Source organism: Ochotona princeps, chromosome 11 (assembly GCF_030435755.1).
Source record: "Ochotona princeps isolate mOchPri1 chromosome 11, mOchPri1.hap1, whole genome shotgun sequence".
Lineage (NCBI taxonomy): Eukaryota > Metazoa > Chordata > Mammalia > Lagomorpha > Ochotonidae > Ochotona > Ochotona princeps.
In genome coordinates, this window is record NC_080842.1 from 5,938,978 (window position 1) to 6,011,066 (window position 72,089).

Consider the following 72,089-nt stretch of genomic DNA (forward strand, 5'->3'; position numbering starts at 1 on the left):
ACTGGGAAGTTGCCGGGGGGCCGCAGGATGGGGAGTCTTGCTCAGATCCTGACTCCAACCACCAGGTGCTCAAGGCAAACTGTGCCCGGGCCTACCAGGATAGAACACAGGTCAAGCCGAGTTGGGCCATTGCACCTGCTACTCTGCTTGAATCAAGGACGTGAAGCCGCAATGTCTAAGGCTGAGGCTAGGACAAATGAGGGACTGAAACAAGCTGAGTCAGAGCAACCACCGGTAGGCTTATGATCTACGGCTAGTAACAGGCCCAGGGTGGGAGCCAAGGGGATACCCTAACTGGGTTGAGGCTCCCTCCAAGGGAAACGTGTGCGGGAATGGGGGCTGTGTCCTAACCTAGAAATAGTTGTAGTCTCCCAGGGCACTAGTGTGGGCTGGGATTGGATGCACCGGACTGTGCCGGACCCCAACACCGTCTGGTGCCCTGGATAACCAAGGTAAACATGAGACTGGCTAGGCTAGGTCTCGACCCCCCACTGAGCCACTTGTGAACTGTACGTGGGTATAGACGAGCCACAGCTGGACTGAAACATCCTATAACAAGAACCAGAATGGGGTGAAAGCCAGACAGGTTAAGCCACTGTTCCTGCTAGGACAAGAGGTGAACTGAATAGGGCTGGCTCAAGGACCCCCTGGTATGCACATAACTTGGCAATGGGAGAGGCTCAGAGGGAGGTGCCTGGGCAACTCCTCTGGCAAGATACAAACCCTCCAGGTTAGCGCAAGAAGCACAATAGGAAACAGCCCGGAATAGGCCATGGAAAATTTCCCACGGGCATACATTTGGCACGGGACAGGGGCAGACCAGGCTGAATTGGTGCATGTTGTCCACTGGCAAATCCAAACACCAGAACGGAGTGTGGGTTGGGCCGGGTTTGGTCGCGACAAAACCAGCATACAATGTGGAATGTCAGGGCGAGGTTGCCGGTGCTGGATTTGACTGCAGCGCCCAACCAGCACACGTGGGAACCAGGAAGGGCAGAGCCGGCGGGGGGATTTGGGGGCTGGTCCCCTCGCCGGACGGCTGTTCCCACTGGAGAGAGTGGGCTGGGTTGGGGACAGACCACACTAGGCAGGGCTGTGGCACCTGTGCGCCGCATGGGGACTGGACCGGGGAAAAGCCAGGTTGAGCAAATTATCCCCTGCTGGGGCAAGCATAAATTAGAATGGATGAGGGGTGTAAGGACTTGGCCGCGACACCAGCTGGCGGGAGCTGGCTATGGGGACTAATTCTGTTAGGTCAAGTCGCGGAGCCACCCGAAGAGTGCATAGACCCGGACAGTGAGAGACCTAGGAGGGAAACAATGGGTTCCCCCCTCCTGGGTCACTGCCCCCGCGGGAGGACATGATAACTTGGAGGGGGGCCGGGGTGGCTAGACGGAAAGGAACTCGGCGACGTCTGTGGGGGCTGGATGGCTGAGCTGGTTAGTTAGAACTAAGCTTTGAAACTCAGGGACAAGTGCAGGAGCTAGATGGGATGTGGGACAGACTGGACTAGTCTGCTATACACATAGGCAAACCAGGATAGGGGGCGGGCCTAGTGGGGGTTATTGTGGGTCGCCCTGACTAGACTGCAGCCCTCAATGACTGATGCAAGTGCCGAGTACGTGCTAGTCAGAACCAACCTAGTCTGCAACACCCACTGGTTCCAGAGCAACTCCAGTCCGAAAACAAAACCAGCACAGGAATTGCACCTACAAGCTGATTGTGGCGATGACCAGCTGGACTCAGAGCCCTGGCCAGGAGAGGACGGAGGACAGAGCGGGTCAATCAACCATCTCAGATATATGTTGGCAGCGAAAACTGGGCGAATGAAGATTCTGTGATGGACAGTGTCAACGAGTGAACTCATCGAGCTGGGATTGGCGAGACAGGCAGTGATTCATGGCTGGAGAAATATTAAAACCACTAGGGGTTGATCGCAGCTAAATAGTCTCCCCAAGAAGCTGTTCAATCCATCTGGACAATGAGCAGCTGGACTATGTGCTTGGCATCTGTTTGCAAGGGAAGAATCTTGATTGAATTTGAACTGTAATGCTGCAATGGGGTGGGGGGGGTCCACCATGGGGGAGGGGTATGGGGAGGGGTGGGGGGAATCCCAGAGCCTATGAAACTGTCACATAATGCAAATAATTAATAAAAAAATAAAAAAAATAAAAAATATGTAAAAAAAGAATATATATATGCATATGTGTGTGTGGGCGTAAATATATACATGTATAGTATGCAGAGAAAGACACCCACAGAAATATGAGGATATTTAAACAAGTTTATGGAAAATGATATTAAATGCAAAGTTCATTTGATGTAAAAAAAATTCATGTGTGGGGCCCGGTGCTATAGCATAGTGGTTAAGGTCCTTGCTTTGAATGCACCGGGATCCATGTGGTTGTCATTTCTAATCCCAGCGGTCCCGCTTCCCAACCAGCTCCCTGCTTGTGGCCTGGGAAAGCAGTCAAGGACAGCCTAAGACCTTGGGTTCCTGCACCCACGTGGGAGACCTGGAGGTCTCCTGGAAACTCCTGGCTCCTGGCTTTCAATTGGCTCAGCTCCGGTCATTGCAGTCACTTGGGGAGTGAACCATCGAACAGAAGATCTTCCTCTCTGTCTCTCCTCCTCTCTGTGTATCAGACTTTCCAATAAAAATAAACGAACCTTTAAAAGTAAATCCGTGTGTGGCTTTTTATAATCTGCATCCACAAACATTTTGTCAGCTTCTTGACCATATGGATTTCAGAATCAACTTTTGCTTCAAGATTCACTTATCTATTTGAAAGCGAGACACAGTGAGAGAGAGAGAGAGAGAGAGAGAGAGAGAGAGAGAGAGATCTGGCAATGGCTGGCTCACTCCACAAATACCCTCACAACCAAGACTAAAACCAGGAGCCAGGAACTCCATCCAGGTCTCCCCACATGAGCAGACTGGCTGCAGGTGCTTGGCTCATCACTCACTGCCTCCCCAGCACATGAGCAGGGAGCTGGCCAGGAGGTGTGGCAGGAAGCAGGCCTCCAGGAAGCCATGCAGTTCCCCAAGCAACAGGCTCATCCGCAGCAAAACACCTCCTTTAAAAATCAAGCATCTTGAAGTACATTCTTGAACGTGCATCTTTATAAAATAATAGTCCTCTATTTTTAAAATGAGACGTTGAACCAAACTTCCACAATAACAGCTAGAAAAACACTGTGTATACAACAGACAAATAAGACCTTGGCTGGAATTCAGTCACTGTTCCAGGCAGAGTGTGGAATTCAATCACCGTTGCAAGCTGAGGAATGAAGCCTTGCTGTTCACACAGAAAGAAGTGAAAATGTTTTGGTGGCCAGGTGACCCAGCTGCTTCCACCTCCGACTTCTGCAATGAGAACACATCCATTATCAGGTGATCAAAGCATGTAGCAGCTAGCACCACGCCTCTCTTGCTGCTGTGCTGCAGGAATTGCAAATAACTTCGGTACTTTAACACAACAGGGTTCATGCAGGTGTCGAGCCGTCTTTAAAAAAGAAAAAAAAAAGCTGATTAAAAACTACAGGATCCCTTAGAAACCCTTTAGATGACTGAAGAGGTAGAATTCTGGCAGACTCAGCTGAAGGAATCGGCATCATCATTTCCTAAAATTCTTCCGAATCTTCACCCTCGTTTGTCTTTCTTAAATCTACAAGCTCCTCTTCCCCATTCGGTAATTACAGATATTTCTACAGATGGAGCTCAAATCCCGGGCCTGTGCAGAATTTCTGAGCTGCCTTTAGGAGACTCCCGAGCCATTTTATGAGAAACAAATTAAGGATCTACAGTTTGAATGGTCACAGGCAAAACTTTCAGGAAGGAATTACCTTGTAATTTTCAACCTGTGCTAAATATGATCAATGCAACATGTCTACAAGATTGATTTTAAGCAGAATCTTGGGAAATTCAACCTCTTCACAGAGCATCCTTTAGCGCCTGCCAATAATACGTGAAAGATGGTTTGGCCTCATCTCTATGATTCATTGTGATCCAGGATGGGGATCACCGGAGAGCTCCTAGCAGGGCTAGGAAGACGCTGATGTATGTGGGAGAGGCTGTGCTGCAGATTTTCCAAGACTGTTTCTTGGTCCTCACTAGTTGGGTGCGTACTTAAACAGAGCTTCTCTGGGGCTCACCAACTGTCCTCTGTAGCATTGCTTTGTTTTTCCGTAGGGGACATTAACCCACCGTGTGCCACTGAATGTGAACGTGACATCTTCAGTATCACCTTGCTTCTGTCTATTCCAGTAATGTGAAGGCTGCGTTTGGACCAAGTGACCACCAGAGAAAGCTCTCTTTATAGGGAGCTTAGCTCCTTCCACACCTCAGCCTCACTGCAAGTCTGTGAGGTGATTCAGTGGAGTCCTAAACCTCCTGCTGACACGGTCCCAACCCCTATCGGTGGGCTGACACTTCTTTCCTAAGAAGCTACAATCCCGATTCAACTGTAGCCAGTTTGAGATACCTGTTATAACTGTAACCTTCATCATAGAAAACCCAAATGCCTCCTTGTGATGTTGAATCTCCACTTCCAGGGGAACATGGGGCACATACGTCATCTCCTGCAGCTGAGTGAAGTCATCCCTTTTCTAGCTTGCAGAACACTTTCCTGGGACTGCTCTGAAACCCAGAGAACATGTCTATCTCTCGGAAAAGCCAGCTCTGCAAAACACGCAGCTGCACAGAGCCTCATTTCGCTCAGTCAGTTTGGCTCCCGGCTTGTGGAAACCAATAACTGCAGTTCTGCTTATATTTCAAATTCATGTCTGTCTGTTTCCACTGGCACGCATGCTAGACAAGAACCCTCGGATATTCTGCCTGACTACAACGCCGCCCTTGGTACATTCACAAGGCTACTTCAAAAGGCACATGGAAGTTGGGCGAGCACAGTAGCCTAGTGGCTAAAGTCTTGCCTTTCATGTGCTGGAGTCCCATGTGGGTGCTGGTTCTAATCCCGGCAACTCCACTTCCCATCCAGCTCCCTGCTTGTGGCCTGGGAAAGCAGTTGAGGATGTCCCAGATTCTTGGGACCCTGCACTCGCGTGGGAGACCCAGAAGAGGCTCCGGGCTCCTGGCTTCGGATGGACTCAGCTCTGGCCGTTGTGGCCATTTTGGGAGTGAATCAACGGACGGAAGATCTTTTTCTCTGTCTCTCCCAGCTCTGCAAATCTGACTTTCTAATTAAAATAAAATAAATCTGCTTTTGTTTTTGAAAAAGGTACATGGAAACAATGGCAAGTTTACTTTGGTGCTAAGAAACCTTGAAATCTGTGCCCAATTTTATCATATACTGCATTTCCATGAACTCTTGAAAAACCCCTTGGATATATGGATTTCAAAAATTTTTGTACCCAAATAAATATCTTTTAATTCTATTTTTAAAATTGTATGTATTTTCTTCAAAAACCAGGATTATGGAGAAAGAGAGATTTGAAGAGAGAGAGAGAAAGAACACACATTTTATACCCACTTGTTCACTCAGCAAGCTGCTTCAAAGACAGCCCTGGCCCAGGTTGAAGCAGGGGGTCTGGAACTCCACTTGGATCTTCCGTGTGGATGTCGGGGTCTAAGCACATGCACGATCATGCTGCTTTCCCAGATCCATTAGCAGGGAGCTGGATTGTAAGTAGAGCAGTCAGGAGTCACATCGGCTCTCATAGCGGATGCTGGTAAGTGGCAGCTCAGCCCTCTGCACCACAAAGTTGGCCTCCCATATTTCTATATGTGATGAACTTTTTGAAGCACCAGACAAGGTTTGCAAGTGCCATCACAATGATCTGGCAGCTTTCCAGGGAAATGGTATCCTTTATTAGTTAAGAACACATCTTTGGGTATCCGGATGCACAAGTTTGCCTATATAAATTACTGATAGCATTGCAGAGTTGCGATACTATAAAAATAGTTATTTCAGAGGGCTTTTGTGAGGATTAAGTGGTATAAGAGTTCTGCAGCAAAATCTTGTCATATTTAAATGTCAATGGTGATGCTGCTGATGATAAAAATTCCAGTTTCAGCTGAGGAAGGTGCTCTGATCCAGCAGGAATCTCTACCGCTATTCTCCCCATTCCAGCCAAAGCTCTGGCACCATGCCAAAGCTCTGCTTCTAAAACCGTGCTCTAGCTATAGAAAAGAAAGATTTAAAAAGATGTGCTTAGCTGGGGCCAGCACTGTAGCCCAACAGGCTAATCCTCAGCTTTGCACTGCCGGCATCCAATATGGGAACCGGTTTGTGTCCCGGGTGCTCTACTTCCCATTTAGAGCCTTGCTTGTGGCCTCGGAAAGGCATAAGGACTGCCCAAAGCCTTGGGATCCTTCACCCAAGTGGGAAACCCAGAAGAAATTCCCAGCTCCTGGCTTCAGATCAGGTCAGCTCTGAGCATTGGGGCCATTTGGGGAGTAAATTAACACATGGAAAAATTCTCTGTCTTTCCTTCTCTCTGTAAATCTGCCTTTCAAATAAAAAAAAAATTCTTTTTTTTTAAAAAGGTATATTTAGCTGCAAGTCAACTAAAATCTGCAAAACGTTGCTTACACCTAGGGTATCAGACTGCTGATGAAGCACATGAACTACCCTGAGTCCAAGATCACAGGACTCAACCCTCACTCCACCACTTGCTAACTAGGAGTCCCGGACAAGGCATCACCTGCAAAGGAGATAATCGGATCCCTTCATGGGATTGATCGAATATCCATGAGCGCTATTATCCAATATTGGAAATCTGTGCTCTAAAACCAGAACTTCATTACAGAGTTTGAAATAAGTAGACTATGCTTACAGCCTTTTGATATCTACTATAATGCCCTAAGTCAGAAATGTGCCACACTGGTGGGTGTTGGACCAAATGCTAAAGATGCCTGGACTCCATATTAGATGGGCTATATTGTACTCCAAGCTCTGGCTTCTAATTCCAATTTTCTGCTGAGACTGACCTGGGGAGGCAGTGGCGATGACCCAAGAAGAAGGGAATCTCCTTAAGAGATGCCAATCACTCAGGGTTTCCTCTGTGTGTGCCATTTTCACGGCCCTTGTGCCAAATGCGATGCTGTGGAGTGCTGTACTGTTATTTTTCATATGTAGGGCATAGGCATACACAGGCACAAAGACAGGTGGGTGTCTCCAAAAGAATGTCTTCTGGAGCTTCTTTTCTCTTCGGCACGTTCTCAATTTCCTCTGTGCTCCTCAGAAACATTGATGGATAAAACACATTACTTCAAAAGCAGTGATTCCACCACAGTGATGACTTTGATGGAGCATCGAGTAAAGGGGGCCCGGATAAAGCTTTCAGTTTTTGCCTACTATTCTTTTGTTCCAGCCTGAAGGACTTCCGTTACTGCTTATTTCTTTATTTCTTTATTTATAAATTTTATTTATGAATTTATTTTATTTTTGTTGATGCTTGCATAGTTGAAAAAAATGTACACTCAAATAGATGGCTGCTTAGGATGGGGAGAGTCAGTGAATGGGGGAAAGTGGATGAGACAACTGTTTCCGACTCTTTTGGAGAGAAGGGGAGAGGGCTGCTCCCAGCAGTGTAACCACATCACTACCTGGAAATGGGGGACAGCCCCTTGATGTCATCCTAGGATCCCCAATGTGGAACATGTTTAAAGGGTACAGCTAAGTGGTTTTGATAGCTCTGAGATGTTGTGGATTTTGTTGTTCCCAGGCTAAAGAAATCCTTCCCAGGTCCATGGGCTGACATAGTCCACCCTAGGGATTCCATTTATCTAGTTACTTGCAATCAAAGCTTGGCTGGGAGAGCTGTCCAGTATGTTCTGCCATCCATGACGCTGGACATCCTCTGCAGGCCTCAATGAGTTGTTGCATCCTAGTGACGCAACAGAAATGCCAGTAATCAGGTTGGTCTCATTGTTGGTGAAGTGCTGACATATGTGAAGAAAGCATTTTCTGCTAAGATGCACTTATTCTTTTTCATATTTGTGAAAGGGTTGCCTCTTGCCTTATGTATCCCATTTTAGCAAATAACAGCACGGGAGCCATTTTGGTGTCACTAATGTTCAGGCTTTTTTCCCTTTTTTTCTGCAGGGGATCTGATGCTTCTTTCTGGTGGTTAGTTTATTAAGATGTAGGGATACCATCATGCCCACCCCATACACCCAATTCAAAGCCCTCCCCAACTCCCCACACCGCCATGCTGGCTGCATGCGAGGAAGCACGAGGTCCCAGGAAACCTTGTCTGAGTTGGGAGCAGAACTGCAGCTTAAACACAGAACTCAAGCAGGAGGAGGTGACCACCTTCACCAGTAGGCTCAGACCCTGCCCCTCTAATTCCCTTCCCACAGACCCTTTGAAATACACTGGTATTCACTGCCCAGTAGAAAGCCATCCCACCTGGGGGCACAAACAGCCACACTGCACATGATATTACAGATGAAGAGTTCGTTCTAAGAACAAAGCATCAAGTAGATGAAAATCAACATATATTTTAAACCCCAGGCAACCAGTTTTCTTAACAGAGACAGTGTCTTTAGGGACCTATACCATTCCACTGCTTTCTTTACATGGCACAAGTGAAATAAAACTTTCTCTGAACAGCCCTGTTTGAGGCTGACAACTTGGGGGAATCCCAAGTGAATGGACCCCTTCTGACCATTACTACAAGAGTCCTGCCAAGGCAAGTTTGCTTGAATCCATCAAGCACTGAGACCCATGCTTAATTTTTGAAAATGCACATTTTCCAGCAACATTTTGAGGAAGCTTCATTTGCTTGAGGAAGCTTTCATTTCATTTTGAAATTACTGCACTATAGGAAACCTATGTCTGTCTTCTGTTTTCTAGTACTAGTTGGAACTGCTGTACCGTGTGTAGTTCCGTTGCTTGGCTGTTGGACCTCCTTGCACCTTGATCTGCCATGCCCAAGCTTAAACCAGCCATCTAATTTCAGACTCCGAATGAACTTGCAGGGTGTCGATTTCTGTCCTTTCCGGAGGCTAAGAGGTTGAAGCCACAGAAGCGGGAGCTGTGGGTACCATGCGTATGGACCCCAAAAAGGAAAATGACATCAACTGACATGTCACTCTCTCCCGCTACTCAACTTTGTTTTTTTTTTTCTTCCTTTTTTGTTTTTTTTGCTCTGAAGAGCTATTTGCCAGAATGAAAAATTGTTTGCACAGACAAATTGGTTTCCAGAAATTTCCAAAAGTAAACAGTAGCATGATCGATTAGTTTTTCTGCCTTATCTTAGAAAGGAGAACCGTTCTTTTGACAGCAATGGTCTCAGTTCCTAGTCCTGGGTTGAGCTGTGCAGACCTGGCTTGCTTGTTGTCTTGAGGTCCTTCCCCCTGCTCCTGCCCTCTCTGCTTTTGCCTCATCCTCTCTTCTCAGCGTTCCATTCTCAACCAAGCTGCCCATCCTGGAACTTGCCCTCCCTCTGCTGTCTGGGTTGATTGTTGCTTGTGCTGGCAGCACCTGTTGGCACTTCTCTACTGCATCCTGCTGCTGGAGACCTCTCTCCTTCAAGCCCCTCTGGTGGAGCACAGCCTCAGCAACTACTTCCTGAGGGAGAAATGCATAGACATCTTTAAAGCCTCTTTTCACTTTATGACTTTTAATTGATTATGTATTTATATGAAAAGCAGCGATAAAGACAGAGAGAGCTCCCATCCACTGGTTGACTCCCCACATGTCTACCAAGTCAAGGCCAAAGCTGGAAGGCCAGAATTCAAACCAAGGCCTCCATGTAGGTGGCAGCAATACAGCGCTGAGCTGTCAATGTTGCCTCCCAGGGTGTTCAGTAACAAAGAGCTGGATCCAGCAGCTACACAGAGACACAAACTCTCGACAAGTGAATGTCACAACCAATGGGACACTGACCTATCTCTGCCCTTTCATCAATTATTGGAGTTTTTTTTCTCCCCAAGCTTCCAAGCAATGATCATCAATATTCCACTTCCTGCCTCCTGTTCTTTTTGTAGATTAATAATCGTTTTATTATTTTCCTGAAATTTTAGTACTATGCCAAGGACATGGTGTTCTACAGTTTTCAATTTGATGCGCATCAGCAGTTTATGGCTTCATTCTACACAATTTTACATATTTAATTTTCTTTTAACATTATGCCATAATCAAAATGCTAGAAGTTTGAGGAGCATATTGGTTTTTAAATGAACTAACTTTGAATTTCCACTAATTTCATAGCATTTGTCTTCACTGAATCACAATTTTATCTTTGAATTTCATCCATGCAATAATAAAACTGATCTCCTTATGGTTTAAAAATAAACATAGCCTGAATTCTAAAATTGATTCTTTACATATTTCTTAACTATTCCTGTTTAGTGCTGACACAGTGAAGACCTTAAAAAGATTTAGGTGGCCATGGCATTGGTAATTGATCGCAGAATTTCAAGTTTAATTCTGTTGGGCCACAACGCCGAGCAGCAGAGGCAATCTCACGAACAAGGCCTGCCCGGTCTCCCCTTCCTCTTCCCATCTCTGCCTTGCTTTTCTTACTCCTCTGAAGTCCCCATGTCAAGCTTTCCACAGAGGCAGCAGGCGTAGTGGCATAGCTGTTCCAGCTGCTGCCTTCGATGCCAGCATCCCATATGGGAGCTGGTTCATTCCCTGGATTCTCTGGTTTGAATCCAGCTCTGGGCTGACAGCCTGGGAAAAGCAGCTCTGGGAACAGAGCACACACTCTGACCCACCTTGGTTGGATATCCTATCAGGGCATTACCCCCTTCGTTATGCAAGCAAGCAGAGCTCTTTTTCTGTCACATACCACACTCATGCATGGATGTGTACTTATGCCTTCACTGCTAAGTAATTTTTGTTCCTATTTGCACAAGCACTAGTCTAGCTTAGTGCTTCTGTCAGTGGAAACAAGAATCTGGACTGAGCGTCACCACGTTCATTGCTCGCATCACTTTTGCTTTGGGGTTCTTGTGGATTTTTGTTAGATCCTCCTTCATTATTGATCATCAACTTCCTAGACACGGAATTGGTTTTCCTTACCTGCCTTTAGTGTGATGCGGTCGCAAGGAGGCAAATCCTAGTGAGACTCTCTTTTCCTCTTGTTCTGGCAAAAGCTGAACCTTCTACACGGATCCTTAGTGGTGAGATGGGCCCCAAACTCAGCCTAGAGACAGGTAGCCAGTTGCTTACTGAGATGAACACTTAGCAGGCCTTCCCACCTGTGCTCCTCTTTCAACCGCCAAGACAAGCAGCCTCCCAGAGTCCCATGTGCCAGCTGCACCTGACCAATGGTAATGAGGCACAAGGAGTTTGTGTGTTGGGATGTCAGCAGATTGTCAGTTTCATGCACGAATCACTTCAAGGGGACTCTCATCCACTGTGCTACATGGAGGAGATGGTGAGAAGGCAGAGTTCCACATGGAAACTACCTCCATGAGAAGGTCTCTAGGGGTTGGGGAGCAGGTGTTCGGTGGAAAAGAGGGGTGTGACGCAGAGCTCCATATGTGTCTTGGCCGCAGTTGCTGGCTACCATCAAGTGCTCCTCTCCCACAGTCCCCCAGACCCACTCCTTTAGCTTAAAGCTTCCTTTTCTCACGTTTATGATGGTTAACCACCTCCCCACCGTCACTTACTAAAATTCATCAAGTTGAGGTTAGCGGTGCAGGTTGTCCCAACAAGATCTCCAGTCACTAAATTTGCCAAATTCAAGAGACAGTTCATTGAACACTTATTCTCATTTGGGATTTATTTGCCAGGAATCCCAGACCTCTAACCTAAAGTATCCAACACTGTTACACAGCCCCAGCACTGACTGGAGCCTACTCTGTAGTCATCAATACTCCCTGAAGGACCCTGAACTGCTGACCAAAGAAGGAAGGTCCAGGAATGCTGCAGACCACCCAAGACCTTGGACGTGAGCTTCAACACACATCTCCCAACACCAGCTTCATTCTACGAAGTCAACCCCTAACCCTGCTGCAAACTAAGCAGCAGCTGCCCTGCTGGCTCCTTGCTGTGGACCTAGCATGGACACATTGTTTTCTTCCAGCACCTATTGTGGATTGGCTCTATGCTCACTGGGTGGGAGCACTCAGCCTGGGAAGCTTCCATAACCATCCCTGCGACCAGCTTTGGGGGTGCCCTGTATTAAGCAAAGGGGCCTTTCCTGCTTGTGATGTGGGTCTTTGTACATGGCAGACACAAATTCTAAGCCTACTTTCTCATAGCTTCCTCTGAGCGCAACACTGCATGATCAGCTTTTCTGGAACATTCTCTGAAATGCAGGCTCAAGAGAGGCAACTGTCTCAGGGTCCCGCTTGGGCCCCTGTGGCCCCCTCTCTCCAATATCCCAAATCTTTGGGCCTCACAAAGAACTATGACCCACAATCAATTTTTGAAAATCAATCCATCAGGACTGAGTGCTTTCCCATAGGCCTCCATGCCTTGATTGATTGTGTATCTCGTGGGAGTGGCAAGCTAGGCAGAGACTTCCTCTTTAAAACACATCCTCTCTCTTTGTCACACCTTTTTCGTTGTATCACAGACTGTTCCTCTGCTGTCTGTGGATGATTTCCCAGAAGAAAGAAGAAAGCTCTCTATTTTGTCATTTCAGCCTGGCTGCAATGATTGTCATTGACATTTCCACATCTCAAGAGCTTGGCTCATGCCCATCGGGTTCACACGATCTCCACCACCAGCACCTATAAGGCTAGACCAGGCAGTCAGCCATTTGGCTGGGGTCTCACATCTCTGCTTGAACCATGCACCAGTTCTCAGGAGGATGTGTCTGAATTGCTTCAGCTTTCATTGCCTTGATAGCATTAAGGGTCTTTTGTTCTGTTTGATCTTTTCTGTTGGGGGGCCTGGGCATGTTGGGAAGGCTACACACACCCTTTTTGGAAGACAATTCCTGCATGTAACAGTTTTCAGACATAAAAAGACTTACTGTTTTTGAGTCATTTGTGAAGATATTTTGGTCCCTTCTTTTTCTTTTTTTATTACAAGTAGGCTAAAATTTTCATTTGGATTCCTCTCCTAAGCCAAACATGGAACTACCGTCTCAGAAAGTAAGAAAGCAGCTTATTAAAATCTTGTTTAGGATCTCTCCAGGTTCACTCATTGCTTCTGGCAGCCACACAACCTTCCCTGTGGGATGTGTGCAGATTCTGTAAACACCAGGACACCGAGACCATCCTGCTGCACTTCCAGAGAAGGACAAAGATTTCATAAGGAGCCACAGGATCTAAGTCAGCTTAATTGAAATCTGATTCTCAAGCTACCATTTTCTTTCAAGGTCTCTCTCTCCTCTGTCCTAGATTGTGCTGCTCTCCATGACAATGCTTCGCTTTGTTGAAATCCTTGTCTGGAACCCTTGTTCCTCTTTGTAAAATGTGAAACCCTTTAAGATCTGGATCGTTTTAATTGCTTCTTCTTTGCCTACCTCCATTCATTACCAAGAATCTTCCACCCACTTCCCTTGACTCTTCCGCAGGTCTCCCTTCCAGTCTGTAGCACTTGCAGGCAATGAAATGACAAAATTACGAAGGGGAGCATGAGAGTTCTGGCCATCACATAACAGGAACTTAGCCCCATTATGGAAGCCAGAAAAGACTCCAAAGGCCCTTCTGGGATCTTCTTAATCCCTTCCTGGGGACTTTGGGTCATTTGCAATGGAAATTGACAGGCAGTCAAAGTGCAATCCAGAAAAGGCTCATTAATTTTTTAAGACTGATTTTATTTATTTGAAAGACAGAGTGGGATTGAGAGAGAGAGAGAGAGAGAGAGAGAGAGAGAGAACATTTTCTGTCTACTAGTTCACTCCCCAAATGGTCACTATAGCCAGGGCTGGACTAGGCTGCAGCCAGGTCTCCTAAACAGGAGTCAGGTGTTCCAGCACGTGGACCATCATCGGGGCATTAGCAGGGCACTGGATCAGAAGGAGAGCAGCTGGGACTCCAAGCAGTGCCTTAATCAGATGGAGAACACTATGCATAATGCCGCCCTCCCACCAGGCAAAGTTTGTGGAAGGCTTATGCTAAGCACAAAAGATGGCTGAACAAGAGGAGCTATGCGAGGGATGGGGAAAGATGGGGAAGGGTGAGGCTGTCTCCTCTGCACTCACTGCTGTCGTCTGTGCCCTGCCTGCAGTTCTGGATGGTTCCCCTCAGCACAGGGCACTGGTGGCAGCCTGCATGGTTGCTGCAGTTTGTCCTGCACAATACACACCTCAAGCAATAATGTCGGTCACTGTCACCACCTCCTGGAAGGTCACATATCGATTGTATTGTGCAAGCAGCAAAGGGTCTCGCACAGAGTGTGGCTGCTCCTTGTTCCTGATTGGTTTGGAGCCAGATGGAGAAATAGACTGGAGATGGGATCACATCTGGTGGGAAAGGGCTTAGTTTCTTGAGTCCTGCTTGTATCCTTCCTGTATCTTCCTGGAACCACCACAGGAGTGTGGACAGGCCCCTATGGGGCTGAAACTCTGCCTTGCTGGATATGAAGGTTGCCGATTTCTCTGGCTTTGGTGAGTACACAGGGTTACTTACTTCACGCTGTGAGAAGACACTGTGACCTTTGGGTGTTTGGGAACAAAGGAGTCACTGGCAAGAGGTAACTAATGGCAGGTGCATTATATGGTCTTCATGCAGTTTTCTATCGTCCTTCTGCATTTCAAGAGGTCTGGCTGGGTCAAACGGGCAAGAAATGGTCATTTGCTGTAAGGAACGACTCAGCTGGGTTGATCCATGGATCCTGGTGAGACCCGGATGCTGACAAGCCACTGGAGCCCCTGTGGGAGCAGGATGCTCACAGCTGGGCTGCAGGGTCTTAGAGCTTGTCACTGCACCACTGCATTCTTCTTCCAGCAAAGAGCTAATCACCACAGTGTTTGCAGTTTTCAGCATCTGGAATATTTCCTTTCCTTCTTTTGACAATTGTGTTACCGCCTTGCTTTGGGGCACTGTGTTGCAAAAAAAAAAGGCATTTTGTGCAACTTAAATGTTTTGAAATACAATCCCATCTTGTTCTTGATTTTACCATCACTAAACAGTCTTGGTTGGCTGATTCAGCATCGGCAGAGCCCTCATCCCTCACCACATGTCACCTGTAGGGAATGTGCCTGCATTGTGCCCAACTGTTGTTTCCTGGTAAAGATTATATTTTCCAGGGGACAGGCATGGAGGCTCAACATAACGTGTGGGGATCTTATATGTGAGACTGGTTGGAGTCTCAGCTGCTCTGTTTCTGATTCAGTTTCCTGCAAGGGCACCTAGGAAAGAAGTGGGTGATAGCCCAAGGACCAGGACCTTGGCTGGATTTCCGGGTTCTCAGCTTGTGCTTGGCATGTATCTCACTGTTGCAGCCATTTGGGAAGTGACCCAGCAAACAGCAGGGCTCAGTGGGTCTGTCTCCAGTTCAGGCACTCTCTGGCTCTTTCCTCCCACTCTGTCCCTCTTTGTTTTTTTTTGTCACGCCACCTGTCAAAGAAATGAAAATGCATGCCCCTCCCCGCCATTCAACAAAGACCACTGCAAATTCTCTCACCTCCTTTTTAAAAATTTTTTTTTTGGCCTTAGACATGGGTGTTGTGACCAGAGCCATAGTGGGCATCTTACAATCTTGAAGGAAAAGATAAAAAACAAAATCATAGAACTTGGATGTCATGGTATGCGAGAAAAAGGAAAAGACAAACCAAGCAGTATCTCCCGTGCCTCAGTAGGCATATTTTAATGACTTGACATTATTCCTTACTAGCCTGGACCTATTCATTGCATACTAGTGTTCCAAGACAATTTCAGAGGATTATCGTGGTCTAGCGTGTCAAAAATCCTAACATTCTCATTGCATCAACCTTTAAGAACGTATGTTATACAAGGAAATGCCTGTAGTCCTTAACTCACAGCTTTCCTTATTTCTCCTGTAAATTGAGGCATTAGTCGTTCATATCACTGCCTGGTGGTCATTTTGCTGCACATAGTATATGCAAAGAATTCTGTTCCTTATTTGCCTTCTATATTGCTGTATGATTTTTTTTACAAGATTAGATTTAATGGCGTTATGTTTAACTGATTTGGATTCTTTTATGTCAAAGATTTCCCAGTCTTGAACTTTAATTAGTTAATTTTCAGAGGCTGGAGACAGGGTCATAGATGGAGGAGAGAGCAAGAGAGAGAGAGAGAGAGAGAGAGAGAGAGAGAGAGAGAGAGAGAGTGCTTGTATGCGTTACACCCACTAGCTCATTCCCCACAGTGTACACCTCCAGGCTTGGTCAGGTTGAAGATGGAAGCTGAGAACAGAAGCCAGCTCACCCTGGGGAGTACAGGCGATCCAACCACTTAAGCCACAGCGCTGCCTCCCAAGATGTGCTTTCACAAGAAGTCACAGTCAGGAGCCAGAGCTGAGTGCCAAATCCAGGCACTCCAAAGTGGGATGCAGCCTCTGAACCAGCAGCTAGACACCTGCCCATCATGACCTTTTCAGATTGACCAATGGCTTGCTGCAGAAGTGCACACATGGTGCAGTGATGATAACACACTGTTAAGATTGGGCCTAACGTCTTCTTTTCTTTCTAGAATAGGCTTAGACAGAGAGGTACACTTGGTTCTGAAAACTTCAGACAAAAGGCAAAGACACTGGACTCCGAAGAAGGCTATCTAGTGGTCATAATAGCAGCATAGCATTTCCACAGGTGGTCCAGAGCCACGCTGCCCGGAACCATGCAGTACACTGCTGTGCCCAGCTGGCAGCTCTGGGTCCTCAGGTTCTCAGGGGTTCTAGGAGTTGGCCAGTGCCCCTACTACATTTACATTTCGTTTGGATTGCTTAGAGCCAGTCTCTGTTGAAAATCACTCCTTCCCAGATGCCACGCCCTGTGTGCCTGGGGCTAAGCGCCAGCATTCGGCTATTTCTACTTGGCTTAGCTGCTCAGCAAGCTAAGCTTGTGTGTTTGCACAAGCCCCAGCCGCCCAGCAGCCAGCGCACGATCCTGCTACCAGGTTCCTGAAGGCAGCAGAAGGTTTAGGAGACTTCCTCCCAGGATTCTACTGACACTTTTTGCCATTCAGCAGAGCTTGCTCAAGTCAGCCTTGATGAATTCTGATTTTTTTTCCCCCTTCAGGATTGTTATCTGGAGATTTCTCACTTCTTGATTGAATCCTTCCCCAGCTACCAAGAGCTTTTGTTTGTTTCCTGCTATGCTTTCCAATGCATCGTCTGTTTTATTGAGGGTGATCTTTATATTTTGCTGGCTGTTCGTGATGCAGAAAGTGACTAGGTTATCTTGCCATACCACTGGACTTCACTCTTCAGCCATGTTAGGTGCGTGAGATGAAGGAACAGGCCCCATAGAAGTATGCAGCAGTTGCAGCACCACAGCTACTAGAAGACTTCCTGTCCTCAGACTCGTACTCAAACACTGGCTTGAGGGGGCAGGGCAGAGTTTAGAAGGATTGTGTCTGTAGCGAAATGCACCCTGGCTTTGGTCCTTTGATCTCCAGGTGCCATTAGACCATCATCCTTGAGAATCCAAGTCGCCATGCTAACCAACCACGTCTTACGACTCGCACAAGGCTTTCTTCTCTAAGCATTTCCTCCCGCTCAGCTTCACTCTGACCTTGACAAATCCATCCACCTGCTCCCCAAATCCTACCCTAAAGTTTTCTTTTCGCTGGCTAAGACCAACAAGTAAGGACAGGCTTGTACTGCCTTCCTCTACCGAATGCCCTGCTGGAACCCTCTGGGTGGCACTCTCCTGGCTGCAAACAGGAGAGTGCTTGCTGTCAGAACAGGGTTCTTTATCTGTGGAAGAGAGTTGATACTCCCCACCATATGTACAATATTTGGAAGATCAAAAAAAAAAAAAAAGTGTTCTCCTCTCCCTATCACCTTAGATCCATTTCATTAATTCAGGACATAAATTACCATTTTTAATATAAGCTCACGCCTCCTTTTTCTATTAATTTGCTCATTCAATTTGCTCAAGCCGTGGGCTGACTCATAAGCAGGCATGCAGTCTAAATGATCCTCTTTGATCTCTTACTGGCCTTACTTTCATCGTTAGTTAAAATCTCATTACTAACAAATATGTGTATTTTTATGAGAAAATTAGAAAAAAAAATTCAAGCATTTCGCTTGCGTACAAGCCTAAGAAAGAGAGGAAGCACAAAAGATGACAGGGAACAAAAATGAAAAAGAAGAAAACTGAAGGGCAATTTTTCTGTAATCCTAGAGGCAAAGCCTTCCTTATGTTTTGACAAATTGGTTTCAGAGCTTGGTGGCAATTCAGGTGGCGTATATATGAAAATGCCAAAATAGTTTACTCTCAGAGGGAATTTTTTTCCCCCTGCAGATTCTGACAGTAATTTTTTAATACTTATGAATGATGGAGTTGTCCATTTCTTTCAAAAAATAATTATCTTCTCAATCAGTTCTTTCCTCATCATCCTTCCTCATCATTCATATTGCTCATAAGCAATTCACGTCACTCCCCACAACATGTTTTACAGGCATTTTCTTTCCTGTCCTTCCCCCTGTCCCCTCTCTCTCTCCCTCTGATTAATGAGAACAGGCAATTTGTAAAATAATCTTTAGAAGGTGGTAACTATTAAATAAATTGCCTTAACTAAGTTTCTGAGACAAAATTCTGCTGTGGGAGACCCGCTTTGGCACGTGTGCCCTACAGGTGCTGTCATGGCCCTGATAGTCCACCCAGGGCTCTTCTCCGCGGGCCGTGTGGAGAGGGCCAGCTGTGTCCTGGGAGAGATTCTTCATGATGAATATCAATACTGACGAGCCGCAGTCTTAAGTGCACACAGCGTTGTAGACCGGGCGCCCCCGGGGATGGTGAGGCTGCCACGTGACCTCATTGCGGATACACTCAGTGGGGCTCAGGTGCCACCTCGAGCCCCTGGCGCTACCCCTTGCTGCTTGGTTCTGCTGGAAAACTGTGCAGGTTACAACGAAACCAAACTCTAGACCATCACCCTTGGTCTATGTGAGGACAGCCTACTGGCTGGAACCATCGCTTCACAGGGAACCAAAATAACTCTTGCTCCACCCATCTTGTTTATCTCTGGCAAGGCCAGACACAGTCCCTCCAAGTTCCCATTCTTGGCTTTTGAATGTTAGGTGAATTTCCTGTCACTGGTTGTTTGGAATTTTACCAGTTATCCGGCCTACGTTCCCAGATCCCTGCAATGCGGCTCCCACCGCTGGAGGAGCCCACGCTGCAACACAGGCTGGACTTCTTACCTGCTGGGTGCTACACTCTCATGCAGCTGTGTCTACCCTCACTCTGAAAGAAGGCCACCGCCATTCTCTTCTGTAGCTCTCGAGTCTCTTGTGTTTCTTATGTTAAAGCATCCATTATTCCCACTGCAATAGTCACCCTCACTTTATCGCAATAGCGTCTTATTCCCACCTCGCAATAATCTTTTTGCAACGTCTCTTTATAATACACCCATTTTTTTAAAAAATTGACAACATGCACTGTGATGAAGTGTGGATCATGCCACATGGTAGGCTCAGTATACCACACTGAAACAACCTGAGAGACAGAAGATACGAGAAGACAGCTCTGACTGTCCCCTGTTGTCTTATAGCGGGTCCTGCTCGGCAGAACTTCTGTGCATCAGGAGAAGCCCTGATTGCAGGGCTGGCACTGTAACACATCAGATAAACCACCTGAGAAGCCAGCGTTCCATATGAGTACTGGCTCCAGTGCTGGGCTGCCTCAATCCCAATCCAGCTCCTTGTTGATGTGCCTGCGAAAGCAGCAGAAGATACGTCTAATGCATGGCCTCCTACACTCATGTGGGAGACTCAGAAGAAGGTCCTGGGTTCTGGATCCAGGCTGGCCTAGCCCTGCCTGCTGAGGCTACTTAGAGAGTGAGATAGAGGATGAAAGACTCTCTCTCTCTCTCTCTCTCTCTCTCTCTCTCCATTATCTCCTTCACTTACTATAACTCTTTCAAATAAATAAATCTAGAAAAAGAGAAAGAGATAAAATAAACTTCCAGTCCTGCAATGGCAGGTGCTGCGCCAATCCGAAGCCAGGAGCCCAGATCCTCTTCTGGGTCTCCCACGTGGGTGCAGAGTCCCAAGGCTTTGGACTGTCTTCCACTGCTTTCCCAGGCCACAAGCAGGGAGCTGGATGGAAAGTGGAGCTGCCGGGATTAGAACCAGTGTCCATATGGGATCTTGGCGCATTCAAGGCAAGGACTTTAGCCTCTAGGCCACGCCGCCAGGCCCTAGGTCCTTATTTCCTTGTGAGGTTTAAGTGTCACCTGCATTGTGTAAAACCAGTTTATAGATTTTCGCACTGCCCCTGTGTGTTTTGTCGATCTAATCTGCAAAGGCTGTTTCCTGGAGCTTAGCAGGCCTCTACTATTCACAAGGATGAGCATGTAAGCAGAGGACAAAGTGAGCCTCTGCTAAGGGCTCCCACACAACAGCAGTGATCGGCACGCAGGGCTAGAATGACGGAGGCAGGTTTCTCTCTCAGAAATCGGCTTTCTGTCTCTATTACTTGTATCAATAATTAAATTAAGAATTCCGCGGGCCCGGCGGCGTGGTCTAGCGGCTAAAGTCCTCGCCTTGAAAGCCCCGGGATCCCATATGGGCGCCGGTTCTAATCCCGGCAGCTCCACTTCCCATCCAGCTCCCTGCTTGTGGCCTGGGAAAGCAGTTGAGGACGGCCCAATGCATTGGGACCCTGCACCCACGTTGGAGACCCGGAAGAGGTTCCAGGTTCCCGGCTTCGGATCGGCGCGCATCGGCCCGTTGCGGCTCACTTGGGGAGTCAATCATCGGACGGAAGATCTTCCTCTCTGTCTCTCCTCCTCTGTGTATATCTGGCTGTAATAAAATGAATAAATCTTTAAAAAAAAAAAAGAATTCCGCTGCGGCAGGTCATGTGACACTGTGGGTTAGGTTTAGGGTTAGAATTAGGGTTTAGGGTTACAGTTTGGTTTAAGGTTAGGTTTAGGGTTAGGATTATGGTTAGGGTTAGGGTTAGAGTTGATAGGGTTAAGGCTTAAGGTTAAGGTTAGTGTTAAGGTTAAAGGTTAGAGTTTAGGGTTAGGGATAATGGTTTAGGGTTAAGGTTAAAGTTAGGGTTAAAGTTAGTGTTTAAGATTAGTGTTGGACTATGATTAGAGCTAGGGTTAGGGTTAGAATTTAGGGTTAAGGTCAGTGTTAGTTTTAGGGCTTGGTTTAGCGTTAGTGGCTAGCATTAATGTCAGGGTTAGGGTTCAAGTTAGGGTTATGTTTAAGGTTCATGTTAGGTTTATGTTGAAGGTTTAGTGTTAGGGTTTAGGGTTTCGGTTAGGGTTAGTGTTTAGGGTCTTGGGTTAATGTTAATGTTATACTTTAGGATTAAATTTAGGGTTATCATTAGTGTTAGGATTAGCTTTAGGTTTAAGTCTAGGGTTAGCGTTTATTATTAATGTTAGGTTTAGGGTTTTAGCTTTATGATTTATGGTTAAGGTTAGGATTCTGGTTTAGGGTTTGCCTTAGTGCCTCTTGCAAATGCTGGCATCCTATCTGAGAGACAACCTGTAACTGCCTTGCTCGGCTCGCATTCTCGCTCCCTATCAACGTTTGGAGAAGGCAACGGATGGTCGCAGAGGAGCTGGAAGGCCTGCACTCAGCCCCTGACTCCTGGCTCCGACATGGCCGCCCCCGCCACAGCCACCCTGCCGGGAGTGAGTCCCAGGTGGCTCGCCCCTACACTTGTCTCTCTCACCCTCTCCCTCTCTGTGTCTTCCTTCACACTCTCAGTCATTCCTGCTTTCAGGTAAGTACATACATCTTAAACAAATACGAAAGAACTTCATTCCTTGTAATTAGCGGTTGTAAAACATTTTATTAGGAATATGGTTCATCTCTACATAACAGAGGGTCTCCAAAAATTTCATGGAAAATACGCATTAGGAAAGCCATGTGTAGATATTTTTCAAAACATAAGCTCACCTAATTCCATTTTTTTTCTCACAGACGTTTTGAAAACCCAACTTGGAGGGCAGAGAGGAGAGTCGGGTTCCACTCTCCGGATTTCTCTCACTCACCTCCTAGTTGGTCAGCCAACGAGGTCAGACTGACCAGTGATTTTTTTTTAAGTAGAGCATCCAACAGCCACTAGGTGGCACCAAACACTGCAGCGACAGGGATAGCCTGGCCTTCAGGGAGGGACCGTTCCTGGTGCAGCTTCGCCCTGGAACCTCCAGCAGCCCCTGGGGGGCTAGCCTATATTTTGGATTTTGGACTCTGCTCATCCATTGGTTATCCCTAATAAATTGTATGTCTTAAGTACCTTCTTAAAGAAAAATTTAAATTTAGATCAATAAAAACAGGGCCTGGATTAACATTATTGGGGTTTCAGACGTGTAGCCTTTGAAAGGGTATGTGAAACTCACGCTATACTTACACACCCAATTTAAATTCGGATCCAAAATACTTGGAAATGTTGGTAGGTCAAAGCTGAGGGGAGAGAGTGATTTCAAAACTGGAAACAATGAAAGCAGAGGCTAAAGCTCCGTGGGGTTTCCTTTGCTCTCAGGAAGATCATGTGGCTGAGACTTGTAGTTACGGGAATTCTATGCAGAAAACAGCACGGAGATGAACACTTGGGAGCCGCTGCACGGCTGTGCAAAATAACAACATACAGACTATCTCTGTTGCATTATTTCATTCAAGCTTTCGTAGACCGTCTCTAGGCCCTGTGGCTTACACTTAGCGTGATGGAGCTCACACACACACTTCACAAAGCAGTTTTCCTCAGCCCACGCAGGTCTTTCACAAGGGCTGTTCGTGTTTTGTCCAAGTTTTACATTCCTCCATCATACTGATTTACACGTAACCTCGTGGTTAAGATGCTCATGTTCCGTGTCCGAGGTAGCTGGATGTCAGACTCAGTTCCCAACGCTTGACTCAAGCTCTCTAAAGACACAGACTGTGAGAGGGAGCAGCGATGGCTTGAGGAATGGGGTTTCCGCCCCTCGCGTAGGAGACAGGGACCGGGTTCCTGGATCCTGTCCTTGGCTGGCCACCGTGAACCCGCACATGGGAGCCCTCCGTCTGCCTGTGCCTCTCTGCCTTGAAAATTAAATAACTAAGTCCACACATAAATCAAGAAATAAAACCAGTCCATTGAGTTAAGGGGATTTTATTCAAAAGATGTTTCATTTCTAAATCTGAAGCATTTTTCAAAAAGCTCCTGGAAAATGCATATTACAAAAACTGTGCGCAGTTTCGACAATTAGTTTTGCACTAAAATAAACATTCCTTTTAATTCTGTGCTTCCACAAACCTTTGAGGTTTCCTTGTATCATATTTGGAGTGCAACTTATTTCTCATTCTCATTCTCAAGACTCTCCTGTCGACAAACCCTCAACCTGTTCTTCTCAGAGTCCTCCCTCCCCTTGTCTCTGGGCCTCACCATGATCAGCCCCAAGCTTCTCCAGGAGTTCCACCCTGAATATACCAGCGCCCAGACCTGCCTTCAGCAAGAATAATGTCCAACGAGTTCAACAGCAATCCTCTCTCCTTACTTTTTATCCTCTGTCCCATTCAACCTGCTCTTCTGCCACCAACGTTCCCTGTCTAACCAAGACCTCTTCTGAACTCTGTTCTGTACTGTAACTCTCTCTGTTTAAAAATTTCTTTTACTGCTTTATCTACTGTCTAGCTCTTTGATAATGGAGACGTGACTGTTTTTCTTCTAGTCATTTCTATTTGTTTTAAAGATGTATTTACTAACTTGAAAGAGTTATAGAGGGAGAGAAGAGACAGAGAAGTCCTCCATCGGTTAGTTCACTTCCCCTATGGCTTCAATGAATGGGGCTAAGCCAGTGCAAGGTCTCCAAGTCCTTGGGCTACCCTCTGCTGCTTTCCTAGGCCATTGACGCGGAGCTGGATTGGAGGTGAAGCAGCCAGGACTTAAATTGGTGCTCATATGGGATGCCAGCATTGCAGTGTTGCAGGGGCAGGCTTAATTTGTGATGCTGCAACATCTGCCCCCATTGGTTTCTTTGGGAGATCCAGTAATGATTTAGAAGCTGCAGAACTCACCAAGGAAACACCTGCCTCCTGTTGTCCGAGACACTGAGTGGTGAATCGGGCTTGTGGCATGCAGTCTGGAATGTGCTGATGTGTGCTTTGAAATAATCCAGAATATACTGAGAGTTAGCTGGCTGCTGTTGATGAAATTGTACATGTGGGTGTGAAGGAAACCCTGCTAATGGGAGAGTCGTTGAATGCACAGGTCTCAGGAAAGAAACATGGCCATGGATAAGACATTGACCCTGAGTAGGTAGAAAATGACCAAGGCTTCATAGAGAGCTGGGGTAACCTGGCCAAGCACACGCAAAGACGGAGAAATGAAGCATAAGAGTGGGTGAGAATGAGCCTGAACCTGTAGTTTCAGATAGTGACCTTTCCAGAAGCATCGTTACGCATTCCTCCTTGTATTGTTCACATTTCTGTGAGGTTGTGTCTGAACATGCACCTGGTTTTTAGTCACACAATGACATGTTATTATGAGGGTGCCTTACATGCCAGAGCAGTGCTTGGTCACCTAGATCCAGAGACTGCAGTAACAGTACCCACGCAGCCTGGAGAAACCTGGGGGGCAGCCATTGGCCATGAGGCAGCCTCCTGATGACTTGATAAGAAGCCGGAAAGAGAAAACGCAGGAGCTGTGCTCTTCAACGCAAGTAAATAGGGATGTAACTGGGCAATGGATTCTGTCCTGAAAGACAAGGACTCAAATCACTGTAGTCTGCCCAGTAAAACTTAACAATTCCTGTTCCTGTATTTATACATAGGAAATGATGAGATGGCTCCAGTCCTGTGACTTTCTTGCCCGCTGTCCAATAAATAGGGCTCTCAGAGTTTAGAGGAGGTTGACAGGGCCAGCTTAACCCTCAGGATTTGGAATCAGATTACAACAGGTGGCTGTTAACAGGAGAGCCTAGGAGAAGGCTTCTTCCCCCACAGCCTTGTGTCCGACACAATTCGGAAGGCAGTCGTCTGATGGAGACAGATGTGACTGAACAAGCTCAGCAGTGCCAGCTCCGTGCAGACTTCAGAACCTTCAGAACTGTCACCGGGGCCATGAATTCAGCACCACAGGTCAAAAATAGCAACACGCAAAATATAAAATCCCCACGTGTTTTAACTTCAGGGACTGGATTTTGACAGTAGAACCGAATCACTTGTGTGTCTCCAGTTTCAGCATCTGCAGTCTCAGTGCACAATAGGTAACTAATTGAGCAAAGTAGGAAATGTTCCAGGATCATTGCTACTAAAACTCCCAAAACACAAGGCAACGGGAAAAGGGTGGAAGCTGTACTGAAGATATTTCAAACCCTCCTTTCCAGTAATGTGGTCCAGATTCTTTTGGCCAGCTCTCCCACTGAGAACAAATAAATAATACATTAAAATGTTTTTCAAGCCTTGTGAATCTGGAGGATGTGAGGATGTGTACGAAAGAACCATCGGGAGAAAATCAAGGCAAAGAGGACGTGGGGACGACAAAGGCTGCTTGTGCTTTGGGAACAGCTGTCTACCAGGAACATCCAAAATGGCTCTCAAGGGCCCCAAGCCTTGGGGACAAGAGACCATGGCCCAAGTGCATCCTGGTCACAGAGGCTGAGGGATGACCTTCGGACAGTCCACCAGGGCCCTACAGAGGCTTTGCTATGAAAGTAAACATCAGCTCAAAATAAACTCCCCACCCATCCTCCAACTCTCAGGGATTTTTCTAGAAATCCCTTTGTTCCCAGTAAGTGGTGGTGAGGTCATATTGTTCCTGAGAATCCGTGAATGAGAACTGGTCCTGTTGCTGATTGGAAGTCAAATCCTCATCTCCCCAGTGGCCAGCTTCAAAACACAAGCCTGCAGATTGCAAATGTGTCTTCAAGAGTTTCAGGGTGATTTATTCTCTTAGGGACCCTGCCTATGAGAAATACTCCCTCCAAGTTGTGGAAAATGTGTATTATGAAAGAAATGCATATATTTCAAGCTATTTTTGTCTTTTAATTCTACTTCCCATGAACTTCAGAAGTCCTCTTGTGTAAATGTTCTTATAGCATAGCTCTCAAGGCACAATCACTCAGAAGAAATCTGGGAGAAACTGTAATTGAGCACATTTGTGAAAACAAGACTAAAACTAAGTCACATGGAACCCAACGCAGAGGCATTAGCAGGTGTATCAATACCTCCTACAGTAGGATTGTCACTACAAATGACATGCGAGTTAGAAAAACGAGCTGTGCTCTCTGTATATCCACCTTTCCAATAAAAATAAATAAATCTTTAAAAAAAAACGAGCTGGGTCAGAGAAAACCAAAAGACTAACTTGCAGTTTCCCCAAAGGGAAAACTATATATAAAAAAGAAACCTGGGCCTGGTGGCGTGGCCTAGTGGCTAAGGTCCTCACCTTGAATGCGCCAGGATCCCATATGGTCGCTGGTTCTAATCCCGCCAGCTCCACTTCCTCTCTATCTCTCCTCCTCTCTGTATATCTGATTTTGTAATAAAAATAAAAATAAATCTTAGAATAAAAAGAAAAAGAGTTATTAAAAAAAAAATAAAGAAACCTTCCTGTTGACTAAAACAAAGTCCAAATAGAAACACTGGAAATGAAGACCAGGTTATAATATCTGACATGCTACAGCAATTTCATAGATGAATTGGAAAGCAAATTGGACATAGTGACATGTAAACAAACTGATTGGAAACCAAGTGGAGGAAACGGTAAGAAAAACAGAGAAGTGCCTTAAAAAGAAAGACACAATGAAGGAAGGTTATCAAGTGGTAAAAGAGGGAGTACAATATGGAGCAGTCAAATAGCTCATGGCAATGCATATTATAAAAGTTGCTTAGACTGCAAAATTTTTGGCCTTGAAACAAATTTACCATGTAATTCCATTTTTAAAAAACTTTTCGAAGCACTCATATATACTTAGTTACAACCACTGAAGGCAAACAGAGTAAATGTGTGAAAATAATGACTGAGAAATTTCCACAGAAAAAAGCATTCAAGAATCTTAATGAATGTCTAGCAAAGGATTTTTCAACCCTGTGTCTAAAGAAATCCCATAAAAGCACAGAACCCCAAAGATAAGAGACTACCATAAACATCATCAGAGAAATGGGATGTTGCCTTCAAAGAAGCCACAATCAATTTGTAACCGACTTGTGAGCATTAGAAACCAGGAGGTAACAGAATTATATCTGCAATTTGCTAAGAGAAAATTAATAATCTAGAAAATCTCTGTCCAGAGAATCAGCCAGTATAAAACAATTAATTTTATGTTTTCAAACCCGGATTATTTACTTTTTACTTACTTGAAAAAGGCAGAGAGAGAGAGAGAGAGAGAGAACAGGGAAGAAGGAGGAAAGGAGAGACAGAGAGAGCGAGAGAGCGAGCGAGGAGAGAATTTCCATTTGCTGATTTATTCCCCCAAAATGCCTGTGACAGCTGAGGCTGGGCCAGACCAAAGGCCAAACGCGATGTGTTCTCCCTCACAATTTGGGTGGCAGGAACCTCACCCTTGTGTGGTCAGCTGGCCTCCCTGGATGTGTATCAGTAGGGAGCTGGAATTGTGGGAACTGGGACTGGTGGAACGCGGGCATCCAGAGTGACATCTGAAATGCAATGACTCTCCTCTGGAGTCAACCACAATGGAGAGCGAGTGAAAATAACCCAATCAGGTGTGCAAGACGCTTATAGAGCAGAGGTCAGCAAATGCCAGCTACACTTTCCCACCTGTTTTAAATAAAGATTCAGTGGACTACCAACACATCTGTTCATCACACACTGTGTGTGTGTGGTTTTCACGATGTAAAGTAGAACCAGTTGTGACAGAAGCTGCCTAAATGTTCATTTCATATTTTACCCTGGAGGCAAAGAAAACACACTGAGTCAACACAAGACAGTGAATCTCACACAGAGAATGCTGTGTGGAAAAGGTGAGACCCAGAATTGCATGTGGAAACCCAGCTCCATTTTGCAAAGCTCAAAAAAAGGCAAAGCCTCAACTGGCTGACCTATTACTGTCAGAATGCTATATGGGCACCAGTTCGTACCCCGGCTGCTCCATTTTCCGTCCAGCTCCCTGCTTGTGGCCTGGGAAAGTATTAGAGGATGGCCCAAAGCTTTGGGGCCTTGTACCATGTGGAAGACACAGAAATAGTTCCTGGCTCCTGGCTTCAGATGGGCTCAGTTCTGGCCATTGCAGCCATTTGGGGAGTGAAGCAGCAGATAAAAGATCTTGCTGTCTGTGTCTCATTTTCTCTGTAAATCTGCCTTTTAAATAAAAATAACATCTTAAAAAAAGAAAGAATGAAAGCTAAAACCCTTGTTGTTCAGACCGTGGAGAATAGAATGCTGTGAAAAATCAGTAGAGTTCACTGTATCAGGACATTGGGAACAAAGATCCCAGACCTTGTGTGTGAGAAGGGTGCTCACTGCATCTCAACTCGCTGTTGGCTTCGTCATTACCTCTGACATTGTCTTCGCATGTTCACCACCTTCTCACAGGTAGGACTGTTCTCTGGCTAGTTCAGATGGTCAAACTCTCATCCCTAGGGAGCAGGGCGCCTTTGAAGAAGGCGTTAAACAAGACCATGGAGACGGATCCTCCTCCAACATTTTCTGTGATTTTCAGAAGTGGAGGCGATTCAAGGGATGCTAGCCCAGAGACCACACTGAGAGAGGACGCGGGAAAGATGCCATCTTGAGCCTTACGCAGCACTTGCCTAGCCCAAACGTCCTACCCGGAGCAAGGACACTTCCTGTTTTGTGACACAGGCTGTGCTATTAGGTCACAATATCCCCATAGCAAGACAAGATATCCACTACCTGTTCATGTTAAAACTTCTCAGTCTAAAGACGGAGACATTTCTCAAGAAGAAAAAAGCTCTATAAATGTCTCTTTTTAAATGGTGTTTTATCTAACGGGAGGTATAGTTGCCTCTGTGTTTCAGGACACTCTGGGAGCAATTTGTTCATGAAATATCACGTTTTTCTTAAACTCCCAAACCTAACCTGGTGTAATTGTGATCTATTAAGATTGGCCTAATTTATGACTTCCCCTGAGGCTAAATCTTCTTCTTCTTCTTCTTTTTCTTTTTAATCAGAGTGGCTGTGTTGTCTGAGGGAACTTCTAGGGATGACCAGTTCTACCAGAGACACATTTAGCTCATATTTAGTGACTTTCCGGTTCCCAGACACATCTGGAATAGTGAAGGTTCATTAGCCGTCTGGAGCCATAGCTTGTATCATACCACCAATATTTGTCTCATAACATGAAAGTACCACTTTCACATCGTGAAAGAGAAAGAAGTGCGAAATGTTCGAGCTACAAGCTATGCTGCAGGAATAATTTTCCATATCATTTCCTAGACAAAGTTATAAGCAACTAATATCCAGTACAAAGAAGTTGCCTCATATCCAAACATAGTTATAAGCAATATAGACTAATATGAGAGCATCTTTGTTTTGGATGAAAATTGTACAAAGCATAATTTATGAAAAAATCTTATTTTGCAATGCTACCAATTGCAACTACATTTGTAACAGCTAATATAAAAAAGAAGCTTCATAGACTTTTTAGATGATTTCTCTACATTAATTTAAAAGTTAGAGTTGCATGGAGAGAGGAGAGATGATGACCAGGGCTGGGCCAGGCTGTGTCTTCCACATGGTAGTGGGAGTCTAACAATGTGGGACCTTTTCTTCTGCTCTCAGGCACACTGGCAGGGACTGGATTGGAATAGAACAGCCAGGGCTCGGGCAGATGCATGGATGGGGTGCACAGCCTGCTGCGTCGCAACGCCAGCTCCATTGATAAATTCTTCAAATTTGACAGGAATCCCAGTCACCCATAATTACCAATATCAAGTGATGACATGGAATCAACCTTATTAAAACCACCAGTAATAGAACTTTTGACAAATGACTTCAAAGGAAAAAAATGACTACCTTTCTATGGTTTGTGCAGAGAATATTATCAACAAACTATCACCATACAGAAAGGCACGCACGGGGCCAACATGGAAGCTCAACAAGTTGATCCTATGAACATTTGTTCATGTCATGACTGCTCCACTTCCCATCCAGCTCCCTGCTTGTGGCCTGGGAAAGCAGTTGAAGATGGCGCACAGCCTTGGCACCCTGCACCGTTGTGGGAGACCCACAAGAAGCTCCCAACTCCTGGTTTCAGATGGCTCAGCAATGGCCATTGCAGCCATCTGGGACATGAACTAGGAAATGAAAGATCTTTCTGTTGTCTCTCCTGTCTGTTACTATGCCTTTCAAATAAAAATAAATAAATCTTAAAAGGAAAGGCAGTCAAAGAGGCAGAATCAAAAATGCACGAGGAATCATCCTCTAGGTGCTTTCAAACATTTGTTATTAGTAAATTTCTTTCTGGATTTGGCAATATATGTAACATTGGAGAAAGTTGTAATTTATTGTTACTGATTTTCACTTTCAAGGTAAATAGTTCCTGCTATTCAAATACATGGTGCGGTTTTTAAAGGAGTGTCCCCAAAGGAACATCAGCTTTATGCCTCCCAAACCTGGATGAGCCTTAATCGAAACCATCGGTTATATGTCTGCTGCTCTTTCCTCTCTTCTAATAGTTCTGTCTGCCCTGTGCAAAGATGCGATTTTTCTGTAGCTCTATCTTGTCCTATTTTTACACAGTAATCCTATTTGTGAAATTACCGTTACTCATCGATTAGCCTCACATTGGTTAACACTAGCCTCTCCTTGGAAAGAACGATTTTCCACGTATTTAATCTGGAGATGTGACCTTCAAAAAAGCCAGTACAGACCCTCAGCAGTTTCAACCTTGTACATCCTTGACCTCACATTCTTGTGTTTTGGTGACTTTGATGTCTTATTATTCCCTGGTGAAATAATTGTTTATGTCTCGTGTGCTTTTGATGAGTTCATTTTAGTTCACTTGCAACCTTGGTCTAATCATTTTGAATAACTCCGTTAGATTCTATTTCTGACTATTTGCATCATCTTTTTGAGCATCTTATTTTCTCAGCAAACGAAATTATTTACAATATTAATCCTAAGATTCCAGCTAAAAGCTCAGAGATAGAAACAGGTAAAGGAGTTTCAATTTAAACCTGTCAGTCAGACACAATTTAATCTACTTTTCTCTGCATGTTTGAAATAGTTCCATGGCAAAGACTGGAATTCTTTCAGCTATTAGGTTTTCTTTCTTGCAAATAACAGGAAGCCTTCAGGATCACTTAGGAATGAAGTTAATCTACCACACACAGGCATTTAATCAAACTGTCGTGGAGGCGGCATGTGCAGTCTTCTACTGCTTTCCAAACACTCTGTGTCCAGTGCTGCGTTAGGCATATGGCCATGGTTAAATAGATGATGATGCAAGATGGACCATCAGGAGGCTTTGTTTAAGTGGCATGCCCTTAGGGAGTAACTAGGAACAATAAAATCTAGTAACAAGATGAGCAGGAAGAGACGTTAGCCTCCTAATTTAAATAAGTCACATGAGTAAGTAGGATTGACAAGGATTCCGTTTTTCAAAGCTTTGTTTTATTTGAAAGATGGAATGATAGAGAAAGGGACAGTTAGAGAAGCTGAGAGGGAGAGCTTCTATCCACTGGTTCATTCCCTAGATAGTTGCAGTGATTGAGGCTGAGCCAGGCCAAAGTCAGCATACTGGAAGTCAGCTGGTCTCCCACGTGGTTATCAAGTGCCTCGACAGGGACCTGCGTTACAAGTGGTCAGCTGGGACTTGGATTGGTGCTCATATGGGAATCCAGTATCACAGGCAGTGGCTTAACTTAGTGCACCACAACACCAGCCCTGGAAAAGATTTCAGAAATGAACTTTAGCAGATAAAATAATGATACAATGTGTTTAGTATCAGCGTTGACAACACTGATCTCTCCAAGTCTGCTTGAAAATCTTCCCAATCTTGCTGTCTTCCCAACCTACCTAATCAGAGTGAAGCATTCCATGCTTTTAGCACTCTGTACTTTTGTTGAAGCAAGCTGCCAAAATCAGACATAGACACCTCACCTAACACAGGGAAGTCCCGGATGCCTACACACGCACCAGTGGCAAGACAGCAAATGATAGATACTTTGACATGATTTGAGGGCACTTGAGTGCTTCAAAGGTTTGTGTAAGACTGGATTTAAAATATATGCTTCTTTGCATGCAATTTTTTTAAACCCACGCATGATTTTTTCATAATTGGCATTTTCCATGTCCTCTTTGAAGGCCCTCATGTGCATGGAATTAAAAATGATTTGCTTCCAAACAAAACTATCTTTCAATCCCACTCTCCCTAAGCTTACTTATAGTGTCCTTTTATTTATTTATTTATTTATTTTTTTAAAGATTTATTCATTTTATTACAGCCAGATATACACAGAGGAGGAGAGACAGAGAGGAAGATCTTCCGTCCGATGATTCACTCCCCAAGTGAGCCGCAACGGGCCGATGCACGCCGATCCGAAGCCGGGAACCAGGAACCTCTTCCGGGTCTCCCACGCGGGTGCAGGGTCCCAATGCATTGGGCCGTCCTCGACTGCTTTCCCAGGCCACAAGCAGGGAGCTGGATGGGAAGTGGAGCTGCCGGGATTAGAACCGGCGCCCATATGGGATCCCGGGGCTTTCAAGGCGAGGACTTTAGCCACTAGGCCACGCCACCGGGCCCTATAGTGCCCTTTTATAATAAATACTTTTTGACTTACAGGAGATCAAAACCAAGCAGGAAGTGTTTAATGTGAGATGGAACATCCTAGCCTGTATGGTTCAGGTCTCACAGGTGATTCAGGCCTCCATCCATGTGTCCAAGAGTAGGCTCTGTGCTCTAGCCCTTCCTTCTGTCTTTCCAGCTTACATACTGGTGTGTACATGTCACTGAAATCCATATCAGTGTTTATGAACCCAAACAAAGGAGTTTCTTTCTCACAGGTGAGTGTCTCATGTGTGGGACCTGATTGGTGTAGTGTGGGTCAGCTGACCACCCTTGACGCAGTCAAAGAGTTCTTTGAGAAAACACAAATGGCCGCAGGAGGGATATTGTTTCCATCTGTTGCAAGGGAAGGGGAAAGTTGGTGAAAGGCTTGAAAAACTTCCCACAGGAGCTAGAAGCTGTGCTGCAGTGCTGCTGATTCCATCATCAGTTTCAACGCCACATTCTGTGTTTGAGAGCCAACTACAGTCCTGGATACTCTACTTCCAATCCAGTCCCCTAGTAACTTTCCTGGGAAGGTAGTGATTGGTGACCCAAGAACTTGGCTCCACTCCATCCACTAAAGAGACCTGGAGCTCCTGACTCGTGGCTTTGACCTGGTTGGAACCAGTGAAGGAAATAAACAAATCAATAAACAAATCTTTTTAAAAAGTAAAAGCAACCCAGTTTAGGAAAAATACAACCAGGATAAGCAAAATAAGTAAAATAGATGAAAATATTTTAGGCAAAACTGAAGGGTCATGATCTATGTAGCAAGCAACATATATGCACCTGTTTTTAATATTGGGAAGGGCTAGTTGAAAATAAGATGGAGAGAAAATTATAACTTTGATAATGTGAACCATGGATTAGAATATGATCATGAGTGAAAAGGAGATATCAAAACTGTATACCAGAGATGAAAATTGAAAGAACAAAGTTGCTCATCAGACAGTGGAGACAGAGGGACACTCATTTAAAAATAGCAACAAAGAGTCAAGGGAGACTAAATGATTGATGATCTATGTATATCAATAACGATATAAAATATTTGCCTCTGATAGGTATTTGGAAATACACAAGGAAAGCATTTTTTTTAATAATCTCATTTAACTGATACATGGCTGCTATCTTAGAGAATGTCTTTTAAGCAGCGTGGAAGACAGAATTTCACCTCTAGTGAAAAGTGAGGGGGAGAATGAGAGAGGCCATTAGCAGTCCCATTTAACTGACAGTGCGGTATTGAAGGAATGGGCTACCCAAAGATGCCAGTGAGTACGCAGCTGACGATGACAGACTCCTAGCGGCACAGGTGCAGGGAGGAAGCTAGCAGAAGTTCTGTTGACTTGATTATGTTGAACTGTAAAGGAGAGACAGTTAAGAAGAGAGTTGTAAATGCTAGCAAAGTCACCTTGAAGTGGTATCTCAGGGAGAAGCACTGATTAAAAAGACAGCAGGCAAGTGCCATAGCAGAAATTCTTAGTGGGAGGAAACATTGCAAATCATAGTCAACAGCAAAGATGACTCTTCCTTGGTCTTGCCGGGAACATGATTGCAGTTTCCTGCTGGACAAGGGGTTCAGGAGATGCTCTAGCTCAGCAAGTGCCCACACTCTCTTGGGAAGGACACTAGCGTAAAGGAGTGGAGAATATGGAGAAGCCGGATGTGGAGAGATGGTGTGGTATCCTTCTGAGGGTCCACCAGGATGCACCTAGAGTTCGTCGATGGGGACAGTGAGGGAGGGCGTCATTGAACTGGTTCTCAGAGTGTCTGCAGCTACCTCTTTCCTTGTACGGATCAGCACACTGGTGGTCGCCATCTTATCAGCACCAAGGTATCCATTAATACTGAGTTATCAACAGAAATACATGCAGCTTCATTGCCTATAAAGAAGTCTCCTTACAGTGTCGCCCAAGACTAAATTTTTTTGAGATTTAAGAGTGTGATTTAATTTGTACTAATTTGAAAAAATTCTGTTATGTAATATGAGACCATCTTGGAAAATTACAATCAATATATGCATGTAATTTATAAGATGTCTTCTTTTTTTTTGCTTAAAAATGTTATTTATTTGGGAGTGAGGGAGGAAGAGATTGAGAGAGAGATAGACAGACAGACAGACAGAGAGAAGGCTTTTGTCTTCTGGCTCAGTCTGTAACTTGCTGCAAATTTCCATTAGTCCTAGAGGCTTGTTGCAAAGTCTTCACATTTGTGATTTTCCATGACTATGTCTGATCTGTGAATTAAGACAGTTGTATAATTTTTCGGCAATATGCTTCTATTAATTCTTTTTCTTGGTGTTTTATTTTATCTCTGTGTCTTGAAAGGAGTTGGAAGAAAGGCATACTGACTTCATTTCTGATCTCAAGATAACAGATTCAGGATTAAATGTAGAATGTATTTGATTTGATTTGGTTAACTGTGGGTAAATGCAGGTGATTGGAGATGTTCCCTTTAATTCCTTCTTTGGTTAGGGATTTTTGCATGCTTGCCTTTTTTTTTTTTCAATAAGAGTATGCTTTTGCTTTCAGAAATAAATTTGTTTTAAGTATTAGCCCTTTTCAGCAAGCTCTAGCCTTATGGGATCATGTGATTCATTCTTCCCAAATGTGAAAAGGTCTTCAGAGCCTCATCCCTGGCTGCAGCTGTGGTCAGGGGATGAAAGCTGACCTCCTCCCGCCCTTCCAGAGAAGTGGGTTGCAGAGCAATGGCACATCTGTATCATCCTGGAGAAGTGTAAGCGTTGTGACACGGCCTTGAGCAATTTTAGCTTTTCTAGCATGGCTGTGTCAACAGGTGTCCACTTCCAACAGCAAAATGCATTGCCAGATCATTTAAATTTAGCTGCCATCATGAAGAGCAGTCACTGAAAGATGGCTTTTTCCTTTTAGTCTTTCAGAAACAAGTTCTTGCCGTGGGCTCCTTCCAAACCATGAATAAAGGCTAAATTTTGTTCGAAGTTGCCTTTGCCTTAACTGAGAAGCTCATGAGGTGTTTTTTTCAATAGTCTGCTAATATTCTGAATTATATTCAATGATTTTCAAGAGTTGACTCAACTTGGTGCTTCTACATTATCTAGTTTATTTTGTATTTATTTAGAATTCTTGTATTAGAGTTTAAGAGGGATATTGGTTTATAGCAGTGTCATATACAAACATAGCAAAAATCACACATGTAGTTTTGAATGTCTTTGCAACTATGTTGAAAAGAAACAACCAAAATTTTGCTAGTATTTTGATGTATTTTGATAATATATTTTATACCAGGTTTACTCACATCTGTAATCTATAACAGATACAAAATCCTAACATAACGTTCGGCAGTTTTCACACTAAGTTTTTTAATTTGATGTCTATTTATAGCACATATTAATTTGGGCAAGTGAAATTAAAAGCTAAGAATTAGCGACACCGTGGTGTAACAGGTGAAACTGCTTCGTTATATACAGATATCCTGTATGGATGCCAGCTCAAGGTTCAGCTGCTCTGCATCTGGTCTAGCGTTCTGCTAATGTGCCTAGGAAAACATCAGAGGATGGCCCAAGTTCCTGGGTGCCTGAACCCACATGAGAGCCCTGGAAGAAGCTCCTTGCTCCCACCAGCCCAGCCCTAGTTTTTGTGGCCATTTAGGGAGTAACCAGCAGATGCAGGATTCTCCCTCTCTGTTTCATTTCTCTTCTCTGTTATTATACCTTTCAAGTAAGGGGAAAAAATCATACTAAGTATATTTGTTACCACATTATTCAGTGTAGACATACAGTTTTTATGTTTTTGAACATATTTGACAAATATTGGTACCAGGACAATGCGGACTTCATAAATCAGTTAGATAGCATTTTCTCCTCTTACATTTTCTGGAAGAATTTTTGTATAATTTACATTATTTCACCCTTAAATGTTCTATAAAGTTGGCCAGCTAGGCAATTTGTCCTGTTGAAAATTTTAACTATGCATTTAATTTCTTTCAGCAATACAGGATTCTTCCAGTGTTCTTCTTTAAGCTTTGGCAAGAATTGTAGGAACTTGCTCATTTAATCGACATGTCCAATTTACTGGCAAACAGTTGCTCATAACATTCCCATAATATCCTTTTAATGTCTATGAAATGTAGTGATGTCCTTCTTTCCATTTCTGTTATTGGTAATTTATCTTTTTTTGAGGTATTGATCATCTCTCCCCTGATTTGTAGGTAGATTTTGTGTTTTTCTTTCATTTGCAGAGCACAAAAGAGCTGAAAGTCACAGAGATTCCTCAAACGCACCTGGTACCCATGTGTGCATAACCTCTTCCAATGTCCAGGATGCCCCACTCAAGTGGTGTATGTATTACCAACTGACAGACTTACACTGACGCATCATTATCACCCCAAAGACTACAATTTGCATTAGGATTCACTCCTGCTGCTGTGTAACTGATGTATGTGGACAAAAACATAATGATGTGTATCTACCATAACACAGTGCACAGAGGTTCCCATGCCCTAAAATTTCTATAAGCTTTGTCCATGCCTCTCTTCCTTTGATCACTACTCAAATTTTTAGCTCTCTTAAAAATTTTATGAGTTTTTTAAAAAGGTTTATTCATCTGTTTGAAAGGCAAGGTTAAAGAGAGAGAAAGAGAGAGGTTCTGTCTCCCTCTCTCTCTCTCACACACACACACAGATCTTCCATCTGCTGGTTCACTCCCCCAATGGCCGCAATTGCCAGAGCTGAATTAGTCTGAAGTCAGGAGCTTCTTGCAGGTCTGCCACATGGATAGCAAAAGTCCAAGGACTTAGGCCATCTTTTGCTTTTCCAGGTACATCATTAGGAAATTGAATTGAAAGTCAAATACCTCAGCTAAATGTTGGGCAACGAAATACTGGGCAAATGAAGACTCTATGATGGACTGTGACAATCAGTGGATTCTTCAATGACCTAATCGAGCTGGGAGTGGTGTGACTGGCAGCGATCCATAACTGGAGGACTATTAAGACCACTTGAGCAAGTATCTCAGAGCATGCCCCACATCCGAGACCTTGGGAGGGTGGGAGACTGGGTGGGGATTCTCCCTCAATATCCCCCTTCACCTCAGACACATAAATAGTATAATAAAATATATATTAAAAAAGTAAATAAATAAATAAATAAATGAGCTACAAAACAGAAAAGTCAAATAGCAGATACTTGAACTGACATTCTTATGGGCTCTTAAAACTGAGACAGCAGCTTTATCCATTATGCCACAAGCACCAATCCACTATGACTTTTCATATTTCGGAGCATATATATTTAGCAGTGGGATTTCTAGATCACACGGCAGCCTCGCTTATTTTTGTCTGTCTTTCTTTTTTTAAAGAAACTACTGTTTTTCATAGTAGTTGTAATTTGCATTCACACTAATTATATACAAGAGTTGCCCTTTCTCTACATACTCACCCACGTTAGTTCTTATCTTTTATAACAGCCATTCCAGCAGGAGTAAGGTAATCTCACTGTAGCTTTGTTTTGCATTTTTAAAAGATTTATTTATTTTTATCTGAAAGGTAGATTTACAGAGAAAAGGAGAGACACAGAAATATCTTCCATTTCATGACTCCCTCCCTAAATGGCCACAACGGCCAGAGCTGAGCTGATCTGGAACCAGGAGTCAGGAACATTCCAGGTCTCCCACATAGGTGCAGGGTTCCACGGCTTTGGGCAACCTTCTACAGTTTTCTAGGCCACAAGCAGGGAGCTAGATGCAAAGTGCAGTGGCTGGGAAATGAAGGAGCACCCATTTAAGATTCTGGAGCTTGGAGGTGGAGGATTAACTTTTTAACCCATTGCATGGTCCCCATGTTTTACATTCTTGATAATGCTAGTGATGTTGAGCCTTTTTCTCCATTTATTTGTTGGCCATTGTATTTCTGCTTTTAAGAACTGTCTGTTAAGGTCCTTTACCAATTTCTTTACTGCAGAGTTTCTTTGCTTTTGGTTTCTTGCTTTGTCTAGAGATTTATTTAATGTACTTGAAATGTGAGATGATAAAGAGAAGGAGAGAGAAAGAGAGATAGAGAGGTCATCTATTAGCTGGTTCCACTTCCAAATGTGCACAATGGCTGGGGCTGGGCCAGGTTGAAGCCAGGAGCCAAAAACCTCATCCAGCTGCTTCATATGGGTGACAGGGGCCCACGTGTTTTGGGTGTCCTCTTTTGTTTTCCCAGGCATATTAGCAGACAGATGAATCCAAAATGGAGCATCCAGAACTCAAACCCATGCTCCTCTAGGAAGCCAATTTCACAGGAAGTAGCTTAATCCCAGTAGCACCATGTCAAGCCTGTAGATGAGTATTTTAAGCCTCTAATAAAATATTCTGGAAGTTAATCATGTAGCTTTTTCAGAGACTGTCAAACTTTCCCAAAGTAGCTGTATGACTCTGTATTCACACTAACTGTGAAAGGAAGTCTCTATCCCCTCAAACCCTTGTACGCGTTCTGGACTTTGTCCATTCTGATACACATATGTGGTATCCCACTGCTGCCTTGGATTTTGCTTTCCAGAACAAGTGTTTCATTTGCTAAGTAGCATCTTTGTTGAGATGTCTGTCACGTTCTTTGATACATTTTAAACTATTTTTTATAGCTGAGTTTCAATAACTTTTTTGTATACTTTAGAAGTCTTTGATCAGCTACATCTTTTTCTCCACACATAGGAATCGTTGTTTCAACTTTCTGAAGGCCTCTTACAGTCAAGAATTTCAAATTTTAATGAAGTCTGGAGTATCGGTTCTTCTGTGGCCCCTGCCTTTGGCATCCTCAGAAACTCTACTGCCAAACTCAAGGTCATCCACACTTTCCCTCTAGATGTCTTATGGGATGTTTCTCATTTCCATCTTACAGCTAAGTCTGTGATCCATTAAAATTAAATTTTTGTGGAAAGTGTAAGGTCAATGTCTAGATTTTTTTTTCTTTAAATTGTAGCTATATAAATATTTAAGCACTACTTATTGGTAAGATTATCTTTTGGTTGTAATTTTTTTTCTCTTTTTAAAATAATCAGTTGACTATATTTACATAGCTTTAATTCTGGCCTTTCTATTCTATTCTCTTGGTCTATTTATTTATTTATTATTAATATTTTACTTATTTATTTGAGAGAGAGAGAGAGAGAGAGAGAGAGAGAGAGAGAGAGATCTTCCACCCTCTAGTTCACTCTCCAGATGGCCTCAATGGCTGGGGCTGGATCAGGCCATAGCCAGAACCGAGCAGTTTCTTCCAGGTCTTCTCTGTGGATGCAGGGCTGAAACACTGGGCTTTCACTGCTTTCCCAGGTACCTTAGCAAGGACCTGGATTGGAAGTGGAGCCACTGTTGCAGGCGGGGAATTAAGTCTGTTATTCTGTATCTTTTCCTTCTCCCCGTGTACCTTAGAATCAGTAAGTTGATGGCCATGCAATTACTGGCTGGATTTTGAATGGGATTATGTTAAGTACGAAGTTGAGAAGAACTGAAGACTTGACAATACTGAGTCTTCCTAGCTTTTCCTTAGTCCTGGTATTAGTGGGAGAACTTCTAGTTTCTCATTATTAAACACAATGCTGTCTTTCTTCTAGGTATTTTTTAAATCAATTTCAAATAATTCTCTTTCATTTCTATTTTTCATAAATAAATGCTTAGTGTTGTCAACCCTCTCCTGTATCTATTGGTATAATCATGTGATTTTTCTTCTTCAGCTTGTTGATGTAATGAATGACATCAACTGCTTTCCAATTTTTTAAAGATGTGTTCGTTTTCACTTGAAAGGCAGACTTTAATAGAGAGAAGGAGAGACACAGAGAGAATCTTCCATCTGCTGGTTCATTCCCCAGATGGCACCAATGGCCAGAACTGTGCTGATCTGAAGCCAAGAGCCTTCTCTGGGAGCAAGGGCACAAATACTTAGTCCTCATCTGCTGCTTTCCAGATCATGAGCAGGGGGTTGGATTAGAAGTGGAACAACTGGCATAGGAAAAAGCGCCCATATGGGATGCCAGTGTTGCAGGTGGGGAATTAAGCTGTTCCATATGCCAATTTGCTGGCCGTGCAAATTTTTTCAAATTTCTACCTAGCCTTACATACCTGTGGTGAACTCCAGTTGGTCAGGGTGCATGATTTTTGCTTTAAGTTGTTGAGTGTGATTTAAAAATGTTTTTGTATGAAAATTCCTAAGTCTGTGTTGGACTTAGATATTGAGCTGTAAGTGTCTTGTCTTTCAACTGGCTTTGCAGAATGAGTTAGGAAGTGTCCCCTCTGTTTCTACCCCCTGAAAGTACTTATAGAAAATCAGCTTTCTTTGCTAAATATCTTGTAAAAACACTTATGAACCTATCCAGGCCAGATGCTTTCTGTTTTGGAAGTTTATTAGTTGTTTATTCAGATCTTTAATAGATACTGGCCTATTCAGATAGTCTCCTTTTCCCTACATGACTTTTGGCAGATTGTATCTATAAGGGAATTTGTTTATCTAAGTCATCAAAGTTGTGAGCATAGAGCATTTTGGAGTAGTCCTTGAGTTTCATCTTGAATGGTGCATTGTCTGTTCTTTCTTAGCCTGTTTAGAAGCTGAATGAAACTTAAAAAGTCTTTAAAGAGTCGTTTTTTGCTTTCTTTGAAGTTCTCTACTGATTTACTTTTTTTATTTAGTTGATGGCATTTTTGTTGTTTTATTTTCTTCTACTTACTTCTGAATGAACATGTTCTCGTTTGTTCACCTCGGGTAGAAACCAACATGATTGATTGTAGGTCTCTGTTCTTTCCTAACATTTATAGATTTGAGCTACAAATTTCCCTCCATTCACTGTGTGTTGCAGTCTGTAAAACTTTTGGTAGTTACCATTTTTATTATTTCACGTGCTGCATAATTTCTCTTGAAATGTATTTGTTGACCCAGATGTGATTTTGAAGTCAGTTGTTTAAACAGTTTGGAATTTTCCTTTTGCTTTAATGTCTCATTTAGTTTCACAGTAGTCTGAAGGCAGGCATGGAATAATGTTTGTTCTTACAGCTTCCTGTTTATTGTGACCCAAATGTGGCATGTCTTAGCGACATTCCATGTGTCTCTTGCTGCTGTTTGTTGAAGTAGCCTGTGGATACTCTTTAAAACAATTGATTGATGACCTTGCTGAGTTCAGCTATGTCCTTAGTGATTCTGTCCATTTCTGACGGAAGAGCATGGAAGGTCATTGTGAACTCTCTATTCCTCCTTACACTTCTCCATGTTTGTGCTGCAGCTATGTTCACCCTATAGTTAGGAACACACACGAAGAATTACTATGTCTCCTCGGAGAACTAACTCCTTTTTGTTATGTGACTGCTTCCCTTATTTTAAAGTCAGTTTTATCTAAAATTAATATAGCTACCTTCTAATTTCTTTTACTTAGAGTTTTGCGTAATGTCCATTTACTTTTATTCTTGAGTCATCTTTAGGTTTGAATAGGTTTCTTGCAGACACCATTTGCTTTCATTGCTGATCTCGTTCAGTACATGCATTGAGACCATTGACCCCCAGAGTGGTTCTTGATACAGTTGTTGTTTTCTATTTTGTTGCCTTTGTTCTTCTGTTTTTGTCTCACTGGTACATGCTTTTGCTGTGGTACTGATTTTCCAGTTGAGCATTTTATATGTTTCTACATTCTGTTCTTTATTAACACATAAATTATAATTCTTTCTTGTGTAACTTTTAAAATTGTTGCTCAAAAGTTTTTAATATGCATTTACAATTATTGCATGTCAACTTTTAAAGAATAGTGCAGATGTTTGGTGATAAATGCAAGATCCTAATGTCCCCGTTCTGCGCATTGCATCCTTACTGTGATTGCTCTCAACTTATACCAAAAAATATGGAAAGGGACAAGCATAACTTAATACATTTTATTGTGTTTCCAATAAATTATTATCATTGTTATTATTATTATTATTATTTGATTATCAAGAATGAGGAGGGCTGCACAGGATGCCTCTAGTGGCTGACCCTCCTTCTTCAAGCACCAACACTCTGAATGGACACTAGTTCATGTCCCGGCTGCTCCACTTCTGATCCAGCTTCCTGCTTATGGCCTGAGAACGCAGTGGAGGATGGCCCAAGTCCTTGGCACCGTGTCCGAGTAAGAGAACCAGAGGAAGTTCCTGGACCTGGCTTTGGATTGGTTGTTGTAGCCACTTGTAGAGTGACAGCGGATGGGAAATCTTTCTATTTCTCCTTCTCTCTGTAAATTTGCCTCTCCAACAATAAGACATGGATGTTTCAAAAAGAAAGAATGAGGGAAATATGTTTCTTTTCCTTTCACTATTTTCTTCTATGATGCTATTCTGAGTTTCTTATTCATAGAAATTACTTCTTTAAGAACTTCTGTTGGTGTGTTTCCGCAGTTCAGTGCTATATGTAACAAATTCAGTTTTGTTGTTATTCAAGAAAATCTGTTTCTTTTTCATTTTTGAAGCATGATTTGTCAAAACAGAGCTCAAAGTTTACTTTTGGTTTGAATGTATTTTGCTGTATCTCAAAATCATGTGTATTTCATTTCAGTCTCCTGCTCCCATGGTTTCTGAAGCTAGGTTGGGTAAATTTCATATTTTTTGCTTTAGTATTACTAATACATTTCTTCAAACTTTCAGGTTTTTTTTCTCCCAGAATTTGTTCTTTAACTCTAATTTTCTGTAGTTTGAGTATGATACACCTAGGTACTGGGTTTTTTTGTTTTTTTTTGTTTGTTTGTTTATTTGTTTTTATTTTTTGGTATTTTCCTTTTCTGTTGTATTAGAAGCTTCCTGAATGTTTAGGTTGGAATTCAGCATAGTTTGGGGAGAGTGTCAGTCATATTATTTTCAAACTTTTCTTCAGAATTTTTTTTCTTCACTATTTCATTAGCATATTATAGCTTTTTTAGTTCTCCCACAATTCTTGAACATTCTGCTCTTTTTTCCTCTTTTTCAGTTTCTGATGACTTTTCAGTTTGGGAGATTTCCACTGAAATATTCTCAGGCTCATGGAGTCTTCTCAGCTGCTACCAGTCTACTGGGGAGCTGATAGTTAAGCACTCTTTATTTTACACTGTTTTGCTTACTGACATTCCATTTTCATTCATTCTTAAAATTTCCAACTTCCAGAAGACATTGCTCATTTCTCAATATACTGTTTACTTCATCAGTTAGAGCCTTGATGCTTTGAATTGTTACTATTACTGTTATTACTAATATGTATTCAAGAGGCATAAAGAGTCAGTGAGAGGGAGCTCATCCACTAGTTCCCTCCCCAACCTGAGTTGGCTGCTTGGCGATGGCTCCTGAGTCTAGCTTTCTGTGAATGCGCATGTCGAAGAGGCATTCCCTCATCTGTGTCTCCTGTTTGGGCACAGTGACTTGCCCTGTGTTTTCACATCACTGGGGGGGAGGGGGTCTGAAATGCTGCTTGATTTGCCATCATTTCAGCTTTTGATTTCATTGCTAGCCCCTCCTCGCGCAGCAGGAAGAGAGCCCTCTCCCTGCCTTTTGTCCTGTTTTGACACATGCAGCTAAATATTGATCAGCTATATCTTTCTTTCCGTTGAGCCTACTTTGATTGCTCTGATTCTCTCCGGTATTTTTCTGGTATCGATTTTGTTGGTTCTGGCTTTTGTCTTTATTATTTGTTTTCCTCTTATTTGCCTTGCCCTTAACTTACTCCTTCCTTCTTTCTTACCTTTCAAGTCCTTGTGGTTAGAAGTTTGATCATTTCAATGTTTCTTGTTTTATGGGGAAAAAATTACTCAAAACTACAAATCTCCTGTAAACATCACTCTAATTGCATCCACAAATTTTAGTGTGGATAACATTGTACTTTCATTTTCTAAAATTTGCAAATATTTTCCAATATCATTTGTGAATTTCCCTTGTGTAGTTAATGTTGCTTAGAATTGTGTTGCTTTATTTTGAATTGTTTCAGGAGTTTTCCCTTATCCTTCTGTTGAATACTAGCTACATTCTACTGTGTTGAGAAAATAATTCATCGAATTTTAATACTTATATGTTTGTTATGAGTTGTTCTCCGGCCTCTGACATTTTCTGCTCTACAGAAATTCCATGTTATATTACGCTGTTGGGTGGTTAGACTTGATCTCTCATTCTCATGGAAGTCAAGTTGGTTGACAGTATTGTTCAGGTTTGTCTTATTGCTGTCTCAACTATTGAGAAAGACACATCAAGTTCTCTAACTAGAATTTTGAATTTGCCTCTCAACTCTATCAATTTCTGTTTCTCATATTGTAAAATTCTTTCTTTAGATTAGTAACTTTTGTGACTAGTACATCTCTGGATGGACTGAACTCTTTGTCAGTGCATAATGTTTGCTCAGAAGGCTGACAACTTTATTGACTTTTTAGTTGTCTATAAAATGGAATAAATTCTTAGGGCACTTTAACAAATGCAGCATCTAAGTCATATGCGAAAATAAAAGGAACTCTAATCAGTGTTGGGATTAATATATAAAAGCACATGGAAAATGGAATGGAAAAATACATTTTTTGGTACAAAAATATTTGAAAGCTATGAATGACTGGTCTTAACAAAGTTCAAAGAATACACATACTCGGGCCCAGTGGCGTGGCCTAGTGGCTAAAGTCCTCGCCTTGAAAGCCCCGGGATCCCATATGGGCGCCGGTTCTAATCCTGGCAGCTCCACTTCCCATCCAGCTCCCTGCTTGTGGCCTGGGAAAGCAGTTGAGGACGGCCCAATTCATTGGGACCCTGCACCCTCGTGGGGAGACCCGGAAGAGGTTCCTGGTTCCCAGCTTCGGATCGGCTCGCACCGGCCGTTGCGGCTCACTTGGGGAGTGAAACATTGGGCGGAAGATCTTCCTCTCTGTCTCTCCTCCTCTCTGTATATCTGACTTTGTAATAAAATAAATGAATCTGTAAAAAAAAAAAAAAAAAAAAGAATACACATACTCTGACGAAACTATGTGTGAGTTCCAAATTATTTTGCACCAAACTTTTAACTTTCTTTTCTTGAACTTTTTTGAAGTGCGTTTGTATGTACTGATTTCCAATTTAATTTCTTTTAGAAATTATTTCTGGGGCCAGAACCATGGCATAGGAGGTTAATGCTCTGCCTGTGGTGCCAGCCAGTTCTAATCCTGGATGTTCCACTACTAATTCAGTCCCCTGTGAATGGCCTGGAGAGCAGTGGAGGATAGCCCAAGGCCTTGGGACCCTGCACACCCACATGGGAAACCTGGCTTTGAACCGGCTGAACTCTGCCATTGCTAGCATCTGTGGGGTAAACCAGAAGATGAAAGAATTCTTTCTTTCCCTCTCCCACTGTCTCTGTAACTTATTTTCATGTAAACTAAATAAATATTTTAAGAAAAATAAATTGTTACATATGATTTAGTGGATGATTTATTATAAAAGCAGAATATCATTTTAGATTACTGATTTATTTAGAGTATATGGCTATTGTAATAGATGTATGAAAACTTCCAACATTAAATTAATTTAAATTAAAATTTCTAAAATTAAACTTTGGAAATAGATGCAGGATATGCAACGATTATATTTTCATCGTATTTCTGTGTGTCCCATATCTCTTTGTCCATATGTTGTACCAAAATTTTCTATTGGCTTCCATCTTTCCCTTTGCTTGGTTATATCTGGGATAAAACACACACACACACACACACACACACACACACACACATATCTCAATCTCTGATGCCCAGAGTAGTAGCTAATTCTCAGAAAAAATATACTAAAGTGCAACTGCATAAACAACGTGAAGCTGACACAGGCTCCCTGTGCTTCGCAACTGCCCCTGGTTTTAAGTACTGTGCTTTCTCAATGGAGTTCTTTGAGTTTCATGTTACAAGGGACCTACCATGCTAGTGTACATTCTTTTCCTCATTTGAAGTCTTGTCCCTTGGGAAATCAATTGCTCCATCTTGGGTGAACTTACACACATTTAGCATCTTAGGTGTACTTGCGAATGTTTAAAATGAGAGCCAAAGAATGACTTCAAATAATCTTTGAGCTGTAGGATCTCTTGCCAGCCAGAAGCATTGAAATGATTATGAGTGTGTTGCATTTAACAAACAGAAGCCTAATTGGGGAATATAAACGCCCAACATTCAAGAAGGAATGATTAAATATTTTCACTTCCTTTGGAAATGTGTCCTTCTTTTAGACAAAAAACATCCATTTTATGACTTGCTTGGGTTGAGTTTGGTTCATAGGAGGTAGTTTAGGCAGACCAGTGGGACACCTGTATGTGAATAACCCCACACAGCATGTACTGAGCAGAGTCAACTGCATGTGTTAACTGCTGCCAAGATAGTTTAAGTTGCTGGAGCAAAATAGTAGCAGAAGCTGTGTTCTTTAATAGTGATTGTTCGTGACCTCACTCCCAGTTGAATCCTTGAATCCCAATTTCCAACCCTTCTTGTTCCTCAGCAAAGTGCTCTTTGGTATCACAACAGGATATAATGCAAGGATACATCACATTGGTTTGGGGTGATTCTTACTGACGAGCTAAGTGCAAATGTCTCTAACTATCCTTTACTACATTGCTGTCTGAGGAAAAAGAATTACATCAGCCTTCAAATAGAAGCCATCAACTACACTGTGTATGTTGAGAACAGAGAAGCTCAACCCAGAAAGGAAAAGACAACTAATTACCTTATAGGACCGACTTCCTTGATCTCTTCTGACTGGGGATCTACTTGAGATTTGTAAATGATGTATACATCATATGAACCTTTCACACAATTGATGGACCCCCAAAATTCTGTGATTATGGTGTAACTGAGAAAATCATTTAAGACAACTTTTAGTTCTAATTTCATGTTCCATTTACGTTTATTTTATTTGAAAGACAGAAAGAAAGACATGGAAAGAGCTTTTTGATCCACTTCTTTGCTTCCCAAATGCTCACATACTTGGGAGCTGAAACAGGTTGAAGCCAGGAGCCAGAAACTCAGTTCAATTCTCCCCGATGAGATGGGAGGCAAGAACCCAAGAACTTGGGCCATCCAGTTCTTGTGCTTTAACAGGAATCTGGAGTCAGAAGCAGAGGCAACTTGAACCCAGGTATTCTGATGTGTAACGCAGGCATCAGAAGTGCCTGGACTACTCATGCCACATGGTTTTCATCTAAAATGATTCGAGACATGTGAATCAGATGTCAATGTTTGAGTGGGGATGCAGAGGTCAACATAATGTGAGCTGGTTGCAAATGTCCAAAGTCATTTTTATTTTTTTGTTTTTAGAATTTTTGAACCAAAAGATGCATGATGAATAACAACACTGTTTCAAAATACATAGAAAGCTAATTGAAATGTGCCAATTGGGTCCTTTTTTTTTTCATGGATTTGTCAGTTTTAGAAGAGATTAATTTTGTGCACAATCCTAACATACCATGGTAGTCTGAACATCACAATATTGACATTACATGGTGCCCAATTAAAGCAAATTAAAGCACTGTATCATTTACCTAGTAATCAGCTTTTATGAGACTTGAATCAATATAAATCTGTAAAAAAAAAAAAGCCTGTAGCATTAGCACACTGCAGGCTAAGCTGATTCTTTTGTTATCAGCAGCCCATGTTGGAATGCTGGTTCGAGTTCCAGCTGCTCCATTTTTGCTGTTTCTTTGATTGTATGCCTGGGAAAGCACTGGAGGATGACCTGGGTTCCTGGGTCTCAGCACCCACGGGGCATCTGGGTGGGGCTTCTTGTTCTTGGCCTTGGACTGGCCCAGTCCTGAGCGCTGCAGACACTTGGAAAGCAAACCAGAGAATGTTCTTCGTCTCTTGCTCTCTGTGTCATTCTACCTTTCAAATGAATCAATTTTTAAGCCAAGAAAAGGAAAAAGATTTTAGAAAATGAAGCATAAAGAAAGCTATGTAAAATGTTCAGGCACGTCATGTCACCTTCCACTCCAGTAAAACATATTTCATTCTTTTTTTTCAAATTTAAACGCTGACCTTCAAAAAGTAAGCAACAACAGATTCCTCTAGTACCCCGTTGCAGGAGGGGGTGGGTCCGCTGCCTGCCATCCAGCCTCCTGGCACACAGGAGACAGACTCGACAGGGGTTCCTGCTAAGCAGTTCCGGTTTATTTGGAAAATTCAGTTTCTTATATAGAGCAGGGAATAGTCTCAGGCCAGGAATTGTAGGAATCCCAGGAGGGGAGGACAAAGAAGCCACTCCCCATAGGCCAGGGGCAGGTGAGCAAAATGGCCCTGGCCAATTAGTCTTTCTTTGGAGCAACTTGACCCCTGCCCTGGTTCAGGCCCAGGGCTCTGTCCTTGACCGCCATCTTGCTGACCACGTGTAACCTTTCGAGCTCCACAAACAATATTTTTCTAAAATAATATGCAGTAGTCCACATATATTGCACTTTTACTATATGCCAGGCTAGTTGCTACTATGAGGAACTTACAGCCATTTTAAAACTTGGAAAAAAGAAAACAGATCGCAGACTTAGCTTCACTTGCCTCTTCAGGGATCCACAGCCAGTGAATGAAGGAATCAGCTTTGAATATCAGTCTCTGAACAACCCAGTGTAATCTACCAGTGTCCCTGCACCATGAAGGATTTCTTTTTCTTTTAAGATTTATTTATTTTTATTGCAAAGCAAGATATATATATATATATATATATATATATATATATAAAGAGAGAGACAGAGAGAGAGAGAGGGAGGAGAGACAGAGGAAGATATTCCCTCTGATGATTCACTCCTCAAGTGACCCCAACAGCTGGAGCTGCACTGATCTGAAGCCAAGCAGTCAAGAACTTCTTCCTGCTCTCCCACGTGAGTGCAGGGTCCCAAGGCTTTAGGCTGTCCTTGCCTGCTTTCCCAAGTCACAGGCAGGGAGCTGGACGGGAAGCAAGGTTGCCAGAATTAGAACAGGTGCTCATATGGGATCCCGGTGCGTTCAAGATGAGGACTTTTACCACTAGGCCACTGCGCCGAGTCCCACAAAGGATTTCTTACACATCCAGAGGAAACCATGTGTCTATATTTTATGCTGACACGGATCCTAATATTGAAATCTTCTGGCTCATGAGCAGATTCATAATGCAGTTTTTAGAAAGTCTTAACGTTATCCACAACTAGCTCCTATTAAATTAATATGTCTCACAAATGAGATCAATGTGTAACAGAATTTCTCACTCATACATCATTAGCTAGCCTTCAATGATGCATTTACAGGTGGTTGAGCAAGGGGAAAAATGAACTTCAAAGATCACTGTTAGCAACCCAATGACTGTGGGCAACCACTGGTCACCAACGCCTTTCCCAGCCTAACCGTCCAGGTCATGAGCTTCCCTACCTAGTTTACATCCAACCTCACTAGTCAACTGCACTGACTCTTCCTTCAACTTACTGCCTTACATGCACCATTGCTTCTTATGGCTTTATTTATAGTCACATTACACCCTGCAGTCATTTCAGTTAAGTAGTATCTATAAAAAATAAGTTGTGCTGAATTGCTTCAATAAACCTCAGCTACCTTGCGGTAGAGAGAACTTTTGGTCAAATTAATGACTTAAAAAATCATTTGAGTCTGTGTTACATGCCAAGATACTCTTTCCTGAGAATCTGTTTTAGGATGAGCTGAGGAAGCCCAAGTTAGGGTATGACTTGACATTTAATTTGTAGATTACTAATTTGTGACTCAGTAGTTTTATTTCTTTAATGCTTCAAAATGGTATTTTGGTGTCTGGGTTTTCTTTCTTTGTTTTTTTTTTTCTTATGTCTTTAATGCCTGCTTGACTCTAAAGCAAAATCAACATCCAAGGAAGTATCAGAGATGCTGTGAGAGTCACAACAAACACTGCATTTATTCTAACAGAAAGAGGAGAGTTAGACACACAGTAAGTGTCTAAGGAAGGGTACAAGGCAGAGTTGCACTCGAACAGGGTAATCTATAGCCACGGAGAGCTATTAAACAGTTGAAATATGGGTAATTTAAATGTATGTGCTAAGACATGAAATACTCACTGGGTGGGAAGAGTTATTATGGAAGAAAAATGTTAGATACTTCAATAAATCAAAATATTTTATTTTGATTATATTTCGAAATGAAGCATATTTTGGACTACTTTGTAGAACATTTTGAATACGTTTGCATGGAGCTGCTAGGAAGCATTGTAGCAAATATGTGGCTTACACTTCTCTATTGAAGAATGCTGATGTAAAGGAAATGAGATTCATTTTTCAATTTTCACGACCAAAGAAACCTCAGCAGAGAGAAAGCTGGAAAACTGCTGAATAAGACAGTTGTGATCTAGGAAGGGAAACTCCATTGTAGAGGTCGCTTCGGAGAAACAGCAAAGCCAGCATTGTTCTGTGGCCCTTTGGGGTGGTCTACGTTAGTGTTGCTGCTGGTGTTTGGAGCTCAACCGATATCTAAAGGATGAGGGACAGAGCCCTGTGGGGAAGGACAGTTTGAGGAGCATGCATGTATGTGTGGGACACACTACATTGAATGTGTGCTCAACACCGTGGGACACATGCTACACTCAGTGCCTGCTCACGACTTGCCCATAAAACTATATTCTCTCTAAGTCTCTTCATTGTTTGTAGACTGGGCTAAACAGTTTCATGTAGGCTTGTCTATGTGGCTAGCAGAAGTTTCCAGGGGGATTTTCTGTTTCTGTCAGTCCTTCTGTGGTCCTTCCACCCATGGGAGACAGATAGATTCCAGGGTGTCACTGCCCCTTCTATCTGGGTCCAGAATGAGTGACATATGATACAGATCTGGCCAACCCACCAGCCTAGCCAAATCCTAGTTATGGGATGCGAGCAGAAGAGAAATGTTTGAGAATTGCTGGTTATGTACCATTGTTTCCTCAAAACCTGACGAATAGACACACGACTCTTCCCAGTAGGTCTGTGACAAAGGTATCATTAGTTCCACTTCAAATAAGGAAAGCCAGGCATAGAAAGATCCAGTCCTCAAGTCTACAACTAACTAGCGGTGAGGACAGGAGTTCGTGAGATGATATTTTTTAAAGATTTATTTTTATTGAATAGTCAGATAAATATATAAAGGAGGAGAGACAGAGAGGAAGAACTTCTGTCTGATGATTCACTCCCCAAGTGACCTCAGTAGCTGCAGCTGCTCCGATCTGAAGCCAAGGAGTCAGGAACTTCCTCCAGGTCCCCCACACAGGTGCAGGGTCTCAAGGCCTTGGGCTGTCTTCAGCTGCTTTCCCAGGCTACATGCAGGGAGCTGGATGGGAAGTGGAGCTGCCAGGATTGGAACTGGTGCCCGTATGGGATCCCAGTGTATTCAAAGTGAGGACTTTACCCACTAGGCCCCTGCACCAGGTCCTTATGAGATTCTTATTCCAAGTCTAGGCTATACTGGCCAATAAAGGAAATGCATTCTTATTTTTTATAAACATGGATGAATGCTTATCTAGGATTTGCCTGGTGGTCTTTTTTTCGCTAGTTGTATGTATGAGGTTTTTGAATCTTGACATCTCTGCTCACCACAATATCAAGCCCATCACTTTGCATAGGACAGGAGGCAGGTTGATGTAATGGTACCTTATCCCCTGGTCACTGTCCATGCCATGGAAGTCATCATCAGCAAACCAGGCTCCACTTCTCAGGCACTCAGCTGAGCACCTTGGATGATGGTTTCTTTCTTTTTTAAAAATATATTCTTATTTTGAATTTTGAATTATGTGATACAATTTCGTATAGGCTGGGATTCCCACCCAAAACTCCCACCCCCCATCAGATTTTTCCCATTTTGTTACAATAGTGTAGTCCTTCATAAGGAATCATAATTCTATCAGTCTCTTATTTAAGTGTACCCCGACACTGTTGGTACAGACAATGTCAGACAGTCCCATTATCTACACATGTCCTACAATTTCATTGGGAATCCATCTTTCGTCTGGAAGCAGGGATGCATGTTCCATTATACCCCCACATCTGTATATGATAGACCCTGATATGCCATCACTATACATTTCCGTAAGTGAGAAGCCATGAAACAAGGTCAACAACTGGTATGATGACCAATAAGGATGATGGTTTCTATTCTCTGAGTCACTGTGATTTATATTTTTGAAGGGCATATTTTAATTTTCATTGTACATTTTTATTGAATCCAAAGAGACATTTCAGTATACACATACAATGTAGAATGATCAGATTAGGGTGTTGTGTTATTGTGCAAGGGACTGTGAAGATAGCTAAGGGCAATGCAATAGATAACAACACAGAAGAAGAAACACGGAGTAAACACATTTAGATCAAAATTCCAAATTAAATAGCAAAGAATGAAATGAAAAATGCTGTGAGTCTGTCACAATTCTGTCTCTAAGACGCCAAAATCTTTGACACAAAGAATAGTTTTAAATATTTGCACTTTCTTTTCTGTGTTTATAATGTTACTGAGAACCTCATTCAAATTTTTGCAGTTACTGAGGCTGGCATTACGGGGTACTGGACAAAGCCACCACCTGGAAATCCTGTAGTCCTTTAGCACTCTGGCTTGTGTCTCCGTCGCTCCACTTCTGGTCCAGTTTCATGCTGATGACCTGGGGAAAGTGGTGGAAGACGGTCTGTATGTTTAGGCTCCGTGTGTTGAGGCTCCCTGGTTCTGGATTCGCCTTTGCCCAGTGCTGGCTGTTGAAGCCATCTGCAAGTGAACCAGCAGGGGAGAGATACCTTTGTCTCTGTTTCTCCCTCTCTGTAACTCTGACTTTACATTAAATATATCTTTAAAAATAGCATTTAAAAAATTGAAGAAAGAGGTTAGCCATCAATATACTGTTTCCTTCAATATATTTAATATATTATTTCCTTCTGCAGTGCTGCTTTCTGATCATCTTGTCATCATGAAAAAAGAAAGAAACCTTTGTAAATTGTGCAGTTATCTTCACCGGTATTATTCATGTCTCTGGTTACTCTCTACTGTCCTACACTGCACCCTGAAACACTCACATTCTTGCTTTGGGCAGGACAGGTCTACCAGGTGCAAACACCCTGTTTATAGATAATAAGCATGACTTAAATCTAAATCTACCTTATTGGACATAGAATTTTTGATAATCTGTTTGTCGATTTGTTTCCTTTCAGTGCGGTGAATGTGGTGTCTGTCCTTCGTGATGAGTTGACTGCTAATCTCACCGAACAAGTGGTGTTTGCGTTATTATACATCAGATTGCATGTCTTGTTAAACAGGTGTCAAATGAAAAAGTCACAAAAAAAAAATCTGACAGGGAAATTGGTGTTTCATCGGATCATCAAATCTCTAAGCTAAAATGAACATAAAAAACTATTTGTCTGGCTCTCTTGACTAATAATATGTGACTGTTTTCTGAAAGGATTCTTATGAGATAATGAGCAAAGTTTTGAATTTAAAATGCAAAATCCGAATTGGTTGCACAAAAATATTGTGCATTGTCAGGATTGCGTTAGTTCTGCTTTGCAGACTGAGTTCATTTAAGGCCAGCCTATTGGAGAATGTATTAGACCAGAAAACACAGCGTTGTCCTCTTAATCAGAGCCATAACAAACATCAACACCCCATGGCAGAATTTTCCCTCAGAGGTCATATTTTGCTTTAGAATGACTCTAGAAACACAATCTCTACTACAGTATCTCTGAGAGCTTTGGATTTACTCTAGAATGGAGAGCAGCAGACTCGACAGTGTCAGAGCTCTCCCCTTCTTGCCTATGTCTGCAGTACAAGCCGTTGGGTTCCTGTGCCGGCTTCTGAATCCAACCCTTGATCCTGTCACGAAGCTGCATTTACCAAAGCAAGGATCAGGTCAGAATGGCACAGGGGCCAGGACAAGAGCTGCTTTTCATCTGATTTCTTCTTTCTCTTCTTGTGTTTCACTCACCACAGTCTGCTTATTCCAAAACTAGGAGGGAAATAGAAATAGGTAAGCAATGGGCAGATTCATTCATCAAACAATGTGATCTCTACAGGATAAAGATAGCCTTTCCTTCTCCTTTGGTTTCTTTCTGTTATATTGCAGGTGTGGGCTTTCTTGATAGTTTTACTGTAGTGTTGGTTGGCGGCAGTGGTGTGGGGCTTGACTGTTTCTGTACTTTCTGACATTGCTCATGTCTTCTGGCATCTATTTGCACATTAGCAGGTGCCGTGAGGGGAGCGAGAGTGCCATATTTTCAAATCTGAGAGCCAGTGGGTGGACAGATGGCCTGAGGGGAGGAACAGGAAAGTAGATGAGACAGTAGCAGAGGCTGCATTTGTTCTCGGCCAGCTTCAAAAAGCTTGACCCTTTGGGAACAGGTAGAGGACAACATATGTGTCTGAAGGAAGGCTGTGACACCCTTAGTATACAATTTCAAAGCAGAAATGAGGAGCCCTGTGGAAGTCCTGACGTGAAAGGAGAGAAGTTACACAGAAAGCACATCTTTCTTGAACTTCTATTCCACTATTGTGTAGATGCGATACAAAAAGATCACTATGAAACTATGCATAGATTTAAACCATTTCCTGAAGATTCCAAGCTTTCCTACAACAGCATGCTATAGAGCAGATTTTCTGTCACAGCAAGGAGGTGTCCTAGAGCTCATCTGAAGGTGCTCACTCAATATTTTAGATAAGGAGCCTGATGCCATCAAGTTAAACAGCTTATCTCAAGTTGGAGGGCAGGTTGGAGTCTGACCTTTCTCACATAGACTCTTTACCCAAATCCTAGAAGACAATGTGCTGTGTGACTCCACTCAGTTCTTTCAAAGATGGCCCAGAGCCATCCTAAAGTAACAGGAGGGAAGGTAGTTGCCAAGAGTCAGCAAGTGCTTTACGAAGATGGTGAAGAAGGCCTTTGTCACACCCACCCCCATCTGGCTTCTCTGTCACAGTCTTTGGTAGCTGACTAGGCAATTCTTTGGTGCCTGATCTGTAACAGGGAAGCCCTGTGAGTTCATGAAGGTCTGCAAAAGAAGGATGAACCATCCTGGTCATCAGTTCAAAGCCTTAGAACTGGGGAAACAAGTTACCTTCTCTGTGACCTTAAGGTACAATTCATCTATAACAAGCACTGGCTGCTGCGTTTGAGGGAAACTACCTTTGCTCCCCCTTGACCCAGAAGCATAAATTTCCCTTGCATCGGAGTTCTTCGTAATAATGGCCTTGCCATAAAATGTCTCTTAAATAGCTCAACATTGCAAGCGCTGGCTAATAAAACTACTCTGTGTGCTACTGGCGAGACAGCAAAGTGTGGAAAATGGAAGGATAACCTACAAATAATGGTTAGGAACTGATTTCCTTAAAGGAAGCAGCTCTTTCTGCCACTGGGCATTGTAGAGATGTAGCAGCCCCCCACCCCACCCTTATCCCCAGCTTAGCTCCTCAAGGAATCATCCAACATCATCAGTCTCAACAGAGAAGCACCCAGAAGCAGGAGCTGGTGCTGGGCATGATCATACAGCGAGTGAGGTGCATCAATGGAATGGCACGCCTAGGGTCTCCATGGATGACCAAATTCCTTCAGGGGAGAAAATGTCAGCATTCACTAAAATGAGCTCACCTTTTATGAGTGATTCCTCTTGCATGGAGGCCAGAATCTTGTTTTCTTGATTTAATCATCCAGGAGCCCTTAATCTACCCAGGGGCACCTTGTATCAAGAGAGGGGTCGGGTCCTCCTTAGGGCTATGTTGCTGCTGCTGGTTGTGGTGGAGTCCAAAGACAGCTTAGGATTAGCAGTGCAGAGTCCCTGGGCACAGTGACCCTGAGTTGTGTGCCGTGGGAACTGAAATCAGACTGAGGTACAAGGTTCTAAAACCAACTCACAGCTCTGTATAGTGTGAGGACAGTCACTGATTAGCTCGAGTCAATAATAAAAATAAAACCTGGGAAATTTGACAGAATCACTTGGACAGCCCACTAGGTAGAGGAGTGAGCATAGAACACTGTACTACAATGAACCAGAGTCATTACCTGGAACTGATACTTACTTTCCTGAGCAAAGTATTAAAGGTGAGTGGATACCCCTTCCACACACATACCCCCGGCACCATTTCTTCTACATAAAATGTGGATGCAATGCTAGACGACACAGTAGACATCAAGAGCATATTGAGAAATAATTATGGAGAATAGAAATGGGAAGTGCAAAAAACTAATTTGTGCATCAAAGATTATTTTCTCTTCATATGAAAGAGGGATCTGTAATTCTAGATTTACAGCAGCACATTTACAATAGCAAAGAAATGGAAACAACCCAAACTCTGTCCAAAGAGGAGTGGTTAAAGAAACTGTGGTTTATCTACTCTGTGCAATACTCCATTAAAAATGATGAAATTCTACCATTTGCAACCAAATAGTCCCAACTGAAGACCATTGTGCTCAGTGAAACAAGTCAATCCCAACAGGACAAATATGTTTTCTCATATGTTTTCTCTGATATAAGGCAACCTTCACGGAAAATACAAGGTCAATAGCCCTTTCAATACTATTTTTGCTATTTCTCAGGGATTTTTTTGTCTTTTATTTTCAATTTTTCGAAAGAAAGGTTTTGTTTTCCTTAATGATTTCAGCACCGACTCATAGGTCACACAACAGCATCGTTTGCTTCAGAAAGGTCTTTGATTTTCTTTTTTATTTTTTCAGTGACACATTAGTCATTCAGTAGCATGTTATTTGACTTTATCTTGTTGAAATTTTCTATTTTCTCTCTGTTGTTGATTTTGTTTCATGGCTTTTCCTTTAAGGGTGTGTATAGTAACTGTGTAGTAGAGACTATCACATACAGATGTGAAAATACAATGCAGTTTGCATCTCTGCTTCCAAACCAAAGATGAACTCCCAATGAAACTGTTGACTGTATCTTGACAATAGGATGCTGGACTCTCCGCCATTGTCCATGTCTACAGTGTCAGGATACACCTAAATGGCAGAATCATGGACTTATGACTAATTGTGAAGGACTATAGAATTGTAATTATGTGGGGGAAATCAGTGTGTGGGAGGCAAGGAGGAAGGGGGGAAGAAAAATCCCAGAGCCCGTGGAACTGTATCATGGAATAACAAAATAAATTAATTAGTTAAAAAAAAAACAACTTTTTTTTTTACTTGAAAAAAAAAAGAGTGGGGAAGAGATATTTCATCCACTGGTTACTCCCTAGACTATCAGCAAACGCTGAGGCTTGGCCAGACCAAACTGCTGTAACTCTCTCTGGGTCTTCCACATGGATGGAAGGGGCCCGAGAATATGGGTCATCTTTCACTGCTTTCCTAGGTGCATTGATAGGAAACTGGGTTGCATGTGGAGCAAGCAGCACTCAAATTAATGCTCATATGGGAATGTTGGCATTTCAGGTCACAGCTTAACCTGATGTGCTATAATACTGGCCCCAAAAGGGTTCTTAGGAAAATTTATAAAAATGTGTGTTCTGAAAACAATTGTGCATGAATTTCCAGTTTTTGCAAATAAATGTATTTCGTTTCCATCTTCATAAGTTCTTGAGTTCCTCGTTTTTTTTCATGAAGGAGAGAATGTGGTGACAAAAGGCAATATTCCAGAGATGAAATAAGAAACTAAGAAAATTTGAGCATCAGCTTCATTCCCTAATAGTATCAGAGATGGTAAAATGACACTACTAACCATATACCTTAGGTGCTTTTCAGGACAGAAAAATTCCTTCCTATTTGCTGACACCACTACCTTCAGCATCTACCACGGCACTCAGGCCATAGAAATATTGATAAAGACATTTGAGAGCAATCCAGGATCCCAGAAACCAGAATTAAGATAATTAAGGAGAGTCTGAGAGCCTTCAGTAGCACAGTACCTTTGCTGTTTTCACTTGCTCTTCGAAATTCAAAAAGTAACAGACTCTTTGCTCCCTTTTAGGTGCCTAACAGCAGAGATGGGAATTGTCTGAGCATCGAGTGATGAAGACAGAGTCGTGTAAGGCTCATCCTGCTGGAGCTGGTGTCTGGGTGGGGTCAGATATATATTTTTTCTGGCTCTGCCTTCTCAAGCTGCTTCTGCAAAGCCTGAAAGCCTATCCCAGCCACTGAGTAAGGAAAGAAGGTAATCACACTGCTTGGCTCACTTAAAGCAAAGAGGATCATCAATAGCTCTTATCAGACCCAAAAAGTGCCTCTTCTGCTGAAAAGCTGGAGACTCAGCCAGGAAGGAGATGATATGAAAATACACAGAAAATACATCCTGTGAACACCGTGCAAAGTGGAGGTCAATGACAAATGTATGGCCTATACAGTTGCCAGAAAATGTTAGCTCAGAAGAAGGGCTGGTCTTCAACTAGGAACCAGAATGTATCTTGCAGCTGATGCTGTGTGGTCAAATTTCATTGCATTTATGATTTTTCTTGCTTCAATAAAAGCAATGCAAAAGTCCTACCTCTTAGAGTCACAAATCTGTAACTTTGAAATATCCTTCCTTTCCCTCATCAAATCACTCTCCCAGATCGCTGCAGCACAATTTCGGAGTCACTTTTCTTTGTATTTGGCCTCATCTTCCCCGAGATTCCTTGTAAAGGAGGGAGCAGATGGAGGAAAAAGCTTAGACATGTTGGAGGAAACCCACACTGATAAAAGCTATATGGATACATGTACTAGGTCTCAGGTTGTGCAAATGACACGTATGTGTATATCTTGGGTGGGGAAGGCAGGGGTAGTGTGGAGAGAGTGAGGGGGATGTAGACACATGCATGCATCGGGGTTTGCCCAGTAGGTGGAGAGGCATGAGTAAAGACCAAAGTGGGTTTGAGTGTCAAGATACAGTCTATAGCAGCACACTGGAGTAGGTAGTTGTGATCCCTGTTGTCTGGCCTGAGCAGCAAGGAGTTTGGGGTTGGGGAATAGAGGGAAGAAGAAGAGAGACAGAGAGACACACAGAGAGAGTAACATTGATGCCAACATTGGCATTTCCCGGTTTACCTCTGGGGGCAAGACTTGGTAGTCTCACCTTGAGAGTTCAAGGAACTCTCTCATTAAATACCTCCCCCATCTTTCAGAGAAGCAGATAGACAAACAAATGAACCACGTGAGTGTGTTTGGGAGTTTGTCCCCACTTCCTGGCAGCAACTAGCCCATTGACAACACTCCCAAAGCTGCTGGGGATATTTAACTCCAGAAACCAATCAGTTAGAAGCCAAACCATTTCTATTGCCCAAGAAATAGTGCTTGTGAACAGGATCAGTGCTCACTGTTCCAAGGCTCAAAAAAAAACTTTACTTAAATTTTACTGTGGGCTGAAATAGTGCTTGTGAACAGGATCAGTGCTCACTGTTCCAAGGCTCAAAAAAAAACTTTACTTAAATTTTACTGTGGGCTGATTTCACACGATTTCTTCCTTACCCCGTTAATAATAACTAAAAAAAGGCTTACAGAAGTATTTTCATTAACACCCAATTAAGGAGATCATGGTATTACAAATGGCTGAAGCAAAACAAACAAAAATCTTACAAGGTTTGAGTGAAGAGTCCCAAAATCTTCCATTTTGCTTAATAAAATTCTGAATATAGAAATATCAGAATTGCAAAGACCCCAGTATTCATAGGCCATAGCAGGGGTTAACCAGCCTTGGTGGTAAAGAGGAGCTCACAGAAGCTTTCATCTTTCCATGGAGCTTGAAACCTTTCATTTGTACTGTAGAGACTGTCTTTTGAAATGTAGTAACACACGGAGAGGCAGGTCTTACTCTGTAGTATCTCTGTAGGACTTAACAAAGAGAGCTCTTTTGCTACTTGACACGTGACTTTACAACCTACACACCTGATCGTGGAGTTATTGAACACTCCTCCACCCCTAAGATAAAACACGAGACTGGAAGAGAATCTGCAGCCATGGTTAAGATGGCCACGCCTCCTGTCAAGAGTACCAGGTACCAATTCCTGGCCCCACTCTTGATTCCAGACTCGTGCTAATGTGCACCCTGAGAGGCAGCGGATGACGGTGCAGAGTTGTTCCCTTGCCCCCTCTATGAGAGATCTACACAGATTCCTGATCTTAAAATCAACCTGACCCACGCCAGACTATTGGGGAACATTTTTGGAGTAAAGCAGCAGATGGAAGTATTTTCTCTCTAATAAATAAAAAACATCTAAAATTTCAGAAACATACTACAGTTATGTTTCATCATCATAAAGACAGCAATAACTACGAAGAACAGGCTATATGTGCTGTTTTGCTTTTTGGCAGAGAACAGTGTTTTACTACCTTTAGGAATTTGTGAAAGACAGAAGATGAAAAATGGAGACTTGGGACATTTTGCACCCTCACTGCTTCTTTTCTCATCTGTTGCCTGATTCACCAGGAGCTTCTACCCTGTCTCTACATAGCAAAGAATTACAAAGGGCTAATGCAATGACTTGAAGCAAAGAAGTGATTTAAGGAGAAGAAATACATTCATAGGAAAACATTCTCTGAGGAGTTTTCCCAAAAGTCTCTGGGAATTTATGAACCGATTTTGCTGATGAACCTTATTTTTAGCCATTTTTTCCATGGCAGTCTCCTTGTGAAACAAAAGGGGATTCTGTTTATGCTTCAGAAATTGAAGTTCTGCACAGCAGTCAATAGAATATTCTGGATATCAGTTACACAGCTGGAACTGCTGACTGGATCAGATTTTGTAGCTCTTCCCTGGGGGTCCTTTCTGAGTCAGTTCATGGAGAGTAACGCCATGTGCTTTATGGGAACTTTCCAATGTTCTGTTCTACATATAGAAACGCAGAAGCAAGGGAGGTTGGCCACCTTGCATTGATACACATGCCCGATCATTCAATATAGATTGATGAAAAGCAGCCAGGGATGCTCAATTTTTAATAGATGCAGAAGGTGTTGTCTGGTTCTGGGAATTCAAGGGCGATCTGATTTCCTTTCTACTTTTTTAAAGTGTGTGGTCTTCATCATCTCTCTCCTCAGAGGGGAACTGGTCAGACGGTCCTGTGGACGAGCCCATTACTCCAAGTGCCTTCTCACTGACCAACAATGTGGTGGGCAGGATCTCACTTGAAAAAATTTATCTCATCTTTTACCTGGGGAAAGGGGTTGTTTAAAAAAAAAACCAAACCAACCCACTCTCTGTAGACAAACTTGCCATGGTGATTAGGTAAGTTAATAGTGGGGAAGCATTAAGAGCAGTGCCTGATAAGTTCTTAAAAATTCTGTTGACAGGGGCCAGCATAGTGGTGCACCAGGCTAATCCTGCAAACTGTGGTGTCAGCAACCCATATGGGTCCTGCTTTGTGTCCTGGATGCGCTACTTCTGCTACAGCTCTCTGTTTATGACTTGGGAAAGCAGCAGAGTACGACCTACATTCTGAAGACCCTGCACCCATATGGAGGCCCCAGGAGAAGCTCCTGACTTTGGGTCAGCTCAGCTCTAGCTGTTATGGCCATATGGGGAGTAAACCAACAGATGGAAGGCCTCCCCGCCTTCCTTCTTTCTCGGTAAAATCTGCCTTTCAAATAAAAATAATTAAATCTTAAAAAGAATGTTGTCAATGAGGCCATCAGCCTAAGTGGCTTATTCTGTCATCCCACTTCCAACCAGTTAAAAGTGCTACCAGTAAGGTGTACGCTTGCAATGGAAAAGTGTATATTCTGTGGAAAAAGCCACAGGCAAATGCTGAGCAAAGCACTTGCCTAGTGTTTCATTTTTCTTCTCTATTAAGTTTTCCAATTTTTCCTGGAATGCCTTTTCTCACTCTGCACACATGAGCCTCACCTGGGGTGTGGAGAGAATGAGGTCAAGGGAAGATTAACATGCAGATCCTAAAGCAGAAAATTCACCTTCATCTCATTCTCAGGAGATTTGTGTTTAGTAGGCTCGGGAAGAAGTCTATGGCAGTGCATGATCAACAATGTTATGCACCTGCCAGCCTTGTGCAGGTGGTAGAGCATTTGCCATGCTACTGAAGTTGATTTTCTCAGCATATTCATGTGCTGAGAATTCTCTACAATTAAAGAGATCTCAAAATCTTCCACCTCATGTGTGGGCAGTTCCCAGTTCTACTTAAATTTCCCAGTAGAATATTTACACTCCCATTTTGTAATCCACGGGTTTCCTTCCGAATACACAGGAGGAGTCAAGAGCTCACCAGCATCATCCGATCAGATGGTTGCCACCTGCTGGATCTGGGTCCTGGGATGACTGCATGCTAAAGAAAGCCCTTGGATGTTCTAAATCAGTTTGTTCTGGCTCACAGCAAGTGCAGAAATGACTGCAGAGTGTCTAGTCATATATTTTTTTTTAACGTGCAAACCATAGAGATGACTCACAAATGATTGCTTCACTCGCCTTGACACCTAACTCTGTAAAGATGGTTCCAGCTTCTTTATAGGGCAACAAATTAGAAATGAACACGCTTGGATCTATTGAGTTTTCCTTCTCCCATGCTGGCGGGAAATGGTATCTACAACGACTGACCAGTTCTCTCCCTCACAGCCTGTGTCTAGTACTGCTCAAGCTCCCAGGGGCAAGCTCAACCATTCTCGCCCAGAAGGGGTAAAGTCGCCTTCTCTTGTCCCACAACCAAAAGTAGAATTCACTGGAAGTCTTTTGTATCTTATTCTGCCTGCTCTTAAAACACAGAGCATGGCCTGAAATCCTCCTCTCCATATGCACAGTGACTGCTGCAAACATGAAAGGCACGGACGCACTTGCACTGCAGGAAGCGCAGCACCGTATGTACCAAACTGTAAGGAGGAAAGGAAGAGACATCACTGCCGTGGTCTCTGGAATGCTCATTTTGGGCGCATTTTTGTTGTTGTTTATGCATGCCATCATACAGATTTCCAAATAGGGAAGCATCACCTCTCATTGTGACACCTTCCCTATGGTAAATCTAATTAAACTTCCATTAAGGACTGTATTCACTCCATTACGCCAAGGTGACCGCAGCTGCTTCTAAACGTGGACTGTATCTTCCTTCGCTCCGTGCCAGGAATTTAGGGAGGAATCAGAAACAGCAGTCTTTATAGAAATTGATGTTAATACCTGTTCTATTTTCAGAAAATGAATTCTACAATAAATATTCACTGATCCTGAAAATCGACAGAGATGATCATGAATCCTTTTTTCACGAAAAGACCACACATTTGGAAATGTTCTAGTGTTCAGTAGAGTTTGATGAGCATTTGATGAACGCTGTATTTGTTTCTCTGGTTTTGGATATTACTAGGATCTCTGTGGGAGCATCCCCACCTTTTTAGGCCTGTTTATCTTGATTTCAAGAGTGGTGCTACTGACAGGTGGACACAGCCCGCACATGTCAGCCACCGTGTGTTTATTCATATCGATTTCCATTTTTTCTTTCTTTTTTTCCCCCTATATCTAACTCCAATTCATCTTTCGGACTCAGCTTGAAAGACAGCTTATCTGGGCCACAGCAACCTTATGCATTTTCTCCTTCACCTGAACTCAATTGACAGTCCAGGGAGCCCTTATCTTGGAATACCCTGCAATGTCACTCATCTCTGTTCATCCAAAGTATTTGCTGCACCAACAACCAGAGACTGAAGAGGCTGGGCAATTCATAGGCATAGTATGGGGTCTTTTCCATTGCAGCACTTGCAATGTAGTTCTCAGTGTTATTGCTTGGGGCCTGTGTTATGGCGTAGCAGGTTAATGTAGTGCCAGAATCTTTTATGAGTGCTAGTTTGAATCTTGGTGGCTCTGTTTCCAACCAGCTCTCAGCTTATGGCCTGGGAAGGCAGCAATGTATGGCCCAGTTCCTTGGGCCTCTGCACCCATGTGTGAGACCCAGGAGAAGTTAACTGTAGGCTCTGGCTTCGGACTGGCCCAGCTCAGGCCATTGCAGTCAGTTTGGGAGTGAACCAGCAGATGGAAGCTCTCTCTCTCACCCTACCTTTCCAATAGAATATTTTAGAAAGTGAATCTTTAAGAATAATATAAGAATATAAGAATAATATTTCTTTCATGTATTTTTTGCCTGTTCCTTTTCTTGCTTGGTGGGGGGCAGGGGGGTGGGAAATCATATTGGAGCCATGCTTAATTTGTGCTTCTGCAGGTAAACAAGCTCTGCTCTGCTTCTCCTCGCTCCAACCCCATGCAGCATGTGCTCCTGAGTCTTCCATACCTGGGAGGCACAGCATAGGAGGACCCACTACTCACCTGGGATCTTCACTGCTCCTCCCTGCCCCAGGTCTTGAGGCTCTACTGTTTGGTCCAGAATAGTGTCCCTTTGGGAACACCCTGGGGGCCTCCCTGAGCTAGATAGAGGGGTAAGAATTTTCCTCATTTTCATCTTTGCCCTTTCCTTCTCTGCTTTTGGCAGTTCCTTTCATGACACCTCCCAGCCTCATCACTAACTCTCCTTCCACTTGGCAGTAGCTACCAGGTTTGTGTGAAAGCATCTCTCTCACCAACTAGACGCCTCTTCAGGCTTTGTGTAGGTTCTGCGCCTAGTGGACTTGAAATAGATGTGAGCTGAAGCCAATTACTCCCAAGCTGTCTTCAGAACCCCACAGCAATTAGAGCAACACCTACCCAGCTCCTCTTTGGCAGCTAGGTTCTTTACCTGAATTATCTCATCACTGCCTCACAGCCTTGCCAGGTGGCAGGTGTCTGCACTTAGTCTTAAAGATGGTAAGAACAAGATGCAGAGAAAGGAAACAACTTGGCTCACATCATTGCATCTCAAGAGTCAGTGAAGAGATCGATGGCCACGTCTCCTAACTGTGTTGCACTGCACACGTAACACACGTAGCAGGCTGATGTCCCAGTGAAGAGGCAGCTCCTTGGGAAGCCTTACATGTGTGATTCTCCATATCTGAGGCTGCAGCTGAACTCCAAATGCTGGAGCCCCAGCACTGAATAGAGAACTTCTGGTAAGCCTTACACTGTGACCAGAATCTTGAGAACGATCCAAAGACATAGGTGCTTCCCATCGCTTGCCACATGTAATTAGTTGGTGTGCTTTGACAGATGAAAGTCATACTGACACATTTCCTTCTCTGAAATCTGAGTTCTGTTCTCAGCCCAGATCTGGAGTCAGACTCAGCTGCTTGGAGCACACCATCCTCTTCCGTTCAGACCAAGATACATTTCCCTCACCTAGATTATCTGTCAGTTGAAGGTTAATAATCAAGATGCTAATGATCAACTGCCACTTAAATGCATCTTTTTTTAAAAACCAAACTCCCTTAAGAAATATCACTGTTTAATTAGTCTAGAAAACCTGCCTCATCTACTAAATCAAAGTCAGGGGAATCTTCCTTTGCTTCTTGTTTGTCTTCTATCTTTCTCTGTTTGGCTTCACAAGTTTCATAAATCACTTAGCAGCTGCGATTGTTATCAAAATGTTTGGGTGGCAAATGTAAATATTTATCATCGTGGTTTTATTTTGCAAAACAGAGAGGAAGAACTGTGTGGGAAAACAGCAGCTTTTAGGAAGATATGAACCACTATTGTTGGTCCAAGAACCTGATGGAGGCTGTTTCTCAAGCACTTGCTTGGAGATATGTAGTCCTGTGTGCCGGGTCTTAAGCTGGAATTCAAGTTTAAGGTTTCCTAATTTAATGGAGTTGTATAGATTAAAAACCCAGGCTTTGCTGTGCCCTCAATACACAACCTTCTTTGCAAATAGGGGCTCAAGTACATTTCTTCTTTTTAAAGATCTAGTTTATTCATTTGAAAGGTAGAGTTAGAGAGGAGAGATAGAAATCTTCCATCTACTGGTTCATTGCCAAAATAGCTGCAAAGGCCAGGGCTGGGTCATGCTGAAACCAGGAGCCTGTAGTCTCCCACATGGGTGGCAGGGGTCCAAGAATTTGGACCCTCTTTGCTGCTGTCTCAGGTGTGTTAGCAGGGAGCTGGATTGCAGGAAGTGGAGCAGTTGGCAAGGCTCTTGAGGACTAGCATCACTTCAGTTTCTATAAGGTGAGATGTGGAGAATAACCAAACTAGCCCCTCCTGTCTGTCCCCCTCTCATCTCTGACTACACCCTTAGCTCTGGGACAGGTGTCTGTGTTCTTGCCACAGGCAAATCATGACGATGCAAAGCAATCAAAGGTCTCAATGTCTCAGCACCCTTGCCACCTTCAAAGTATTACTGGAAAATGTATCCCAGATTCTTGATGCCAGCCCAAGAAAGAATTCTAGAAATGTGCCAGCATTACATTTTAATGAAGTAAGCAAGCAAAATTTGTTATAAGCCAAAGTGTAATGCCATAAGGGGAGTGGGTAGGCTGCTGGTGACAAGGGGTTGGGTGGCCATTCATCTACCCCAGCGGTCTGAGCTTTTTCTTTTGCCTTTATCTGGTAGTGATGGAACAGGCATATTTATGGGGAGGGACAGAAAGTTCTGGACATAAGGTGGGGTTTTCCTGGAAAGGAATTTTCTTCTCTATATCCTTTTGGATCCGTCCTAGCAATTTTAGAGGCGGGTCAGAGTCAAAACCACAATGCTAATGATATTATAACGAGCCTAAGGTTAATTAAGGTAATGAGATGACTGGCAGTACAACTGCCTTTTCTGGGACGTTTGCCAACTCCATGGTTTTTGAGTTGTTCAGATACAGAAAGTCCTTGAGACTTCTCAGGGCATCTGGGCTCAGCTCCTATCTTGCTGTCTGCTTGCTCTAACAATAGGAATCAATATGTGAAGAAGGACTAATTTGTCAATATATCTGAAAAGCTTATTTTCCAAAAGAATCCATTGTGACTTGGAATATAAGTGTGCAAATTGCAGAAATCATAAAAAATGCAAGTTATAGATGGAGAGGAGAAAAATATGGTATGTGAGCTAATAAAAGCCCAGTTCACATATGTGAGCATTCAGTGTTGCTCTCGGCTTCCTTAGGCCTGGGAGCAGAATGACACTGTGGCATCCAGGATCCACATAATCAAGTTCCAACAGAAAATCAACATGAAGTTTGCTTTTAAATTTGAGGACGAGGGAAGCCTAATTCCCGAGTCTAAATGAAAGTGTCCGTTCCAATTCTCCCCCTGCCCTCTCACTCCCTCTCCCCCTCCACTTTTCCTCATCTTCTTCCTCTTCCTTTTTTTTTCCTCCTCCTTCTTTTAACAAATTTCACTTCTGTCCTTATTATTGTGGAAATGGCCTTGTATTGTTCCACTCTTATCAATCATTAAATTTCATACTCTTTTCCTCAAAACCCACATAATCACATCAGGTGAATTTTGACAGAAAACAAGTCCCCAAGAATATAAAGTATCACTCCCAGTCCCCATCCACCCAGGAGTGCTTGGGCTGTGTGCAGGTGCTGTCTGGAAAGGCAACGCAGGGGCACCAGTGGTTCCTGACCTTCACAGCTCAGAGGTCTATGGGAAACCTAGGAAATTTTTCACCAGCAAATGTGCCACCATACAAACATAACCTTTTAAAATGTCATTTCAGGAAATCATAGTGTGAAACTAAAGATCTCAAAAGCAGCATTAGACAGACAGAAGACATAGAGCGAGAACTGTTGGTGCAGAACTAGGGGTGATTGTGAGGCCCAGTGATTTGGGAATTGAGACTCAAAGATTAGAAACTCTCAATGAGTCCCAAGTGTTTTAGCTTGGGGATTCTACTTTTTATAATTATTAAATTTCCATTGAAAAGGCAGATTTACAGCAGAAGGAAAGACGGAGAGAAAGATCTTCTATTTGCTGGTTCACTCCCCAAATGACTGCAGTGGCAAGACCTGAGCTGATCCAAAGCCAGGAGCCAGGAGCATCTTCCACATCTCCCAAACAGGCTTCCAAGGGTTTAGGTCACTGCTCTCCCAAGCTGTAAGCAGGAAGCAGGATGGGAAGTGGAACAGCTGGAGCATGAACCTGTATCCATATGGGATGCCAGCCTTGTGGTGGAGGGTTAGCCATTCGAGCCATTGTGCTGGCCTCAGCCCTGGGAATTTCATTTTTTATACATTCATATCCTTATTTTTAAAATTGCTAAGCTGTTAAAAATTAGTTGAAAGAGTGAGAGAGACGATCACGGAGTAGCAAAGATATTTTCCATCTACTTGTTTACTCCCCAGTTAACTTCAATGGCCAGAAGAGGTTGAGGCCAAACCCAGGAGTCTGGAAATCCATCTTGATCTCCCATGTAGCTGGCAGGAGCTCAGACACTTGGGCAGTCATTTGCTGCTTCCCTAAGAACATTAGCAGGGAGCTGCATCAGAAGTATAGCAGCTAGAATTTAAATCCATGCTCTGATGTGGGATGTCAGTGTTGGAAGTGGCAACTTGCAAGCACCAGACTTCTCAGCTTGGGGAGGATTTTCTGTGGCTGCTATCATGGTGGGACTATGCGTATCTCAGAGAAATCACATAGCAGGCTGGAATCAGGCACACCTGCTTAAAACCTACTCTTCCGAGAACTGATCCCTTTTTAGGGCAGCATCCGCAGAGACATCCCTATCCATAACCTCCACCTCTGAAACATCCCACCTTGGGATGTAGAGCATCTGGGACCACTGTGGCGCAGTAGTTAGGACTGCCACCTGTGATGCCAGCATCCCACATGGGCCCTGGCTTGAGTCAGAGCTGCTCCAACACATCGCCCTGGTGACACATCTGGGAAAGCAAGGAAAATGGCCAAAGTGCTCAGGCTCCCTGCCACCACCCATGTGGGAGACCCAGATGGGATTTCTGTTTACCACAGTCTGCTGGCCACTGTGCCTGTTTAGGGAGTGAACCAATAGATGGAAGATCTCTCTCTCTCCTTCTCTCTCTCTCTCTCTCTCTCTCTCTCTCTTTCTCTCTCTCTCTGTGTGTAATTGCCTTTCAAATAAATTGTTCAATCTTTAAAGAAAACAAAACAAAATTTCCTGCCTCCTCCTCCTCGCATGTGGCCACCCTGTGGAGTAAGCTTCAAACACATGTACCTGGGGGACAAAACATAGAAGATATCAAAATGGAGAAATCTTAAAAATATGTTTTATTAATTAATTTAAGTTGACAATAGTAAGTTAATTGCAGGTTCACTTAGATTCATGGGAAAAATCACTAGTTTTTTTTTTCAAAAAGTGAGAAATTGGCATTGCTTCTTATTTTTACAAATCTCTTTAGTGCCTATATTAAAGGAAGACAGCTGGATGCTCATATTTGTGTCTGCATTCAATCTGTTGTGTTATGTTGTTTTGGTTAATCCAGCCTCACAGACATACATTGTTAGAAGAATGAGAAATGTGTTAGTATACTTTTCATATCGTTTTGAGCACCTTATTTGATACAACTTTCCAAAATTTAACAAGAATTAGAATTTTTAAAAATATATTTATTAATTATTTGAAAGTCAGAGTTAAAGAAAGAGAGGGAGAGAGAGAGAGAGCAAGAAAGACAGAGACAGAGAGAAAGAGAGAAGTCTTTCACCCACTTGTCAACTCCCCAGATAACCACAAGGGCCAGGGTTGGGTCATGCCTAGAGCTTTTTTTGGGTTTCCCAAATGGATGGTAGGGGAGCAAACACTTGGCCTCCATCCACTCTTCTGCACAGCCCATTAGCAGGGAACTGGATTGAAAGTAGAACATCTGGGACACAAACTAATACTCATACAGGGATGCCAACATTGCAGGTAGTAGCTTTACCAAATATGCCACAGTGCCAGCCCAAGTAGTAGTATTTAAAAATTATTTTGATTTGAAATGCAGAGAGATCTTTCTATCTGCTGGGTCTCTAACCAAATATTGACAATAGCCAACATTGAGCCAAGGGAAACTCATGAGCTTTGAGCCATCAACCAGCACCTTCTGATCACGTGCATTAGCAGAAAGCTGGATTGTAAACATTGGCAGGACTTGAACTAGGCCCTCCAGTACAGGAAGTATGTGTTGCAAATGGTGTCTTCACACATTGTGCACTCAGTCCCCTGCTACCCACATCAGAGACCGGGATGGAATTTCAGCTTCCCTGCTTCAGCCCAACATGACCTTAGCTACCTTAGCTGTTGTGGACATTTGGGGAGTGAACCAGTAGATGCAAGATGTCTCTTTTTCTCTCTCTGTTGATCTGCCTTTCAAGTAGACGAAAAGAAATTAACATTAAAGCAAAAAAAAAAAAAGCGGATTTACCTATTCCCAATCTAGATGGCAATTGTGCATGCAACTCAAAGCATTACTTTATGTCTCCCTTGCTGAACTCCCAGTTCTTCGCAAGGCAACTAGCATATTTTTTAAACACACACACACACACACACACACACACACACACAACCTGGGTAAAAGTTTAGCAAAGCTGTTGGATTAGCCAAATTCAGATCTCACTTCTACCACTAAAATCCCTTCTGCTCATAACAAAAAAGGGGGTGGGCATTTGGCCAAAAATTAAGACTCTACTTGGAATCTCTGCATTGCCTGTCCAGGGCCTAGATTCCACTCTTGGCTCTGGTTTCTATTCCATTTGGTGTTGGCTCTGGTAATTGGATTCTTGCCACTCTTGTGGGAGGACTGGGTTTGGCTTCCACCTCCTGGCTTCATTCTACTGTAACTCAGGCAACTGTGAGCATTTGGGGAGTGAACCGACGCTAAGCATTCTTTCTCTCACACCTCCATCTGCCTCTCAAAACATTAATGCAATACATAAAAATTTTAAATAATAATAATAATAGCAACAACAATAGCATTGATTTCCTCCTTTGAATTCAGGTGATTTTATATATATATGAGTATATATACATATATATATGTACACACACATTATATGTTTTTTTGAAAGAGAGTGGGATCTTCCATCTATTGGTTTACTCCTCAAATGACTGCAATGGTCAAGACTGAGCTGTACTAAAAGCTGAAGCCAGATGCTTCTTTCGGGTCACCCACGTGGGTGGCAGGGTCCAAGCACTTAGACCATTCTCTGCTGGTTTCCTAGGCAAGTTACCAGAGAGCTGGATAGGAAGTGAGGCAGTGGGAGACAAACCAGTGCACACATTGGATGCTGGTATTGCAAGCAGTTTCACTTGCTATACCACTGTGCTGGCACCTGTAACCTAAATCTAAAAACAAAATAAAAAACCAAACAAACCTCATAACTAGTGCTTTCTCTTTGCTAAATGTAGTTCTGACCTTGGAGTTTCATATCTAGTCTAGAGAATCAAGAAGCTCCCCATTCTAGTGCTCTTAGAAACAGCCTCTGATAAAATATTGGAAAGCTTGAGCCACTCATGCTGATGTGGCCAAGGAAGGGAGTGATGACATGCTAAGAGCTAAGGACTGACTACCCCAGCCATGTGTATCCCTCAGATGCCATGTGTATCCCCCCAGTGCCATCACCCTTTGTGTTGATTCAGTATGGCTGAAGATAGCATGCAGCCCGACCATGACATCATGGAAATTACCATGTGCTCGGCAGCTTCACCCCAAATCCTGTCTACTTTGTACCTTCAATCAGGTTCTAAGCACCTGTCTGGGTGGGGACAGTCACCCACACTCACACCTGAGTATATAGCACCCTCTTGGATTTCAATTACTCCTATTCTTTTTTT